General features: G+C 43.8%; 1 protein-coding gene across 1 annotated transcript; it reads right to left on the bottom strand.

Moving 5' to 3' along the window:
• Window positions 1-38335: 38335 nt before the first annotated feature.
• On the bottom strand, window positions 38336-71803 carry prdm14 (PR domain containing 14). Its single transcript, XM_078541230.1, has 8 exons — window positions 71233-71803; window positions 71057-71113; window positions 70079-70239; window positions 69591-69858; window positions 69295-69497; window positions 67680-67781; window positions 66897-67119; window positions 38336-38547 (listed from the first exon to the last, which is right to left on the bottom strand). Exons 1-8 carry the CDS (start codon window positions 71801-71803, stop codon window positions 38336-38338), a joined length of 1797 nt encoding a protein of 598 aa, XP_078397356.1.
• Between the last annotated feature and the right edge of the window lie 286 nt (window positions 71804-72089).

Here is a 72089-nt window from a genome sequence, read left to right as displayed (position 1 = left end):
TCAGTCACCCTTTCTCTTCCAACCCTGCTGCGTTCAAGTCTCTCGCCACCGCATATTTCCATCTGGCCTGAGGCCTTCTGCTTCTCCATCTTCCTGGCAGTCAGATCTCCATTACTCACCTCACCGTGTTTCCTCTCTATCTCTCTGCAACAGATGATCACTCCATTTCAAGCTTTTCTTGATTATTTTCTTTGATGCTCCCACACTCTTCACTGACCTGATGTTGATGTCCTGGTTCCTGATTTTGTGCTTTTTCGTTATTCCACACATCTATCTCAGCATTCCCGTCTCATTGGCATCTAGTTATTCCTGCTACAGAACTGAGTTTTCAAGCCAATTTTTCTTTCAGACTTTAAAAAAAAATTAGTACGGTCTAAAACATGTAAATATTTGGCATACTTCATTTACACTTTCCAGTTAATATACTCCATTTACATCCATTTACTTTACACTGCCTATAAACTGATGTTGGATTTTAGTTCAATAGGTGCTGATAGCCTCTGCTACCTCACCCAAGTGACCAATGCTTGTAGCGAGCTTCCTCTTGTCCACCCAATGTTTAGGTATTAGACTTCTTGCAGGGTTCACTGTAAGTTAATCAGAAGAGGACACTGCATCCAATGTTTTTTCTTTTCCTAATCTGAGAATGCTGAACCTAATGCTATGTATCAGCCATGGCTCAGTTAGGGTAGCACACTCATTTGTGAGTCAGAAGGTTATGGGTTGACACCCCACTCCAGGTTTGAGCACAAAAATAAAGGCTGATACTCCGCTGCAGTACCGAGGGAGAACTGCACTGCTGGAAGTGTCATCTTTCCGATATGATGTTAAAGTAAGTCACTGTCTGCCCTCTCAAGTGGAGATCAAAGATCCACTGATACTATTTTGAAAAAGAGTAGGGGAGTTACCTTTGGTGTCCTGGACAATGTTTATCCCTCAATCAACATTGCAAAAACAGATGATCTGGTCATTATCATATTGGTGTTTGTGGGAGTTTGCTGTGTGCAAATTGACTGCCACATTTCCTATTTTACAAAAGTGTCCATGCTTCAAAAGTACTTCATTGGCTGGAAAGTGCTTTGAGACACCTGGTGGCCATGAAAAGTGCAATATAAATGTAAGTATTTTCTTTCATAGCATTCCTACTGCAGCCCTGGCTAAAAAACATTCTGTCCACAATAAGTGTTGGCCACAGGGAAGTGAGGGAGGTCAGGTGGCGCAGTGGGTAGCGTCCCTACCGCTGAGCCAGAAGCTCTGGGTTTGAGTCCCAACCCAGGACCTGATGGCTAAGGAAGGTGCATTCATAATGTGGCCAGACAGGTTGATTATTAACCTATAAATCTTGCCAACACACATCAATGACAGGTGGTAAGAGTGGGAGCGTCAGCCATGTGATGGAAAGAAAGTTGGAGCCTCTACCATCACTATTCATAGCTCCAGACTACAACATGCATGTAAAAATATATGTTACCACAACAACTTGGACTCTGAGTGATCCGTAACACATCACTACAGGTAAGTGCTCTGCATAATAAACCAAATGTTCCTGTGGGGACGTCGGTTGTATAGGGTCTGAATTGTACCTCAGAGAGATTCTCTGTTGCTTAAAGAGTTTAATAAGGCATTATCTATTACTTGTTCTAATGCTTTTACAAAAATAATTACTTCCTCTGCATTTGTCTCCTTAAATGTTTTTCAGACAGCATATGCTGGACATTGGCTTAGAGGAATGGTAACAAGCCAACCAGGAAAACGTACACCTATGCACAATGGATTTTGCAGTAATGCCAGGAGATCTTCCAATCTATTCACTTTGCACAATGGTTGACCAGAAATTAAGTATTTGGAGAGTGAAGCCTAAAATTGAGAAGTATTCCCTTTGGCTATTGAAAGAGGGTTGCAATCTCTGGCATCATGTGTAATCGTGGAAAACAGTTTCAGTGAGGCCTGAGAATGAACGTGCAGTCAGAACATCTGTGAAATGGCTTAATAACACTTTCTGGCCCAGCTCCCGATAGAGCGGGAAGGAGCACTGAATACAAAATCTTATAAGAACATAAGAAATAGGAACAGGAGTAGACCATTTAGCCCCTCGAGCCTGCTCTGCTATTCAATAGGATCATGGCTGTCGTCTTGTGTTTCGATTTCCACATTTCCATCTAACCCTGATAATCTTTGATTCCCTTGCCTAACAAGAATCTATCTACCTCTGCCTTAAAAATATTCAATGACCCCGCCTCCACTGCCTTCTGAGGCAGAGAGTTCCAAAGTTGCACAACCCTCTGAGAGAAAAAAATTCTCCTCACCTCTGTCCTAAAAGGGTGACCCCTAATTTTAAAACAGTGCCCCCTAGTTCTGGACTCACCCACAAGAGGAAACATCTTTTCTATGCCCACCTTGTCAAGGCCATATCGATCTTCCATTGGGGATGGTCACTGAGACAGATTGGCAAAGGGGTGGGGTGGGGTTTCATGTTAGAAGAAAACAGCAGAGATGTTTATGTGGAGATTTAATAGAGGCACTCAAAATTATGAGGGGTTTTGATAGAACAAATAAGAAGAAACTGTTTCCACTGGCAGGAGGATCAGTAACCAGAGGACACACTTTTAATATAATTTGTAAGAAAAAACCAGGGGGTAAATAAGGAGATGTTTTTTAACAAAACATGTTGTGATCTGGAATGCACTGCCTGAAAGGGTGATGGAAGCAGATTCAATAGTACCTTTAAAAATAAATTATATGTGAACTTGAAAAGGAAAAATAGAAACAGAAAATGCTGAAACCACTCAGCAGGTGGGCAGCATCAGTTCTGATGGAAGTTCTGAAAAGTTGGGCGGAATCTTCTGCTCTCGCTGGTGGCGATCTTGGAGGCGGGAAGGGCATGTAATTAGACAGCTGGTGGGGTATCTGAACCCTGCCACCTTCCAGCCTCCACCAGAATCAAGTCCTGGATGGGAAGACCCATGGTTGACCTTTCCGCCCTGCTGCCAATCGAGGCCCTTAAGTAGCCAATTAATGACCAGTTAAGGGCCTCATCCCAATGCCACGGGTATTAACCGACCTGCAGGGGGGCCTGTCACCATGTGTCATGCACGGCAGATTAACCTGTGCAGGTCGCTTGTCACTGGTGGTGGGAGGCCCTCATTCAAAGGTAATCAGTGCCTGATTAAGGGACTGGTCACCAGTAAGGGGAAGGGGCCCACTGAGAGTCATCTCCATGCTCTTGTTTCTAACCCTCTGCCCCTCTCCCCGTGACTCCCATCCTGCGAAACCCCCCCCCAACATTACTCACCTGTAGCCTGGGTCCTCCGCGATCATGGCAGCAGCCACATTTCCACAGTGGCGCTGCTGAGCACAGGATTGGCAAGAGCCTCTGATTGGCTGGCAGCTCTTGCTAGGCAGGATTTCCTCCCCTGGGATCTTGATTCCAGGCGAAGGCCCATCAGTGGCCTTGCCACTGCCTGATTGGCGTGTAGTTTGGCAGGCCTTCTCGAAAAGAAGCACCATGGATCTTTCACCGGCTGTCCAACCAGCAGGCGAGAGACCATGGCCACAACAGGATTCCACCCATTAATTCGGTTTCTCTCTAAGTTGTTGCCTGACCTGTTGAGTGTTTCCAGGATTTTCTGTCTTTCTTTCAGATTTCCAGCATCTGCAGCATTTTACCTTCAATTGAAAAGAATAAATTTGCAAGGAAAGAGCAGGGGGTTGGGACTAATTACATAGATATTTAAGAGAGCCACAATATGAATGATGGGCTGAATGGCCTTTTTCTGTGCTCTATGATCTATAATAAGAAAGTGGAAAGCGTAAAGGAGCAACAAATACAGGATATGGATTGGTACAGAGCAAATTTCTGGGAGAGGCTCAATTTGTAAGGTAGACATGTCCTGAGCAGAGTTCCAGGGCAATGTGTCAAAGGATAATTTGCTTTCCTCAGCTATCCCTGCTGATACCCTGATGCTGGCAGTAAGCTGACATGCTGTGTCTCAGGCACACAATCTGAGAACAGTGATTTATCTGCTCACATGCCTTGTTCGGTGTCGAGTTGAATGATTGAACAACAGGAACATTCACATGAAAATAGAAAGTATTTACAGCACCAGGTCAAGCACTTTGGAATAAGCCCTTCTGTTTATTGATATGTACATTCATAAACAAAGCTCTCTGGGGGTGTTTTATGTAGTGGATTAAATTTAATGAATTGGAAGCTGGCGATCAGATCCTCAATGGAGAGCACATTCAGAAACCAGTTCATTCCTTTTTCTATAGCAAGAGATTTGGTCTTGCAGAGGTTGTTGGGAAGTAGCATTCAATCTGTTAACAGTGATCTTTCCCCTTCCAACAGCATAATGGTATAACATATTAGAGCCTCCTTGCAGCTGGTTACACTGAGTTTTATTTTCAGATCAAGGTGCTAGTTAGGGGCCTCGTGCTTCCTTACGTGAAAAAAATAGAACTGTAGATGGTTACATCACTGCGCAGAAAGAGCCTGCATGTATTTGTAAAGGACAGGTCATGCCTGATGAATCTGACTAAATTTTTTAAAGAGGTGACTAGTAGTGAACAAGGGAATGCCTATGGATGTTATTTGTACGGACTTGCAGAAGGAATTTGCTAAAGCCTCTCATGAGAAACTGTTAGCAAAAGTAGAAGCTCTTGGAAGTGAAAGCAAATTATTGACCTGGTTAAAAAATTGGTTGAGTGGCAGGAGAGAATAGACTAGAGATGGGATAGTCCTGTTTTTCAGGACTAGGGGCCATGAATCACAACCTGGCCATGTCCAAATAAGGCGACAACATGGAAAATTGGTATACTCATCTGAATTCTCTGTTTGTAGCATGATTCCAAGCAGCTCCTATACTGAACTGCTCTCTGTAACACTGCCAGAGGCCTCTATGCACCGCAGAGATCTGAATAGTATTGTGAAGAAACTGAATGCTTCAGGCAGCCTGTCCTTTTGAAAGGTGCAGCCCCTGTAAAAGGAGAGTTACAGCATTGCATTGTAGGCTGCTGGATAATGACATTGAGCACTAAAGGAGAAGGAGGATGATGCACCTCACACCTTCCTTTCCCTCCCAGGACCATGATAGGGTCCCCCTTGTCCTCACTTTTCACCCCACCAGCCTCCGCATTCAAAGGATCATCCTCCACCATTTCCGCCAACTCCCAATCCAGCATGATGCCACCACCAAACACATCTTCCCTTCACTCCCTCTGTTGGCATTCCATAGAGACCTCCAGGACACCCTCGCCCACTCCTCCATCACCCCCATCAACTCAACCCCTTTCCACGGTATACCTTCCCATGCAATCGCAGAAGGTGCAACACCTGCCCTTTACTTCCCCCATCCTCACCGTCCAAGGGCCCAAACACTCCTTTCAAGTGAAGCAGCGCTTCACTTGCACTTCCCTCAATTTGATCTACTGCATTTGCTGCTCCAAATGGTCTCTATATTGGAGAGACCAAACGCAGGCTGGGTGACCGCTTTGCAGAACACCTTTGGTCTGTCTGCAAGCATAACCCAGACCTCCCTGTCGCTTGCCATTTCAACACTCCACCCTGCTCTCATGCCCACATGTCCATCCTTGGCCTGCTGTATTGTTCCAGTGAAGCTCAACGCAAACTGGAGGAACAGCACCTCATCTTCTGATTAGGCACTTTACAGCCTTCTGGACTTAACATTCAGCTCAACAACTTCAGACCATGAATTCCCTCCTCCATCCCCACCCCTTTTTTCATCCCCTTTTCTCCATATTCATGTGTTTTTTTTGATTTTCATTAATTTTTTTTCTCACTTATTTTCATTATTATTATTTTTTAAATTTATTCCCATTTTCATTCATTGTTTTATCCCCAGCTTTTAGCCTATTTTCGATCTTTCTTCCCCTACCCCAGCCCCACTAGGGCTATTTGTTACTTTCTAGAGAGCTTACTCTGGTCCGGCCATTATCACATTTTGCTTTCTTAATGTCACCATTAGCATCTCCTTTAGCCAGTACAGCCACCATTAACAGCCCTTTGACCTTTTGTTTATGACATCTTTTGCCATCTCTCCTTTGCTTCCACCTATCACTGACCTTCTATCCAGCTTTACCGGTTCCACTCCCCTTAATCAGTATATATTTCATCACATCTCTACCTCCCTTTAGATCTGAAGAAGAGTCATACAGACTCAAAACATTATCTCTGTCTCTCTCTCCACATATGCTGTCAGACCTGCTGAGTTTTTCCAGCATTTTTTGTTTTTGTTTCGGAAGGAAAGAGCTCCCTGATTTAGTGATGTCACATTGGTGGAGGCCAAGAAGGAGGCCATATTTCTGCCAGGGGATGGGAAGCCCTCCAGGGAGAGCCTCAGGAGGGGAATGGGAGCAGGAGACAAGGGTGGTTAATGCCCAGAGTGTCACACCCAGGACATGGCAGCTGTGCCAAAAGTGGCAGACATGTTTCAGGTGGTCAAGGTGATTCACTGCATCTGCCCATCACATTTCTTACCCCCCACACACCACCCACCTCTCACACTGCTCAATGCACTGCACCCCCATTGCTCACCAGCAGCACTCCCTGACAGGCAGGAATCACCCCTCACATCCTTATACCACACAACATCCACACACACCTTCCAATCCTACCCTAGAGGGTGAGATTACAGACATGCTCTGCTGCAGTAGACTCAGGTGAAGGATTTAATGTGACAACATACGGGTAAACGCTGATGATGCTGCACACCAAGATACGTGGGGCATTGGTAGACCTGCCAAATTGTTTCCTGGCACTGTCTAGGAGAATGGAGGTGTCCGACTTTAATGTAGAGGGCATCACACAGAGCTTGGAGCCCATCCTTTCCAGCTTGAAGGTGGAGGCCAACTCCATGGCCACACTGGTGGACTGTGTCATGATGGAAAGTCTGGTGGCCCAGGTCTCAGCTTCCATTACAGCACATGTGGAAGCCACCCGTCAGTAATGCAGTGGAAGCTCAGACAGGGGTCATGACATCCATGCTACTGCTATTCAGGCTCAGACTGCTGCAATGCAGGCACAGACTGCTGGCATTCTGGGTGCCAATCTCAATGCTCAAAGGCTCTCACAGTCCAGCAACCTGTCCTCCAACAGATTGCCAAGATTGTTGAAGTGCCACCCTGTGGGAGTGGCTGTGACTCCATGGAGGATGAACTGTCCTCTCTCAGGATGACAACATTCATATTCCTACCACTCTGCCAGTGCCCTGGCTCCTGCCTATCAGTCAGCCAACCCTGACTGCTGCCTCCCATGCTGAGATGGGCCCAGAGTTGCTCATGGGCATCCTCCAAGGCCATCTACCATCTGCCCCAGTGAAATTCAGCAGCCTTCCACCAACCATGCTGCAGCCACTGGGGTAGCACCTCATTAGGAGCACTAGGCCAGCAAGGGGCCCTGCAGGACAAGCACTAAGGGAATATACAAGGACGAATTGTTCACTGTTTTTTGTATAATTGCACATGTTATTCTATAAAAATGTTCTGTGTAAGTTTTTAATGGTGGCTTTCATTTTTCAAAGCTGTGATGTGGAATGTGAAATTGATGTGACAGTGGTGAATGGTGGCTCCTTGTTGAACTGGGGAAGCTGTTGAGGTGGAAGCACAGCCTCTCAATTCACTCTCTCATGTTCTGTCCACTCACACAGGGTCCAAGATGCCGCCTCTTCCCTCCCTTCTCACTGAGCTTCCTCTCTCTGACTCCTCCATTCTGTTTCCAGGTCATATTGCAGGAGGCCCTGCAACAACTATTCCCATATGTAGGTCTCTGCTTCTTGGCTACATTCGAAAACTGATATAAAAAAACCTCAAAAAACCCAGCAGTGATTCTGTGAACTCTGCCTAACTGAATTTTACTGAAAACTACCACACCTGCAACTTGTGGAGAGGCCCTCTCGAGTCCCATCTTGTTGTTTGCCCCTTGAGTTGCTCCACCATTCAATGCAATAATGTATGATCTTCTGCCTCAACTCCACTTTCCTGCCCACTCCCCATATTCCTTGCTTTTCTGAGAAACCAAAAGCCTGTCTATCTCAGTCTTAAGTATATTCAATGAGGGAGCATCCACAGCCCTCTGGGGTAGAGAATTGCAAAGAGTCACCACCCTCTGAGGGAAGAAATTTCTCATCAGTCCTAAATGATCAACCCCTTATACCCCCTGTTCCCAGCAAGGGGAAACAAAACTCAGCATTTACCCTGTCAAGCCCCTTAAGAATCTTGGATGTTTCAATCAGATCACCTCTCATTCTTCTAAACTTCAGAGAACATTGGCCCAATTTACTCAGCCTCTCATCATAGGACAACCGTCTCATCTAATCTATCTAAGAATAAATCTAGCGATCCTTTGCTCTACTGCCTCCAATGCAAGTATATCATTCCTTAAATATGGAGGCCAAGTCTACACACAGTACTCCAGGGCTAGGATCTTACAGCCTCTCCCACCCAGCGGGATATTACAGTACCGCCAAACTGAACAGAGATTTAAATGACTCACCGCATCCACTGGGGAAGACATGCGGCAACGGGGCCATAAAATCCTGGCCCAGGTGTGGTCTCACCAAAACCCTATGCAATTGTTGCAAAATCGTCTTTGTTCTTGTCCTTCAGTCTCCTTGCAATAAAGACCATTTGGCTTCCCAATTGCTTGCTGTACCTGCAGGCTAAAGTTTCTGTGCTCCTTGCATGTGTACATACAAGTCTCTCTGAACATTAACATTTAGTGCTCAGCAAAGGACTTAGTTTTCATACCCTTATGCCCTCATCTCAATGAATTTCGAGCTCGGCACGATGCTGAACTCTTCTTCCGCCACCTTTGTCTCCGTGATCACTTCTTTGGGCAGGAGTCCTCTCCCCGTTCAACGGGTCCTTTTACCCACGTCCAATATTCTCCCTCCACCTGGACCCCTCCCTCTGGATTCTTACCTGCTCTTGATCTTTTCATTGAGAACTGTTGGCATGACATTAGTCGTCTCAATTTCTCTGCTCCTCTCACCCACTCTAACCTGTCTCTCTCTGAACTTGCTGCACTCCGTTCTCTCAGGTCCAACCCTGACATTGTCATCAAACCCGCTGACAAGGGTGGTGCTGTTGTTGTCTGGCGTACTGACCTCTACCTCGCAGAGGCTCAGCGTCAACTCGCAGACACTTCCTCATACCTCCCCCTGGACCATGACCCCACCACTTAACATCAAGCCATTGTTTCCAGGACTGTTACTGACCTCATGTCCTCTGGAGATCTTCCTTCCACAGCTTCCAACCTGATAGTCTCCCTAGCTCGGACGGCCCGCTTCTACCTCCTACCCAAAATCCCCATCCACCTCCACTCTCTTCCGTCTGGCTGAACTTGTTCTCACACTGAACAATTTCTCCTTTAACTCCTCTCACTTCCTCCAAATAAAAGGTGTGGCTATGGATACCCGCATGGGCCCCACTTATGCCTGTCTCTTTATGGGGTATGTGGAACATTTCTTGTTCCAGTCCTACTCCGGCCCTCTCCCACAGCTCTTTGTCCGGTACATCGATGATTACTTCGGTGCTGCTTCATGCTCTCGTCTGGATTTGGAAAAATTTATTAATTTTGCTTCCAATTTCCACCCCTCCATCATTTTCACATGGTCCATCTCTGACACTTCCCTTCCCTTCCTTGACCTCTCTGTCTCAATTTCTGGTGATAGACTGTCCACCAATATCCATTACAAGCCTCCCGACTCCCACAGCTACCTCGACTACAGCTCCTCACACCCCACTTCCTGTAAGGACTCCGTCCCATTCTCTCAGTTCCTTCGCCTCCGTCGCATCTGTTCTGATGATGCCACTTTCAAAAACAGTTCCTCTGACATGTCTTCCTTCTTCCTTAACCGAGGTTTTCCACCCATGGTGGTTGACAGGGCCCTCAACCGTGTCTGGCCCATCTCCCGCGCATCCGCCCTCACATCTTCCTCTCCCTCCCAGAAAAATTATAGGGTCCCCCTTGTCCTCACTTATCACCCCACCAGCCTCCGCATTCAAAGGATCATCCTCCGCCATTTCCACCATCTCCAGCATGATGCCACCACCAAACACATCTTCCCTTCACCCCCCCGACGGCATTCTGCAAGGATCGTTCCCTCCGGGACACCCTGGTCCACTCCTCCATCACCCCTACACCTCAACCCCCTCCCACGGCACCTTTCCATGCAACCGCAGAAGGTGCAACACCTGCCCCATTACTTCCCCTCTCCTCACCGTCCAAGGGCCCAAACACTCCTATCAAGTGAAGCAGCATTTCACTTGCACTTCCCTCAATTTAGTCTACTGCATTCGCTGCTCCCAATGCGGTTTCCTCTACATTGGAGAGACCAAACGCAGACTGGGTGACCACTTTACAGAACACCTTTTGTCTGTCCGCAAGCATGACCCAGACCTCCCTGTCGCTTGCCATTTCAACACTCCACCCTGCTCTCATGCCCACATGTCTGTCCTTGGCCTGCTGCAATGTTCCAGTGAAGCTCAACGCAAACTGGAGGAACAGCACCTCATCTTCCGACTAGGCACTTTACAGCCTTCCGGACTGAATATTGAGTTCAACAATTTTAGATCATGAACTCTCTCCTTCATCCCCACCCCCTTTCTGATTCCACCCCCCCTTTTTTTCCAATAATTTATATAGATTTTTCTTTTCCCACCTATTTCCATTATTTTTAAATGTATTTCCATCCATTGTTATATCTCTACCTTTTAGCCCATTTCGATTCCTTCACCCCACCCCCACTAGGGCTATCTATACCTTGCTTGTCCTGCTTTCTACCCTTAATTAGCACGTTCCTTAGACAATGTCACCACCTTCAACACCTCTTTGTCCTTTTGTCTATGACATCTTTTGGCTATCTCCACCTATCACTGGCCCTCTATCCAGCTCTACCTGTCCCACCTACCCCTTAAACCAGGTTATATTTCACCTCTCTTCTATTTTTCCTTAGTTCTGTTGAAGAGTCATACGGACTCGAAACGTTAACTGTGCTCCTCTCCGCAGATGCTGCCAGACCTGCTGAGTTTTTCCAGGTATTTTTATTTTTATTTTTGCTATTAACATTTAAAAGTTTTGACCTTTTAAAAAATGTCCTGCTTTTCTATTCTTACTGGCAAAGTGAATAACTTCACACTTCCCCATATAATACTCTACCTTCCATCATGTTGCCCACTCACTTAAATTATATCTCTTTGTAGCCTCTTTGTGTCCTCCTCCTAGTCTACATTTCCAACCAGCTTTGTATTGTCAGCAAACTTGGATACATTACTCTTGGTCTGTTCATCTAAGCCATTAATATAGATTGTAAATAGTTGAGGCCTGAGCACTGAGCCTTGCAGCACTTCACTAGTCACAGCTGTCAACTTGAAAATTCTCCATTTATCCCTACACTCTGCTTCCTGTCCATTAACCAATCCTCCATCCAAGTTAAAATATCACTCCCAACTCCATGAGCCCTTATATTATGTATTAACCTTTAGTATGGCATCTTATTGAATGTGTTTTGGAAATCCAATTATACTACATCTACATGCTCCCCTTTATCTACCCTATTAGTTACATCCTTAAAAGACTCTAATAAATTTGCCAAACAGTTTCTCTTTTGTAAAACCATGTTGCATCTGTCTAATCAAACTATGATTTCCCCAGTGTGTTGTTAAGACTTCCTTAATAATGGGTTCTACATTTTCCCAACAACTGGCTTGTCGCTCAGGTTTTCTCTCTCCCTTCTATCTTGAATAGCAGTGTTACATTTGTTAACACCCAACCCATTGGGACCATTCTAGAACCTGGGGAAGTTTTAAAAATCATAGTCAATGGATCCACTATCTCCACAGCTGCCTCTTTTACAACCCTAGGATGTAGATCATCAGATCCTATGGATTTGTCGGATTTTAGTCCATTAAGTTTCTCTAATACTTTTTCTCTGCTGATATTAATTACTTTAAATTTTTCACCCTTGTTAGCCCTTTGGTTACCCCCTATTTCTGGTATGTAGCTTGTGTCTTCTACTGTGAAGATAGACACAAGGTATTTGTTTATTGTTTGTGCCATTTTCTCATTCCCCGTGATAATTTCTTCATCTTCTGCTCCTAAGGGACCAAGGCTACTTCAAAAGCACCTTCCAACCCCACGACCTCTACCACCTTGAAGGACAAGGGCAGCAGATGCATGGGAACAACTCCACCTGCAAGTTCCCCTTCAATCCACACACCACCCTGATTTGGAACTATATCACATTCCTCACTGTTGCTTAATCAAAATCATGAAACTCCAGCACTGTGGATGTACCTACACCACATAGACTGCAGCAATTCAAGAAGGCAGGTCACCAACACCTTCTCAAGGGCAATTAGAGGTGGGAAATAATTGCTGGCCTAGCCAGCGATGGCCACATTCTGTGAAAAATAAATTTTTTAAAAACTTACTTTAGCTACTACTCTCTCCTGCTTTTTATATACATGTAAAAATGTTCTATTCCTGGTTAGTTTACCCTCATATTCTACTTCTTCCCTTTTTATCAACTTTTTGGTTGTTCTTTGCTGGTTTCTAAGTCACTCCCAATCCTTGGCCTTGCTATTATACTTTACAAGTGATAAGCATCTTCTTTCAATCTACTATTATCCATAAATTCCCTAGCAAACTACAGATGGATCTATCATGCTGAGTTTTTGTTGAGCGTGTTTTTTGCTCAGTCGTGTGATGTCAGTGTCTTCTGAAGCATGCAAGGGATATATCTGCATGCGCCATTCTACTTCAGCAATGCCACACTGGCCACGCAGGAAGCACGTTACACAAACCAATTTCTAACCCAAACTATTTCCTGCAGTGGGAAATCCAGAAGAAGAGGATATAATCTTAAAATTATCACACAAAATGGAGAAGAAATCAAATGAAATGATCAAGACTGGGGTTGATAGCTTGGGTAAGTGTAGCAAGGGGTATGAAACATAGCTGGGCAGATGGAGTTCAGATACTGATCAGCCATGATCTAATTGAAGGCTTGAGTGGCCCACTGTTGTTCCTATGTAGAGGAGGAAGATGATGATGCTAATAGTGCTGACAATAATGAGGAGGAAAAAGGGCCAAACTTCTTTCTCATTGATTTTGTGAATGACGAAGCTGATCAGGATGATAATGAAGAAAGAGAGGATGTGAACATCAAGTCTGTCCTTCATGGAGTTCCTGGACCAAAATCCTGCCTCATGTTCCTCTGTCACAACTCCATCAATCTCACAAAACAAAAACAAAAATACCTGGAAAAACTCAGCAGGTCTGGCAGCATCTGTGGAGAGGAGCACAGTTAACATTTCGAGTCCGAATGACCCTTCAACAGATGTCACATGAGGAATGTGCTAATTCCTTCGATAATATCACCTTCAACACCTCTTTGTCCTTTTGTCTGTGACATCTTTTGGTTATCTCCACCTATCACTGGCTCTTTATCCAGCTCTATTTGTCCCACCCCCCTTAAACCAGCTTATATTTCACCTCTCTTCTATTTTTACTTAGTTCTGTTGAAGGGTCATTCAGACTCGAAACGTTAACTGTGTTCCTCTCCGCAGATGCTGCCAGACCTGCTGAGTTTTTCCAGGTATTTTTGTTTTTGTTTTGGATTTCCAGCATCCGCAGTTTTTTGCTTTTATCCATCAATCTCACCACTTGCATCATTTGTTTTTTCACTCCTCAAAATTATTTACTCTGAAACAATTAGCTTCTCTTAATTGGGAGGTAAAACTGGGTGATTCGCAGAACCTCAGGGCTCCAGAGGAATCATCTTCTCGCCAGAGGCTGAGAATAAAGCTGCCCATGATTTGAAAGCTGTGGGATCCAGAGTCATGGGCACCTCTCAGAAAGCAGAATGTTCAAGAAGTATTCAGCCTACATGGAGGATTTGAGTGACAGTCACTCTCAAGCTCTCTTCCATGTACTTCTATTTCCAAAGTTGCCAGGAGCACTTCCCCAGTCTCATTGTGATGCCCTTTGTATTCTTTTTAATGATCCTGCCACTCTTAGGATCATTATTCATGGGTGTTGGATGTTAGGCTTTGTCACCTACAAGATATCTGCTGTCCTGACTTTCTGCCCTGCAGCAGCTCGGGCTGCATTTCATAGAATGAATGCACCTGACACCTTTCGACAAATTTTGTGTTGACGTGCAGGAGCCTCTACATGTTGTCCAAAATTATGCTTTGAAAGAGCAGAAGTTCTCCCTGCTGAGAAAGTAGAAGGGATTTTATGTCGGAGTTCACAAGGCAGTGTTGTTTCTGTCTATTGCATCCTGTGAAAGCCAACAACCCGTAATACTGGATTTTGCCTGTTAGCTATAATACCATGGGGCAGAATTTTCAGTTTGATGTGCAGGGGGGCGGGCCCCGCATATCGGCGCATCAAATGGCGCGCGCTGACGTTGGGCGAGTGTCCCGACGTTACTGCGCGCCATCGCAATATTTCGCTGGGCGGGCGCGTGATGAAGTCCAACACGCGCCTGCCATTAATTAACGGGCCAGTTATGGCCCTTTAGTCTTCAATTAACACTGATTTTTAGGTGCCCGTGCAATCTTTGGGTCAGCGCATGGGCGCATCAGGCAGGCGGGTAAGAGGCTTTTCTATTAACCTCATCCACGGGCGGGAGAAGAGGGCTCAGTGGGGTCGTCAATCTGCTTTGTGGAGTATTTATTGGAGAAAGTATTTTAAACTTGCCTGTGTGATCTGCAGTAGGTCAGAACGCATTCCAGCAGCTTTTCGTGTACTTTTAACCTTCAGGTCAGCACTCTGCCGTCAGGTATCCTTTGTGGACCTGTAGCTTTCAGGAAGCCTCCCCTTTGCCTGGGCATGGGATCTGACGTGTCCGCTAGAGGCAGCTCCTCTGAGGAGAAGGGGAGGGCTAGAAGGAGGAGGAGGCCAAAAGTGCACACTCAGCCTCCAGGGGAGCCACCTTTGGGAGGCCAGGCACAGGCACAGGCACAAGGGGCGCAGGGCCAAGAGGTTGTCCAAGGTGGAAGGGGCCGCTGAAGACGCCACTATCCTGCTGCCAGGGTATACAGGCGGTGGAGCAGCTACCTCAATATGTCTGAGGTGCAGTGCCGAAGGAGGCTCCGACCATCAAGGGAACCAGTCAACTATATCTAGCAGATGGTTGGCTCTGAGATCTCCCCTAACTGTGTGGGTGGACACTGAAGGTCACAGCTGCCCTTAGCTCCTATGCTTCTGGCTTCTTCCAGGGTCAGTGGGTGATCTTTGCGGTGTGCACACTTGTGTCAAGCAGGTCACAGATGCTCTGTTCAGGCATGCATTGATCTTCATCCACTTCCGCTGGGACTATGCCAGCCAGACACAGTGAGCCAGAGGCTTCGCAGCTATTGCTGGCTTCCCCCGCGTCCAGGGTGCAATAGACTGCACACATGTGGCCATCAAGGCGCCAGCAGGTGAGCCAGGTGCCTTTGTCAACAGGAAGGGCTTCCACTCCATGAACGTGCAGATAGTGTGTGATCACAGGATGCTGATTCTACAAGTCTGTGCAAGGTACCCAGGCAGCTCCCATGACGCCTACATCCTCAGACACTCCCAGGTACCACGGCTCTTTAGTGCTCCAGTCCGGCTTGATGGATGGCTGCTGGGTGACAAGGGCTATCCCCTCAGAAGGTGGCTTATGATGCCTCTCCGCCATCCAAGAACAGAAGCTGAGCAGTGGTACAATAGGAGCCAGGGCACCACAAGGGCTGTGGTGGAGAGAGCCATCAATCTTCTTAAGATGCGCTTCCGATGCCTGGACCGCTCAGGGGGCGCACTCCAGTACCCCCCAGGTCGTGTGTTGCTGATAGTGGTTGCATGCTGCGCTCTCCACAATCTTGCGTTGGAAAGGGGGAACACAGTGGATGATGAAGACGTCAACGCAGTGGCTGCAGCTGAACATGATGAGACCAGCAGTGAGTCCAAGGATGAGCACACACAGGGAAATGCTGAGGGGGTAGACACTGAACCGGGACTACACCAAGGAGGCAGAGACATCCAGGAGGCTTTAATTCAATGAAACTTCAGCTAGCACAACACAAATGGATCAGCAGGACCAGCCTTGCCTGGCGCATGCAAAATCTGCCAGGTCATCAGCAGGAACTAAGGGCCTTGGACATAAATTTGAATGTCCAAACAAACACTCATGAGAGTTTTCTTAAACATAGACATGCAGAACAAACACAGCCATGGTCACACATTCGAATTTTAATTTTCAAATCAAAAGTTCTCCCAATTATTAAACAATACCGTAAGCAAGCAAAAGGAAATTCTAAGGACCTAATCTCGGGCCAACACAAAAGCACCAGTGAGAAACCCATAGTGTGCCTAAGGTGCCTTATGTTTCCGTTTCCAGGTGCTACGTCTTGGTGATGCCCCATCGCTTGGAGTGGCAGCTGAGACAGCCTGCTGACTCTGCTGTCTTGTTGGCCTCGATGACCTTGGCAGTCACCCTCTGGACCGTGGAGCCTACGCTGGCCCTGCCTGGGAGGGATCTGACCGTTCCACAGCTGCCATCTCCCTAGTCATTGCAGCCTACCAGATGAAACGGTCACTGGGAGAGGGGCGGAGGAGCTACTGCCCTCATCCAGAGCGCCGTGAGAGGAGCCCGCAGAGATGCCAGGCAGCTTCTGCGCCAACGTGATGTCATCTCGGACCTCCCTGCTCACCATGGATGGATGGGCAACGAGCTGGGAAGCTTGATGCCCACACCATCTCCCGCTCTGGCAATGAGCAGCTGAGGTCAATGCCGATGTGCGGGCTTGCTGGTTTGAGGTCATCCCCAGGAAGCCCTGACAGGTCTCCTGGAGGAGCCTCTCCACGAGAGTCACCACTCTCTCCATGGAGGACGCATGGTGCTTGGACATGTGGTTCATTGCTTCAGCGAGCGTCGCATAGACTCCTCCACCACAGACACCAAGCGAAGCATAGCCTCATGTATCTCCCCCAGATGCTCCCGCACACCCGGCCGCATTTCCTGCGTCGCGGACAACTCCAGAGGCACATCATCAGGTACCGACTGAGCATGTGCCTGGTCCTCTCCAGTCCTCCGACTGCTGGCACCATCGGCACTCTCTGTCTCTGCCAGCTCCTCCAGCAAATGTGAAGTGCCCTCTCCACTGTGCCCCGGGACACTAGCCAATGTTCCAATGCCCAAAGAGGTGCTAGTATCTGCGCTGGTGCCCGCCTTGCAGAAATGGTGTGACGCTGGTGAGACTTGAGGGCCCTCAGGTGTGGAGGATAGCCTTACATTATAGGAGGATATAGATGGGCTGGTCAGATGGGCTGATGAGCGTCAAATGGAATTTAATCCGGATAAGTGTGAGGTGATGCACTTGGATAGGACAAACAAGGCACGGGAATACACAATGAATGGTAGGACCATGGGAAGTAACGAGGATCAGAGCGACTTTGTTGTGCATTTCGACTGGTCCCTCATAACATGTAATAAGTATTTGGATGTGCACTTGCAATGCCATGGCATACAAGGCTATGGGCCTAGTGCTGGAAAATGGGATTAGAATAGTTAGGTTTGTTTGACCCGTGCATCCTTGATGAGCCAAAGGGCCTTTTTCTGTGCTACACACCTCTGACTCTATCACTCTGTGACCGAGCAATGTTGCGACAATAACAACTTTTACCGACATCAGTGCTATGGATGTTGGGAGGACATTGCAGATCTCACTGTTGGCCTCAAATACCTGGCCGTTCCACCCCAGCCTCACCGATACTAATTGACCTGGGCGCATGGCGCCTCTCCAGCTCAAGGGCCTCCTGCTCGAATCGGCTTAACATGAGGAGGTGTGTCTGGCCGCCTCCAGTCCTCGCACGCTCTGAGACATTACGAGCATTCTTCTCCTGAGAAAGAGAGAACACCATTCATTACGGCAAATTGCACATGGTCTCTGCACATGCACGCCGCACCCCAACCACAGTGGGCCATATCAGGCCTCCAATGCCTCCTCTCCCCACTGATCATTCACACAAAGATAGTTCACCTGCTCCCAACCCCCCAACGGCCCCTTGGACACAAGTTGTGTACACAACTTTAGGAACCACACGATATTTGCTCCCATAGCAAGGAAGTGCAACTACGTGCAGCGTCGAGGGCAGCAGATGGTTCTTGGCCATGACACCTTGAGGCTCCCCTTCCACCATCTCATCACCCTGAATAGGACATGCGTTGGGGTTCTGAGTATGCGCCTAGCTGCATCTCCTGCAGGTTGCCCCCAGACTAGTCATGTGCGACTAAGAGCAACACACGGTGCGGGGGAGAACTCATCTCCTCATGAACCACTCGGGCTGATCTAAGCATGGGCACTATCTGCTTGCCCACCCAGCATAGGAAACATGCCCAACATGATTCAATGCAGTCACGACAGTAAGACCTGGGGTGGGGGGGGGAGGCCTCAAAGGCTAAGGCTACCTGCTGGGTTAAATGCCCAATGCCAACATGGTACTCACCCTGACAGAGCGCAACAAATCGTTGAAGTGCTTATGGCACAGGATCCAGGTGCGCCGCACCACATCGCGGGAGCTCACCACCTCCGCCACCTCCTCCCAGGCACATTTGGTCATGTGGGAGGGCCTCCTCCTCCCATCCCGGGGGACCAACACCTCCCGCCGTGCGGCCACCTCTTCGAGGGCAGCAAGGCATTCATCCGAAAAATGCACATTAGCCCCCCACTGGCCTACCCTGCAGCCTGCCCTGCTCTTGTGGCAGATCCTGCAGCCTGGCCTGCTCCTCTGCCCTTCCCTCCAGCCTGGCCTGCTCAGCTGACCCCCTGTGGTGCGCCCTCGAACTGGCCATTGTCACCAGCCTACAGGAGGCTGCCAGGCCTTCTTTTAAACAGACTGCCGGGTCACCATTGGGCCCGGTGGTCTGTGCAGGCCCACTGCAGCCCGCACACTCCCGCTCTCCACGGGAGTCAGGAAATACACTGGGCAGGCCTTAGTTAGTCTGCCCGCATAAAATGGAGGCACAGCCTTGATCATGGCCGGCGATTGTGTCCGTGCCCGCACCCACTCTCCCCCCGCCTCCCCACAACGGAAAACTCTGCCCATGATATCTGTTTCACTACTAGTGCCAAAGTCTACGAACTCTTCATCTGTCCTTTGTGTCAGTCATTTGACAATTGCAGGTCCTTACTGTGCCCTGGCTGACATCACAGATACCTTTAGTGGTTTGAAATTAACCTGCACCTTCATAATCATAAAGAGAGCAGTGCAGACGAATGATTGTGACTGCAGGTCCTCATGTAATAGGTGGCAGGGCTGCACTTAATAATTCTTTGGCGAAATGCACCTTTAAATACATATCGCCTCACCGATCTCATATACCCATATAGACAGTGTTGTCTGCATATTCTTTGGAGAGGGTTCATTTCTGATAGGGTTCACCGTCCTTAAATGCTGCCTCATTCTCCTTTCCCCCATTCTTCTCTCTTCCTCCCCCATTATAATGGCATATAATGGTATTGTCCAGAGAAGATGCCAAGGCTGCACCTGAAGAGTCCTCACTGTGGGTGGGTGTCGAAGGAAGTCAAAAGCTGGTGTTGGTGCCACACCCCCATAAGTAAATCCAAGTGAAAGGCTGTCTTGATAAAGTGCCAAAAAGATTGTACCCAACCACAGTAATTGCTCTTCAAATGTTCAGCAATCTCCAGGTTCAAAACACTGTCTGAAGTAATCTTGACCACAGCAGTAACTAATTTTTCTCATTCCAACTTCTCCTAGTGCATTGTGAATATAGATCCAGAAAATTGTGTTGTGGTTGTAGAATCATTATCTCTCATTAGCTTATATCATAATGAGGACACTCTTTACCATTGCAATGCAGCTCACAACACTTCTTACTTTCATTGGTTTAGTCAATTTTCGATACATCCCAGAAGCTTGTGTCATTTTCCATGTTATCTATACTATGAACTAATCACTAAAAGACACAATATTAAAAGCCCTGCTGAAATCTAAATGTCTGATATCCACAGAATTTCAATTGTCAGCAAGGTTTGTCACTTACTCAAAGAACTCTAGTAAATTCTTTAGGTTAGAACTCTCCCCTCATAAAACCTTCTTATCATTATTTATCTAGGCATTTCATTATCTCTGCTTTCACTCCCTCCACCATGGGCACACTTTGGCTGCAGTGTATCTACGGGATGCACTGCAGCAAATTGCCAAAGCTTCTTCAACAGCTGCTCCTAAATCTGTGACCTCTACCACCTAGAAAGACAAGAGCAGTAGGCAAATAGAAACACCACCACCTATTAACTTCCCTCACAGAATGTCCTGACTTGGAAATGTTTCACTGTTCCTTCATCATCACTGGGTCAAAATCCTGAGATGCCCTTACTAACAGCACTGTGGGAGTACCAACACCACGTGGACTGCAGCAGTTCAAGAGGATGGCTCACCAACACCTTCACAAGGGCAACCAGGATTGGTCAATAATAGCTGGCCTTGCTAATGATGCTCTCATCCCAAGGATAAATAAAAGAAACGGCTGCCTTCTAATGCTTAACTTACAGCAGATTTTAGGGTCACAGGTGCTATGTTATCTATTTTACAATCCTTGGGCACTACTCCCATTTCTAATGATTCCCAGAAGACAGTGGTAAGGAAGTGACTGATTGATTTTGCTTGCCATGGTTTTACGCACCCCTGCCTGAAGTCCATAGGGGCCTGGTGCCTTGTCTTCCGTTAACTTACTTTAGGGCCTTTAGTACTTCCGCTGTTCTTCCTAGAAATTTAATTTCCATCGAAGAGACTGCCTGTGGTCCCTTCTGTGAACAGGGAAAGAATAATTCACTTGCTTTATTTGCTATCACCTGATCCCTTGTCACCTTTTGGATCTTTCAATGATCCCACACTTCCTTTTCACTGGATTGCTACTGCAAATTTATTTTTAGAAATACTTGGCACTTCTTTTAAAACTCCCTACTATCCTCAGTTTTTCTATTTTAGCTCTCCTGACCAATTTCATAACATCCATCACTTTGATTTTGTATTCATCTAAGTTCGCTGTTTTTCCTGTAGTTTTATCTTTTTAAGGACAAACTCTTTTTTTTGCCTTTATCCCACATATTTTTCCATTGTTGCTCCCAGGAACCTTATCTGTTTGTTAACCTTCTTCATCCGTGGCATGTTTTATACTCTGTATAGTCTTCCTAAAATCACAGGGATACAGGTTACATCATGGAGAAAAAAGGCAAATGGGCAGAGGTTCCTCCAGACTTTTGCCATTTCACAGTGATGTCCAGTCTAACTTCCTTAGCTCACTCTAATCAATTCAAAGTTTTGACTTTTCTAAAGGGGGAGATTTTCTAGTTGGGTGATAAACTGGTGCAATAACAGCAAACCCTGCCCAGTAAGGCGGTTGGGAGGTTTTGATCTGATTAATATTCTTCCAGCAAGCTGCTTAAATGCCAAGCAGCAACTCCACTGCAACCGACCAGTACTCTGCAGCAGACATTAAGCCAGATGTAGTGCACAGCTGGTCAGCAGATAAGGCCTGTTGTGGAGTAGTGGTTAGGGTAGTGTGCAATGGACAGTGAGGGTGGGAGGGAATGAGACTGGGCTGGCAATGAGCTGAACGATTCTCTGGGGGCAAAGAGCACTCCCTGGCCCCAGAAAAACCTTCAAAATAACAAAACATCTATTTTTTTAGAAAGACCTTCTTCATGGACCGCTTGTTATCATCTCAACACCTGGTAAAAATGAGACTGGCATGTGCCATGCATGCTCCATCTATTTGTCCAAGGATATTGCAATTGTGTCCTACAACAGGCATGAACCCCAATTTGTATAATTTTTAAATTTATTCGTTCATGGGATGTGGGTGTCATTGGCTGGGCAAGCATTTATTGCCCATCCTAATTGCACTTGAGAACTGAGTGGCATGCTAGGCTGTTTCAAAGTCAACTGTGGACCTGGAGCCACACATGTAGGCCAGACCAGGTAAGGATGGCAGATTTACTTCCCTAAAGGATGTTAGTGAACCAGATGGGTTTTTACAACAATTGACAATGGTTTCATGATCATCATTAGACTTATAATTCCAGGTTTTTTTTTTATTGAATTCAAATCTCACCATCTGCCATGGTGGGATTTGAACCCAGATCCCCAGAGCATTACGCTGGGTATCTGGAGTACTAGTCTAGTGACACTACTGCCTCCCCGACTGGAATTGCATCATCCCCCCCACCCCACACCCGATTTACACAAGCGGGAAAACACGCCAGCCCAGAACACGTCTGGATAAGCGAGACGTGCAGAAGTTGAGGCTTACCACTAAGGCTTTGCTCAGATCACGGAGATCCGAGGAGAAGAAGATGCTGGATCCCTACAGATACCAGACCCTGGAGGAGCACATGTATTGCATGGTGGGTGGATCCTCATGCACATGGCTCCACCACAAAGCAGCTCTCAGAAGGTGGGAGGTCCCAACGCAGCAGCCTCAACTTCGCTGAGGCTTCAGAACTTCGCAGATTTCGACATGGGCAAAGTAGGGGGATAGAGAGGAAAGTCTAGGTGTGAGTGGGAGAGGAAAGTTTTAAGGGGGGGTGAGGTTTGGAGGGGGTAGGTGAAGGTATCGGGGGGTGGGGGTGAAAACCCGCCATTGTGGCCGGCAGGTAAAACATCATTCTTCACATCCGCTACCACACTTAGTGCAATTCTGGGACAATTCCACCCTTGGTTACTCATTGGGTAAACTCAAACAACCAAGAGGACATAGCTTGAAAATGAAGCGTGTTGTGTCGATGCACAATTATACTGAGGATCTAAAGATAATGGAGGTGACTCAATTTGGTCTGGGCTTGGATAAAGTGGAAACCCTGTGCATGAAGATGAACAACATGAAGGTAAGAAACTAACAATGGGTGTCAATCATGAACTACCAGGTCAGGAGGAATAATTTAACTAAAAAATTTTCAGTTAGGTGTATCCCATTTTTCACGTGAGAAACAGATGTATTTTAATTATACTCATCCCTGATCTTAAACTTGACCGTACTATGGTCATTGGTGCTAAAGTGATCTCTGGCTTGGACCTGTTCTATTATCACCTGGCTGTCTGTTATCACCATTGTGGGTTTTAGATGTGGTCGTCATGGGTTTGGTTTGACAGATTACGCTGGAGGCTAGATTGTTGGTAAACTCGTTACTGTTTCTTCCCCCGTTATGCCTTCCTCCTCCATATTCCCTCCTCCCCCAATAGTCCCTCCTCACCTGGACACCTTCCCTCCCTCTGGACTGCCTCCTCTCCCCTGGACAACTTCCTCCCTCCAGACACTCATCTTCCCTTTCCCAACCTCACCCCACACGCCCCCACCCCCCCTCACTACCCCCCTTGCCGATCATCCGTACCAGCCCATGGCAAAGTCCATGAAGTTCTGAAGCAGGTCCAAAGCATCAACGGAGACCATGGAAGATGGTGCGAGCCCATACCAAGCTGCTGCTTGGGGACCTCCCACCTTCCGAGACCTGCCTCGCGGCAGAGCCATGTCCATGAGGATCCACCCAGCATGTGATGCACATGTTCCTTCAGGGTCCGGTAGCTGTAGGCCTCCAGCATCTTGTTCTCCTCAGATGTCCGCGATCTGAGCAAAGGTAAGTCCTGACTGCTGCACGTCACTACTTGTCCAGACATGTTCTGGGCCGGAAACTTTCCCACTGACATAACGGCAAATTGGACATGGGGGGAAGATTCCAGTCAGGCTTTACTTTGCACCCCATTAACAGGATGCCAATCAGGTTCATGATGCCCTCCAGCAGGATTCACAATCTGCCATGGCGGACACCATTGGATGATCCTGCTGTGATTTCACACTGGTCTGAAACCAATTTCTGCCCCTCCCACTGAATTCTCCCCACCCCGTCCACCATGACACCCACCGCAAACGGAAGCGGACGATTCCGCCTAATGTGTACAGATCTTGTTTATAACCTAGTATACAAGAAGCTAAACAAGTAAAGATTCTTTATTGGATCTAATAATGGAGTATGAACCAGAGCAGATAAGAGATGTAAAAGTAGTGGAACATCTGGGCAATAGTGACCATAATATAATACAGATTAGGATGATAATTGAGAAGGATATAAGCATGATAAAGATCAGGGTGACAGATTGGAGAAATGTTAATTTTGAGGGGTTGAAAATAGAACTTGGGAAAAGAAAATGGAAAACAATGTGGCAAACAATGACATAATGAAATGTTGAAACACTGTTCAACAGAGCCCAGGAAAAATATATGCTGCTAAGAAAACACAAACAAACTAAACACTAATTAGACACCATGGATGAATAAAGACATAGGGAAAACTGAGGGTAAGAAAAAAAACATACACTAAGAGCATGGACAGCAATGGAGAGCAAGACAAGGGAGAATATAAAGAGCCTAGATTCCCAAAATTCGATAACTCCTGAGAAGGAGCTCAGGATTTGCTATGCTCATAACTCTTGCCATTGCTTCCAACATTGGCAACGGACAAATTTCACACTGCCTGCTAATTTAAAGACTAGCGTGCAGTCAGCACTAGTTGCCAAGTTGAGTAGCTGCATGCCTCAACAGGGAGCACAAAATTGAGAGAAGTAGGCACCAGTTCAAATAAGTCTAAAATTGCACTACTTAATGCCAGTCTGCACCTGTTAAAGTCGTGGAGCATTTTGGGTGGAGCAGGTGCTGAAAGTCATTCTAAACGTGATTTTGACACAGGGAAGAAACAAAAATGGAAGATCATGGCAGAGAGAGGGATTCAAGTTCCAACTCTGAACTGAGGTCCTTGATGCAGGAGGTGGAGAGGAAGAGAGAGATCATCTATCCACATGAGGCCTGGTGGCCCTCCAGACAAACTTTACAAAGGTAGTGGAACTAAATAGTTGTGGAAGTCAATTGCAGGAGTCTGGCGCCAAGGACATGGATGCAATGTCACAGGAAATTCCATAACCTCACATGAGTCAAGGTCACCGATCTATCCACAAATGTGATATCCCACCAACTGTATCACTAGCCTCACACACTGTTTAATGCACCACATCCCTATCACACATATACTAACAATCTCCATCAATCACGGTTCATACCCGACATTCATAGCTTAAACTCACCCTCACACACTTAGTGCTGCTGCAAGCCTCTCACCCACATCTCACTGCTAGCACATCCCTTCAGCTGTTCAAACGTGATAGCCATGTCTCCCAGATAGATTGCAACACTAACTGATGCACATCTCTCTATCTTTCAGGACAAAGTGGTGCATAACTGGAGAAAGCAACACCTAACCAGTGGAGTACAGGTACGGCGATATGTCTTCATGTCCATGGAGGAGACAGGACTAGCCACCACATGAGAAGTAGCGAGACTGAAATCATTGAAGCTGACAATATACTCACAATGAGTCCTCCTCATCACAATCCATTTCTCTCTCATCCCACAATCTCTTCCAGTTTAGAATCTTCAGAGAGTGTAAGTATGCATCGATTGCTTTCCCCCACTCACCATCAGTATACCCTTGTGCCTTTATTCTTTCAGACACCCAAGGACTGTAACTCTGGCCAGGCAGCGGTGGAAGAGCAGGAAGACAGTAATTATGAAAGAATACAGTCACTCACTCCCACGCTTGCTGCCACTAGTTCAGGTATTGACATTGCATGGACTTTATAGGATTACTTAGATGCGGGAGCTACACATAGTGAGACACTAGGTATGAGTGAACTGCAGCTAGGGCAGGGACAAGTGTAACACAATTGCCAACTTGTTGGAAGGTGAGGCCACACATGACTTATGTTGCAGAGGAGTCAGGTGGCACTTCAATGGGTGGTCTATCAAAGAAGATTGATGAGTATGCACAATGAAATGCTTGGCACATTGGCAGGCCTGTCAGAAAGCCTATGGTCAATGTCATGGAGTAAGGAGGAGTTCAGCATCAACTTTGCACAGGGCCTTGGACAGAGCTTCAAGTCCATCCTCCCCAGCATGGAGGTGATGGCCAGCTCCATTACCACACTTAAGGACCCAACCATGATGCTATGTCTGATGGCCAATATCAGCCCATTGCAGCACAAGCAGAAATTACCCAATGTCTGGGTGCAACAGTGGAAGCTCAAACTGAAGTCATGCAAGCTCAGTTTTCTGCCATCATATCTGCAGATGCAATGTTCAAAAGGGATTGCAGAGTGTCACAGCAATCCAACAATCGGTCCTCTTACACATCATTAGGATAACTGATAGCACCTCGTTGGGGAAGTGTCAGTGGCTCTATGGAGTATGAACCTGTTTGGCCTTGCTCAAGATGAAAGAATTCATGGTCCCACCAATGCCACTCCACCAGTTCTCCTGATGTTGCCCATCAGCCCAGGCTGCTGCCGCCCATGACGAGATGGCACGCTATGAAATTGGGCCTTCTAGAACCAGAGCTCCTCAAGGTCATTCTGCAAGACTGTCTGCAATCTGCCCCACTGAAAGTCAGCAACCTTCCAGCAGCCATGCTGCAGGCATTGTGCTAACACTAGGACTGGCAAAGACACACAAAAGGCAGACATACAGGGAATGGCCAAGGGTGATTAGTTGCCTTGAGTAAACAATTCTGCAATGGTTTGATTTATAAATTGTTTTGTAATTTTTATTTTGCGGTGGCTTTTATTTTTGTGTTGTGGCCAAGTAAATACTGCAATGGTCAGCAACAGAGGGAAGATAAGGCCTGGGGCTGTTTGTGATTGGATTGGGGTCACATTTACTGAGTTCTTTACAAACAGCCCAGTCAGAGTGGAGCAATCTAGGCTGCCTCCTCCCTTCCTGTCCCTGTTCCTCCCCCTCTTCCTCCTCAGCTGGTTGCCGTATTGTTGATGTCAAGGACTGATAGCAATGTTGTCCAGCATGCAGCAGACCACCACAAATCTTGACGTGCTTTGCTGAGTCCTGCAGGGCTTCGCTGGAGCAATCCAGGCTGTGGAAGTGTTGTTTAAGCACCTCAGTGGCCTGCTCGATCATATTTCACATTGCAACACGGATCTTGTTCTCTCCATGCTGCCCACCTGTGTGTGGGTTGCACACTGGATTCACAAGCTGTGTCGTCCATGAGCCATCCCCTGGTTTTGACCTGGTGGCTCAAATGAGGACAGTCACAGAATGAACGCATCGTGATTGCTGTCAGGATATTGGGCATCGAGCTGCATGATGCACTGAGTATGGGCACATAGCTCCTGGACATCAAGAGGCTGGATTTCCTTTCAGTTGAGATACATCTCAAAGTTGACATGCAGCAGTCACTAAGCAATGTTCATGAAGTCATCCTGCACCATGGGGAAGCCTGCAATCCTTGTGAATTCGTGTGCTTGGTGGCCCTGCTGATCTCTGGCAAGAAGAAAGAAATTTATTCAGCTCTCTTGAAACATAGAGCCTCGCTAACCTTTCTTATGCATCAGCGGATGTCAAACTGAGAGATGTTGGAAATATCACCTTCTCCAATCTGGAAGGAGCCAGGTCACAGCCACTGGCCACACTACCTTCACCCTGCTCTGAAGTTACAGTTGTGGCAAATTTCTGTGAGAAGCTCATTAGACAAGTGGAGGCGTCTGATAAATTGTTCCTGCTGAGGGTGGGGTCGGAGAATTGTTCCTTGAACACCCTGGGTGGAAATGGCCTCTTGCTGAATGGTGTCTGCCATTTTGAGGAGATTGAGGGCTATACAGGCATCTCTGCTCAAGAGAGAAATAGGCTGGTCATGGATGACGTACATCAGCTTGAAGATTTGTTTTCTGTTATACCTTAATTGTTCCTGAATCATACAAATGAAGTCAGATTCCTCCAAACCCATAGCGTGATGTGTCTGTTGTTCAAAGCCAGAGATCTTTTAGTCATAGTTCTTTGTCCGACAGAACTGTTACGCTGGCTCCCATGTCTAATTTAAAATTTGTTAAATGGCCATTGACTGAAATGTCTGCGTTCCAAAGTGAGAAGCAAAGATCTTTGACCTCACCCAAGAAGCATGGTCGTGTGTCTTCTGGGCTTGCAGTCTCAACCACGTGGGTAATCTTTGGGCCTTCTGTGAGTTTCAGAGTTTTTGCCTTGCACAGTTTGCCGCAGTGTCCAATCCTGTTGCACTGGAAGAATTGGGCTGAAATTGATAGACATTGGTCTTGCCTGTGGGGGTGCATTTCTCCACAGTGTTGGCATGGTCACTCTGCTGGCCGTTTGGGTATTTCTTTCCCTGGTCTGGAGTGTCCCTGTGTTTTTGTTGCTTAACTAGCTGAACTGTGGGTTGGTCTCTGCACACAATTTATTTTCTCCCCTTAAAATGGCTCCGTGCTTCTCACAGAATTCTGACTGCCTAGTTATGTGGATTGTCTTTTCCAGGGTTAGATCTTCCTTTGCTTGCAGGTGGTCAGAGAGTGCTTCATCCGCTACTCCTACCACTATTCTGTCTCTGATGAGTCCTGATTTTAAATCTCCGTATTTACAAACTTCTGCCATCCTAGGCAGATCATTGGTGAATGAATCAACAGGTTCTCCTGGCTTATTGAATTTAGCTCTTTTGAGTATTTTATTGCTCTTAGATTAAAATAAATGTTGAGTGATTTTAGTACATCTTCAAATTTTGCGGATGATTCATTAATTCCCTATCTTGCAATAACGTCATCCATAATCAGGCCTACCTGTTCACCTCCTCTTCTTCTGACTTATTATTTAAACCTGAAGTGATGCTACATCTTAAGAATCCTTTCTTCCAAAGTCCCCAATTTTGTGATTGATCTGGGCCTTGGATTAGTCCAAATTGACTTGGAAGTGTGGAATTCTGATCCATGTTCAAAATTTTAAAAGTGCACAGTCTGCTTTAAGAGCTTCCTGACTTTCAAGATAGTGTCGCTGTTCACTTAGAGCCAAAGGGGTTTCCCATGCTGGCAGGTTTTCATGGGATCCACAACAATGGAGATGACATTCAGCTTGAAAAGAAAATTAACAATGGCTGCCTGGATTGGCTGGCTACAGACTTCTCTTGTTCAGCGTTTTTTTTGACTCACCAGCCCGTCAAATTCTAGTTTTTGCTTGCCTTTCACCAAGTTAAACAATTGCAATGTTCCCAAAATACTTAATTAACTCTTTCTCTATGTTTTTGTTCCTGACAAGCTCGAACGCAGGTGTTCAGGCTCCAACTCAGAGATTGGATTTCAGCAATGGGCTTTTTTCAAACTGCACCTCTGACTCTGAATTATTTAAAGATTCCTCAGGACTTGCTGTAGCCTGAGATTTTAAAAGATTTAGCTCACCCTGCTGACTCTGCACTCTGGGATTTGAAGTTGGGTTTCCAAAGGAGATTCAATGGAGTCTTCTGCTCTGCTGCAGCAAGGAATTTTAAATCCCTGTTAGCTTCCAAGTCTTTCTTTGGAGCTTTTTCCTGGCGATTTTCTCCCTGCATCTCTGCGTCTGGAGCTTCTTTTCAGGTCAGAATGCTTTGTTAAATTTTTTTCAGTCTTCCAGTATTTTGATTTGTCTCTGCATTTTAGTGAGGTTCTGGGTTTTTATCCCTCTGCTGCCACCATGTTGTGGGGTATTGGTTACATCTTGGTAGGTTTTAATGAAGTCTTTGTTGTCTGAAGTAGGTTAACTGTAAGGGTGGAATTTTACAACAGTGGGATTTACAGTCCCGCCAAAGCTAATGAAGTTTGGAATGGCCCGCTGCATTTTCCAGCCCTGTCCCCAGCGCGACTAGGCCATAACATTCCAGCCTACATCCTTATTGACTCCTAGAACTATCTACAAGGATACAGTAAAGGGTACAAGCTAGGAGCTGTCTTCATGCTTAGTCCTGCATGTGGCTCTGTCTAACACCACACTGAGCCTGGATGTGAGTCATGTGTTCTCTTAGTGTGGCTGGTACTATACTCAGTCCCACATTAACCCTATATTTTCCAGACCCTTATACTTCACTGACTCTTTCTCCCCCTCCTTCTTTCTCTTCTAGATGCTTGTCCTGCTTTGTGTCACCTCTGATCATTCTACCTTTCTTGCTGCAGGCCAAGAAAAATGTAATCTCCAAAATAACACTGCTATTGTCATAATCTGCCTATTCTACATACTTTTGATGCATCCTGCATGTGCGCTGACACAGTTACCAAAATGATGTCAAATGTGGCTCACATGAGATGTTTACACAAGTACTGTGCACACCATTTGGAGGCAAAACAATACTCCTGACACCAGGAAACAGGGTGTTATGGAACCAGGTTTTGTGGCCCAGGAGAGAAGTCAAAAATCAATTATTAAGACAAAGAGGAACTATGAAATTCAATTATGTTTATATTATCAAAGAACATAAAAGAAAAAGATAAAATATTATAGAGGCACATAAATTAAAGAAGGGAGTTGGAATGGGGTCATTAAAGGACAGGCAGGATAAAACCACAGAAAGCAAAACAGCAAGAATATCAAATAATTATTTTATTTCAGTATTTACTGGAGGAAAGATCAATTAGCCATGCCATTGAAAGATGATCTAACTTTTTAAAATAAAAAGGGAGAAATATTAATTAAGGTAATCAAACTCAAAGAGGATGAAACCCCTGCTCCAGACAGATTCTAAAAGAACCTAAGGGATAGATATCAGAGGCATCACTGTAATATTTAATAATTCATTAGAAAAATAAGTGTAGTGCGGGTGGAGCTGGCAGATAGCTAACATTACAGTATATTTATGAAAGGAGATAGAAAATATGCAGGGAACTATAGACCAGTCAGGTTAACAACAGCAGTAGGAAAAATATTGGAATTACAGCTAAAGGAGAAAATAAAAATACCTAGAAACCAAAAACACTAACATATAGTCAACATGGATTTCAAAGGGAAAGTCATGCTTGACCAACCTCATTGAATCCTTTGAAAAAAAGGGAGTTGCATTTATATCCCATCTTTCATGACCACATTGACAAAGTGTTTTCAAGCCAGTGAAGTGCTTTTAAAGTGTAATCACTGTTGGAATGTAGGAAACATGGCAGCCAATTTGTGCACAGAAGCTCCACAAATAGCAGCGTAGTAATGACCAGATAATCTGTTCTTTGAGGTTGATTGAGGGATAAATAATGGCCAGGACACCAGGGAGAACTCCTGTGATCTTCTTCGAAATAGTGCCATGAGATCTTTTATATCCACCTCAGAAGGCAGATGGGCCCTCTGTTTAATGTCTCACCCAAAAGACAGCACCTCCAACACTGCAGCACTCCCTCAGCACTGGACTGGTGTGTCATCATTGATTTTTGTGCCAAAGTCCTGGACTGGAACTGTGAACCCACAACCTTCTTATTCAGAGGCAAAACTACTACCAACTGAGCTATAGATGAACAGGTAACAGAGAGAATAGACAAAGATAATGTAGTAGATGTACTTCACTGTCAGAAGTGCCGTCTTTCAGATGAGATGTTAAACCTGCCCTCTCAGCTGGATGTAAAAGATCCCATTACACTATGTTGGATAAGAACAGGGGAGTTATCCTTGGTGTTATGACTGGTCCCCGGATGAGCTCCCCCAATCTGTTAACTTCCCGAATGGGACCCCAATTTTGTTATTCTCCTGGGTGAGGAGGAATTAGCTGGCTCCCCTTCTTTATTCATGTCCCTCGGTTGGTCGCAACAAGGTTAACTTAAAAGGGATCCCTTCCCCCATGGATACCTTTTTCCAGTCCAAATGTATTTATTTTTTTTAGAAGAAGCCAACTTAACCAGGCTTTCTGGAGTCAAAGAAAGAGTAATTTTATTAGTTACTAAAACGTGAGAAAAATAATAAAAACCCAACACAGATTGGAAATGAGAAGTTAAGAGTCCAAATAAAGGTTTAAAAAAGCAAGAATCAGCCTTTGGCTTGTCTGTAAGGCGTAGATGGTGGTATGTTGCGACTGTTAAATTGGGTGATTCCGGCAGAGCTGACTTTGGTAGTTTTGCAGTTGGTTTGGAGACACTTGGTTCTGCAGGGCAGCTGAAGAGGCTGCCCTATTTCCTTTTTGGTTGTGGCTTCTGCTGAGCCTTCCCTCCAGCAATGGAGAGAGAGAGAGAGAGAGAGAGAGAGAGACTTCCCTTGCAATTGCAGGGCTGACTAGATAGTCTTCTTGTGCTGCCACTCTCACAGCACACACTTGCTTCACAGCTAGCTTTTTAATCCATTTTCCGTGTATTCCATGAGGGGAAATAGTCATCTTGCATCCATCTCGGAACTATTTACGCATTCTGAGGTTTAAATCAACAGGAGATGGATTCCCGGAAGTACAAATACACAAGTCATGAAGAGCAGCAATACAGGTTAATAAGGCAATGGAAAAATTCAAACCAAGTACATGGATTTATTTCTAGTAGAATAGAATTGAAAAGTAGAGAGGTTATGCTAAACTTGTATCAAATCTTGATCAGAACACACTTAGAGAGACGTGTGCAGTTCTGATGTCATATGATAAACAGAATATCAAGGTAGCAGGTGCAAGAAAGATATGCAAGGATGACACCAGAAAGAACTACAAGGTTATAACTATCAGGAAAGGATAAACAGACTGGGCCTCTTTTCACTTGAAAAGAGAACACTGAGGAGTGCCTCACTCCTGGAATTATGAAGGTTTTGCTAGTAGACAAAGATGGCAGCATATTACTGGGGGGGAGGTGGGTATGGGCGGGTGGATGGTTCAGCACCGCCCCCCCGCACCCCCCCCCCTCCCCTCCCCGAGTAAGCAAGTCAGTGTGGAGCCAATTTGCTGTACGCCAGCCTGGCCCACAGCCAAAATGCACTACAGGCGGGCTAAATGGGTTCCCAGTGAGACTTCCACCCCTAACTGGGGAACTGCCAGCTAATCAGATTGGCCAGCAGCTCCACTAGTCCCAGCAGTGCAAAGAGCACATTAGTGGGAGCTGCCAGGTGTGCAAACAGGCTCAGGAAGGCGGCCCATGGATCCCAGAGCCTGGTAACTCCGGGGTCTTGGGCAGAGGGGGTTTGGGCAGTTTAAGAGGGACAGCAGGGATGGTGAGTTTTATAAAGCAGGTGTGTAGGATGAAAGTGGGTTACTACCATAGGAGGACTGCCCCTGATGTGCAAAGGGCAGCCCCTGAAGATAATAACCCCCTTCCTTCCTACCCTTTTAAATAGTTTTTAAAGCTTTAAAACTACCCACTCCTGCCCGACTGCCCATGCCAACTGTGTTATGGCGTGGGCAACATATCATCAGGATTAATTGTCTTGATAACAAGCTCATTTGACCCTTATTTATTTAAATATGGCAGGCGGGCTGCCGATTTTGGTGCCTGCCCACCCACTCTTCACCCCGTATTATGCGGGTGAGCTCAGGCATGGGTGGGAAGGTGGTGAGGTTGGCAACGAAAACACGCCTGGCCAGTGCACATAAAACCCGGCCGAGAGATTGTGTTTCCACTTGTGGAGAAGCAAAGCTTGAGCCATCAATGCAAGACAGTCACCAAGAAATCAAAACATGGATCTCAAAAGAAACTTTTTTACCCAGAGAGTGGTGAGAATGTGGAATCACAACCACATGGACTGGTTAAGGTGAACAGCATGGATTCATTGAAGGGGAGGCTAGAGAAACATGTGAGGGAGAAGGGAATAAAGAATTAAGCTGATAGAGCTTGATAAGGAATAGGAGGAAGCTAAACATTGCCATGGTTGGGTCAATTGGCCTGTTTCTGTGCTATTCTTTTCAATTCTATGTAACTTTCCTTATAAGTTATTGAATGAAAAACCATTAATGGGGAGTTTATGATCCCACACAGCTAAGAGCCTGGGCCCAGGAATCCCTGAATAGTTCCTCTACACCCTGACAGCTATTAGAGAATCAATGCAGGTAATATATCAGTTTCTGCTCAGCACTCCTATAAAATGAGATAGCATTGAAATAGGAACTGACAGGTAGCCATTTAGAGAAAGTCTGTGGGTCAAACACTTTGAGAAAAAATGTGTTTCCCAAGGGAGTACACCAGTGTTGTCAGCCTAAAGAAGAGAAATGAAGAGGAAAACAGACAAATGTATCCTTGTCCTCACACAAACACCAGTGATCTGGACTGTCATAATGTAGAATATAGCCATTCACATCTGTGCCTGCAATTGAATGTGACACCACATCTGCATTATGCCATGATTCATTTTCTGATTAGCTTGTGTAGAAATAAATATTTGAAAAAAAGCTGTCGTTCCTACACTTTCTGTTTAGTTCAGATTTTCACTTTTGTTTCATTTTACCCTTTATCATAGAAGCCTATTTATGTGAGAAACATAAGATGATTGTATAATGAAATAATGATAAATAACATTCACAAGAAAAGGAAAGAAGATACTGAACATTTGGCTGACTTGTTTGGGACTGGGGGTGGGGCGGCTGTAATTTGAAGGCTTAATGCAGTAATCTTGCTTTACAGGTTTCATTAGCAAACAACACTCGCAGTGCAGATCTCAGAGCCGAAAATGCTTTAACTTGTTTATTGAGCAGAAGAACCCTAATCAATATCTTTTAGCAGCACTATGTGTTACTGAGTTAGTTGGATCTTTTTCCTTTGGATATTAGACTCTGTGTAAAGAACTGCGTGAAAGGGTCTAAAAAACAAACTCAAGACATTTGGTGACATGATGGAACTCTCAAAGGAGAGCAGATGTCACCAGACCAATGTCCTTTGTCCTAACGCCAGCAAAACAACCTCACTGTTCCAGTCTATTGTCATGAAGTTTGTGCCTTGCATAGTTAATTTTCAATCTCTCTCCTTTATTCATCCAACTCATTATTGAACAGTCATTCACCAATACAAATATTACCTCCAATGAGTCAACGAAGGAACAATAATCAGCCACACAAGCAGTGGCTACTCAGGCAAATTGATATGAAATGCATTCTTTCTTAAAAACTCACTTACATGCTTGAAAATTATCTATTTGTTATACATGAGGTTTGAGTGTAATGGAACAAACAGTTGTGGGATCCCAGTGGACAGAACTCCTACTTGGTGTTCATGAATATTCGTACTTTAATTAGCAAATAGGTTTGTTCTGCTTTAATTGTAAGTGACTTTTACAACCATTCTCCTCATGGGGTAATACCAGAAACTTGGGGGGGAAAGAAACCAAGACTTCACAGCAGGGATGCATTTTATTCCATTCTTCCAGCCCTACCACACACAATACCTTAGAAACAATCTTTAAACAAATGTGTCCTTTTGTGAACTAGGGCACAGCATTAAGTAGGGAAAAAAATGCATATTCTAAAACAAACAGCACTTTAAATTAGCAGCTTCAATTTCAATTGTTTTGCAGATTAGTAACATTAACAGTAATATATTGCAAGGATTTTAATATCAAGTGTACAATATATTGCCAAACACATTGCAAGACAAATAGGAAACCTGTATGAAACATGGGAATATCTTAATTTTAGTTTTTGTGATACCACTAAGTGTTAAGCATTTTGTATTGTGTATTTTTGGATTGCCACAAAATAAACTTTATAAATGGAACAATATATGTACATCCACATAAAATACCACAAACCACAAAACTCCCAATGCTATAAATATTGAAGCTCACATTGTTATGGAAATATACGTGTAACACAACAACGAGACACTTACATACAACCTCTTGATTGCATTGTAAAACAGTTAAATTATCAGAACTACTACAGCCATTTAAAGACTTGAGGTAGTGTTACGGTTGCATTTTGCCCAAAGCCCAACACTAAAGCCTATTTGTTTAAAATAGATCTGTGGTTAAGGTATATAAATTAAAAAATCTCAAAGCTACAGCTTTTCCGTAATTCTGTGTGGTTACCACACTCTACCACACATTAGGGTCAGTGAAATTTTTGATTGTTATTTAAGGGTAAGTGTCCTCTATATTTTTACACAACATCTGTTCAATTGCAAGGTATAAACAGTTCCTTGGCAATGATCGCCTTTTTGGTTTCCTCTTATTGGGCCTCACTTCAGCACTATTACACACCACTGTCACAGAGACCAGAAACTCGACAGTGTGGCATTTTGAACAATAACTCACTATGTTAAGGTATCAGTACTACTAATAAGGTTTCAACAGTGCACAAATCAGCTCAATGCATGGCCAATTATGTAGTTCAATTTAAAAGCTATTTCAGGACAATATTTTGTGAATTGAAATTACTGAGTAATTGATGGATGAAGTGGAAGGGAGGGCCATTTTTGTCCATGATTTAAGGCATCTGATACAAGCAATTAACTAATAGTGTACTGTTAACATTGCAGTACAGTTCAACCAAATCTTAGGAGAAGGCAACAGTGGCTGAAAATTAAACTGTTGCTTGTTTTTACTGAATTGAAAAGTTACTTTAAAAAAAGCCGCACAGGAAAAGCACAATTTGAAGATCATATTTACTAACTTTTTGTAAAAGATGAAGTACTTTTATGAGTTACATTTAACTTAATAATTTGAACAAATTCAGAACAAATTGAATTTACCTATTTATAGGGGAAAGATCATTGCTACAAGGTGTGCTGCAAAAAAAGAGGGAATAATGATGCCACAGTAACTCAGATAATTTTGCGGCTTCTCAGTTGTAATTTAAAAGTTTCATACTCATTTCTGTGAGTATATTCGATGCATGCTGCAAGATTGTACCAAGCGAGTCATTCATGCCATTCTGAACCATAATTTCCAACTGTCCTGCATGCTACATGGCCCACTGCTTACCAATTCTGGCAATATGATCCTAACGTGTGTCAAGCAACTGGCAAAAGTAAGGGTAGAATTCAAACTTGTTATTGTCTAGGATGTTATACTCACATAACATTGTGTGCTACATGATCTGGAATGCAGTCCCCTGAGAAGACAATTACTTCCAAAAAGGAATTCAATATATACTTGAAAAGGAAAGTTCTGCAAGGCTATGAGGAAAAATTGGGAGTGGGACTAATTGGAGTTCTTTCAAAGAGCTGGCACAGGCATAAATGACTGAATGGCCTTCCCTGTGTAATAAGATGCTTTGATTCTGCATTTAACAACTTCATTTAAGAATTCTTCTCTCCATTAAATTAGAAGAACAGAGAATGGAATTTCGGATGAATGGGGTAAGCATTTGTTCCTGTTGGAATAAAAGACGAGCCCATAAAAGATTCTTCTAAAAAGATTCCGGAACTACAAGAGTATTTACTTGGATCAAAAATAATTCAATCAACCCCAAAGTAATTTTCTTGGCTGAAGTAAAGGAATTCTTCTGTGTGACTTAGTTGGCCAGTGGCCTAGCATGTTAATGATGTGTTCTGCATAGCATCCTGAGTTGATAGTAACATGTTGTTGGAAACATTTGTTAGCCAACATGCTATCTGTAATATAGTCAAATCAATATACACATCTGATCAAAACACAAAATTTCAAAGTACTCTTTCCATTCGGTCCTATTATACAGAAATCCTGGCCCAATCACATTTCTCAGTACACTGGTTCTATTTTTTCCCTTAATTCTCACCAATTCTCTTCCTTCCCCTCCATTTATCTCTCCTGAAGTTACTGACTCTCCCAAAAAGCAATTATTTGTTTGTGAGCATTGACTGAGGGTGCTGCAAAGCAACAGGATCATGGAAGAATCACAGCTGTTCTAACCTTGTACTCATTCAACATCCACATCTGCATATCCAGTTGTGTAAATTGCTGGATATCAGACATGACTGGTAACTTTGACTGGCTTTCACGTCCTAGGGGTGTTGAAGGCAATTGTCGTTGGTCTGCTGGGACTCAGTCTAAGATCAGCTAACTCAAATTGAGGATCGAATCAGGGACCTCACTAGCCCACATGGCTCACTGGATAAACTTACTGTGCAAGTGGGAGAACTAAACCAGTTACATCTTATTTTTAGGTTTTGCACAATATTTAGGAAAAAGATGCAAGCAAGAAATGGATCTTTATGATGTTGTATATTAATTAATATTGGTTGAGAAGACATTATTCAACTTATAATTAATAGGTTGCTTCAAATGTTACTACATGTTTACAAATAATCTCACTTCCTTAGTCTAACTGATTCCTTGTCATGTGTGCAATTCTCAGTATAGATTCAAACAGTGCAAATCTAAGCCACAGTGTGCATTTTGGGGATCAATATCTTGGCAAAATAAACTTGAAGGATCTATACTGTGAGAAGTGTGCAAAATCTTTAATAATTATATATAGTTTTTAAAACTGCCTCAACCCAATAATTTGCTAACCCTGTGGGCAGGAAAGGAACCACCTACACTTGTGTGGTAATTTAGCAAATACATTCTGCAAGTTTTTGTCAGTCTGTGGTAAGATTATCGATAGTTTGCTAATTCCAGGGTCTGTAGCCATCGTTGTGCAGTATGGTGACTCCTGTGGTAGCTCGGTAGGGGCTGCTTTCCTCTTTGTATGGATTCTGTGGGGCTGCCAATGACTCCTCACTTGAATTGTAAAGGTAATCTCCATCCACAGCGTCTGTCTGACTGGTCGGCATCTGATGCAATTCTTGGGTGGCATCAGCTTCTACCTGGAGCCTCTCGTCTGATTAGCAAGTGAATGTAGATGTTAGAAACAAAAAAAACCACATTTCCCAGAGAAAGTAAATCAACAATTTCAATCTGAGCGACTAGATCTGTTGTGGCCTAAGGAAGGAGTAGTTTCATGATACGAGACGCTTCAGGCACCATTTTTTTGAATTGCTGTAATTTCCAGAATTTGAGGCATAAATTGTTTCACTGTCTTTATTTCAATTTTGTCTGCTCCAATTTTGAAAACACTGACTCTTTCTGAAGTAGGGTTTCACATGTGCTAACACCTCTCACAAGTGACTATAAGACTATAAGACCATAAGACGCAGGAGCAGAAGTAGGCCATTCGGCCCATCGAATCTGCTCCGCCAATCAATGAGATGGCTGATCTGATAATCCTCAATTCCACTTTCCTGCCTTTTCCCCATAACCCTTGATTCCCTTACTAATTAAAAACCTGTCTATCTCAGCCTTGAATATACTTAACAACCCAGCCTCGACAGTCCTCTGCGGTAAAGAATTCCACAGATTCACTACCCTCTGAGAGAAGAAATTCCTCCTCATCTCTATCTTAAATGAGCGACCCCTTACTCTGAGATTATGCCCTCTGGTCCTAGACTCTCCCACAAGGGGAAATAACCTCTCAGCATCTACCCTGTTAAGTCCCCTAAGAATCTTATATGTTTCAATAAGGCCGCCTCTCATTCTTCTAAACTCCAATGAGTATAGGCCCAACCTGCTCAACCTCTCCTAGAAAATCCCACCATACCCAGGATCAACATAGTGAACCTTCTCTGGACTGCCTCCAATGCCAGTATATCTTTCTTTAGATAAGGGGACCAAAACTGTTCACAGTATTCTAGGTGTGGTCTAACTAGTGTCTTGTATAGTTTTAGCAAGGCTTCCCTATTTTTATACCCCATTCCCTTTGAAATAAAGGTCAACATTCCATTTGCCTTTCCTATTACCTGCTGAACTTGTATGCTAGCTTTTTGTGATTCATCCACGAGGACCCCCAAATCCCTCTGTGCTGCAGCTTTCTGCAGTCTTTCTCTACTTAAATAATATTCAGCTTCACTATTCTTCCTACCAATGTGCATAACCACACATTTTCCCCCATTATATTCCATCTGCCAAGTTTTTGCCCACTCACTTAACCTGTCTATATCCCTCTGTAGACTCTTTGTGTCATCCTCATCACTTGCCTTCCCACCTAATTTTGTGTCATCCACAAAACTTGGCGATAGTACATTTACTTCCCTCATCCAAGTCATTAATGTATATTATAAATAATTGTGGCCCCAGCACTGATTCGTAGGGCACTCCACTACTTACAGGTTGCCATCCTGAAAATGCCCCCCTTATCCCAAATCTCTGTCTTCTATTAGTCAACCCTCTATCCATGCTAATATACTACCCTCAACATCATGGGCTCTTATCTTATTAAGTAGCCTCATGTGCGGTACCTTATCGAACACCTTTTGGAAATCCAAATATATTACATCTACTGGTTCCCCTTCATCTATCCTGCTCGTTACCTCCTCAAGGAATTCTAGTAAATTTGTCAGGCATGATTTCCCCTTCATGAAGCCATTGTCACTCTGATTACATTATGTATTTCTAAATGCTCTGCTATTACATCTTTTATAATAGACTAACATTTTTCCAATGACAGGTGTTAAGCTAACTGGCCTATAGTTACCTGTTTTTTCTCCCTCCTTTTTGAATAAGAGTGTTACATTGGCAGTTTTCCAATCCTCTGGGACTTTTCCAGAATCTAAGGATTCTTGGAAGATTACTACCAGTGCACCCACTACCTCTGTAGCTACTTTCTTTAATATCCTCAATGCAACCCTTCAGGTCCAGGGAATTTATTGGCCTTTAGCCTCATTAGTTTCCCTAGTACTTTTTCTCTAGTGATAATTATTGTATTTATTTCTTCCCCCACTTTTGCCCCTTGATTATTTAGTATTTTTGGAATGCTATTAGTGTCTTCTGCTATGAAGGCTGTTGCAAAGTATTTATTCAACTCCTCTGCCATTTCCTGGTTCCCCATTATTACTTTCCCAGCCTCATTCTCTAAGAAGCCTATATCCAGTTTGGCCTCCCTCTTTTTTTATGGGGGGAATTCCCTCCCCATCGGGTGGGCAGTTCGGGAGCAGGTACAGTGCCAATTAAGGCCCGCCCAGTGTGATGCACACCCGGAAGCGCCCAGTGCTATCTGTGCGGCGGGGAGAGGAGGGAGAGTCGGGGCCTGCGCTCTTTCGCGCATGTGCGCAAAAGAGCGCAGACGTCTCCCTGAGGCACAGAGCTGCCTGAGGGAGATTAATTTAAGAATAAAAATTAAGAATAAAAATTAAGAATAAAAAGAATAAAACAAAAAAGAAAAAAATTACTCAGGCATGTACATGAGCTGGGATATGTTTATGTGTTTTAATAAAAATTTTTATTTAATTTATAAACTCTTCATGAAACCTCATCCCGCCTATGCTCTTTGCCTGCCCGCCAACCTTAATGTTGGACGGGCAGCCCAGACAATCAGTTTAATTGCGGTTATTAACGGCCTTTGACAGTTCAGCAGATGCACAGCCGACTCCGCTGCGCTCTCGCCGAACTGAAGATCGGAATGAAGCGCGGTGACATCAGGACACACACCCGACGTCATCCCGTGTCATTTTATGTATTGGTGTGCGGGGCCCCACACGCCGAACGGAAGATTCTGGCCTATATATTTAAAGAACCTCATTTTTATATTACTTGCTAGTTTACCCTCAAAGTTTATTTTCTTCCTCTATTATTTTTTGATCATCTTTTGTTGGTTTTTAAAACTTTCCAAATCCTCTGACTTACCACTAATCTTTGGTACATTGTGTGTTTTTTCTTTCAATTTGATACTATCCTTAACTTCTTTGGTCAACCATGGTTGGTTTATCCCCATCCTATAATCCTTCTTTCCCACTGGGATACGTCTTTATTGTGAGTCAGTTTATGGTAGCCTGAGTATTATGAAGCTATCTGACCACAAAGGATGTAACAGCCAAACCTAAATGTGTCTTCACTTGCGTACCTTGCAACAAAGATCACTGGATAAAATTCAGGAATGGATAGCTTTTCCCTAGCCTGTAGGAAATGAGCCCAATTATAACACCTCAATTAAGCTCAGTTAGCTTAGCACAAATATCTTGGGGGTAATTTTAATGCATCTCACTGGTTTTTCACTCTGCCCAATGAACTATCTCAGTGTCTCTGACCTTGTGCTCACTCAACATCCACATATGCACATCCTGCTGTGTAGATTGCCAGAAAGTGGGTTTTATGCCAGCATTCCTCTGAGGTTCTCGATGGGGAAATTAGGTTAAAATTGCCCTCCTGGTGTTACTGTTGTTGAATTTGCTGTGTAACTGAAGCTAGTGTGGCAGCCAACTTGTTCTCTTTACAGACAGACCCCTTGTTGATATTGCAGATATCCAATGCAATACTAAGCCACATTTAATGGAAGGTTTCAGGTTTGACTCCTGATTTGAACCAAGTTAACTGATCTTAACCCAGGTTGCAGGAGTGCCAAGTATTTACAGCACAGAAACAGGCCATTCAGCCCAACAGGCCCATGCCGGTGTTTAGCTCCACTCACCCTTATTCAATGAAACCCATCATATTCCTCTATTCCTTCCTCCATCATGCGGTTATCTAGCTTCCCCTCAATGTGTCTTTACTATTTACATCAACTATTTCTTGTGATAGCCAGTTCCACATACTAACCACTCTCTGGGTAAAAATGTTTCTCCTGAATTCTCTCAAGTGGCACTAGGTGAATTGCTCCTTTGATGAGCTAGTGCAGACATGATGGGCCTAATGGCTGCCTCCTGTGCTGTAACAATTCTGTGAATTAGTGACTATCTAACATTTATGGCTACCAGCTCTCATAAGTGGAAACATCTTCTAAAAATCTGCTCTATGAAACCCTTTCATAATCTTTAAAATGTCTGTTAAGTTTCAGTCTTCTCCTTTCTAGAGAAAGAGTCCCAGGCTGTTAAATCTTACCTAATAGGTACACTTATTCAGTTTTGGTGTCATCCTATTAAATCTTACACCTTCTACAGCACCCAAATTGTTCACAGTACTCCTGGTCCAACCCAGGTTGTATGCAGGTTTAACACAACTTCTCTGTTCTTCAATTATATCCTGATAGAAATGAACCCCGGTACTGTCTTTGCTTTTTTATGGCCTTATTAAGCTGATTAACTACTTATAGTGATTTGTGTACCCATTTAAACACTTATTTTCTGCAGAGTATATAGCCTCGTTTTCCTTCCTACCTAAATGGACCACCACATACTTCAGCTGAAGTTCATTTGCCAATTACACATTCATTCTGTAAGTTTATTAAAGTTTTCCTGTATTTTCTTTCTTTCCTACATTTTGTCACAGTTCTCTTCTGTATTAACTAAACTCCCAACTTGGTATCATCTGCAAATTCTGAACTTGTACTTGCAATACCTGAACCTAAATTGTTTGCAGAAATGGTGAACAGTCATGGTCCCAGCACAAAAACAGAATTACCTGGAAAAACTCAGCAGGTCTGGCAGCATCGGTGGAGAAGAAATCAGTTAACATTTCGAGTCTTCATGACCCTTCGGCAGAACTGAAGCATAGTTAGGAGAAAGGTGAAATATAAGCTAGTTTAAGGTGGGGGGGCGGGGGGAGAGAGAAGTTGAGGGTGTGGTGATTGTGGAGATGATCCTTGTGGTTTTTCATCACTCCCCACTCTTTACAGTCTGAGTAACTAGCTTTAACCCCTACTTTGTTTACAGTTTTATGGTCAGATTGCTATCCATTCCGCTATTTATCCTCTAACTTCACGCATTCTGACCTTAATCATGAGCCTGACAGGTGGCATCTTTCAAAGGCTTTTTGGAAATTTAAATATATTCCCATCCACTGCATGACCCTAAACTACCCCTTTCTCTTATTTCTTCAAAGTATTCAAATACTTTGGTCGAATCTGATCTTTCCTTTTATAATCCATGCTGACTATTCTTTATGATATTTTCAGTTTCTTACATCTTTGAATAAGTATTCTGTTATCTTTCCTATCACCAATGCTATACTCATTGGTCTATGGTTCCCTGGACTTATTCTTTCTCCCTATTTCAATTTGGGAATCACATTAGTAGGCTGCCAGTCTTCTCACGCTATTCTCTTTTCTTATCCCAGACTAGGGATTTTATCTTTTCTAAGTTTGATTAGTTCATCAATTATCTCCCCCTTTTCTATCTTAATTGTCTTTATATCTTTTTTGATCTCTTCTTCTAATGTCATGCCCCTATGTTAGTCTCCCTGGTAAATACTGAGGCAAAGTAATTCTTTAATATTACTGCTATTTCACTGTCATTGCCTGTGAGTTTATTATGCATATCCCTTAGTGGTCATATCTCTATCCTGATGTTTCTTTCATTATTTATGTATCTTTAGAATACTTTACTTTTTCTCATTATATTCCTTAAAAGTCTCCCTTTGCCTTCCTAATTGTTTTTTTGACTTATTTACTAACCTTTCTGTATTTCCTTTTGTCATCCTCTCCTTTCTTGTTTAGTATATGCCTTTTCTTTAGTTTCAATTTTTCCCTTCTTTCTTTCTTTATCCATGCTGTATCATTACTGGCTAGTCTGTTCTTGCTTTTTACTGGAATATATTTCTCCTGCACGCCGATGAACACAATTTCCTACTGCTGCTCTATTTCTCTCTTTGTCAGTAAAATTTTTGAGCCTCATTTTCCTAGTTCTATTCTCAGCTCCTTAAAATTAGTTTTTTTCAATTTATTACTTTGGTCTTAGCCTTACTTGGGTTCTTCTCAGTATCAAGCTTAAACATTATTTTGTTATCGCTGTTGCCTAGATGTTCCCCAGTGCTTACATCTTTTATCTGTTCTGGTACATTTCCTATTACTAAATCCAGCTGTGATCCCTCACATTGTTTATTTTAAAGTAAGTCCTGTACATATCCTGAAAATTTTATTCCTTATACACCTTTCACTACCTCATTCTGCCCATCTCCCAATCATTCAAATGTCCATCCAGATCTTTTGTGAAGTGTGGTCACTTGGCTGCCCAGTGATGGGTCTATCATCCATTAGGATGTCAATGCTGTTGGGAAAGCGAATAGGGAAAGGGTTAAAAATAACTTATTGCATCATTTAGGAAATGAACCATGAAACAGCTGAACAAAAAAGACTGGAGTAAAGTGGGAGGAGCTGTATGTTATCCAACATCTCAGTACCTTTGCAGAAATAACAGCTCGTGTTTACAATTCAGGAAGCAGAAGAGAAATAGTTGTAAAGAGAAAGTTAAAAAAGAACCAATCATATAAAAGCCTTTGTGCCACTTGTACACAGGAGGCCTTTGGATTTTATCCATGGTGTTCATCATATGCTGCTTGCAGACCACACCAGACCAAATAGCACAGTTGATGTAAGAGTTATTGACAGGGCAGGGATAGCCCAGATCAACAATTCAGCACTTCACTTCTGCAGTTACTCTTCAAATTTATTAAAAACCTCAAATATGTTCAGGATGGGGATGTGCAAAATGGTGTCAGTAATCTTAAACTAGCATCATCTCCACAAAACCACATTCTTACAACAGCTTTCTCTTACATTCAGTGTAACAACCCCGCATCATTTTACTTTTGTACCACCTTTACAGCCATCCTCCACAAAACATGTTTTTTTTGGGTCATGATTTATTTAATTGTTATAACTGTATTAACTTTTTAAATATAACTTTTATTCAAGTGACATCAACTAATGGAGCAGTAATATATAAGGCAAGAGCAACATTCTCCTATGGTGAGTCTCTGGAAATCAATGTGCACATATATATCTTGTAATTGATAATCAGATACATAATTGACACTTGAAATGTTTGCAGTTGCTTCACTATTCATCTTGGTCTTTTAGCACAATATTTAGCGTTGTTGGGGCAGACATTGAGACCTTGATATTCTGTGATAGACAGACAGGCTACAACTGGCCAATGACCCAACTGGGAGGTGGGGAAAGAACTGCACAGAGTCCCTGCTTCTGGCTGTTATCCAGTGAGCCCTGCTGGAAAGTGTACTTAGGTGGACTTTTAAGAAACAGCAGAATCAGGCTTTTTAAAATTCATTCATGGGATGTGGGCTTCGCTGGCTAGGCCAGCATTTATTGCCCACCCCAAATTGCCCTTGAGAAGCTGGTGGTAAGCTGCCTTCTTGAACCGCTGCAGTCCCTATGGTGTAGGTACACCCACAGTGCTGTTAGTAATATAACTTGATGACAGTCACTTCTCTAACTAAACTCACACTGGAAGAATTGTCACTTGGGCCAAGAATGACAGGGCTGTTAATCATGTGAAGTTGAACTCAAGCAAAAATCTGGAGAGAAAAAGCAATGGAAACAAAATTTAAAATGTAAATAACCTAAGCCTATTATTTCATCTTTAAAAGAAAGAACTTGAAATGATAAAGTGTCTTTCACATTCTCAGTATGTCCCAAAGTCTTTCACAGCAAATGAAGTGCTTTTGAAATGTAGTCAGTTTTGTAAGGTAGGGAATTTGTGCACAACAAGATCCCGGAATGGCCTAAATGACCAGTTAATCCATCTTATTGTTGTTGTTTGAGGGATAAATGACGCCAGAGAACTGGGATACGTCTTTGCACTACCTGCACTACTACCCCCGCCTTTACCTGAGAGAGAAAATGGGGCTTCATTACTGAATTGATGTGCTAGCATAGACCTTATCCACAAGCCTCTGGCATAGGACATTACTCACATCCTTCTGACACAGGAGGCAAGAATGTTACTGCTGAGTCAAGGTATCTCTTTCCCTGCCCCCTTCATGTAACAACAGCCACTAAATAAATGGTTTAGCAGTTCTGTCACTTCATTGTTCACAGACACCAAAGCCCCACTGCCACTGTCTCTCCGTGCTTTAGATTTATAATGGTATAGCAGAATTAGCTATTCATTAGCTCTTTTTGAATTTTTGAAATTTTAATCTTTAATAAGATGGCATCAAGCAGAGCTCCAGACATACATTGAAATGTACACGTAGCCCTCTGCTTTGCACCAATCAACAACAACATGAATCGGCAATATAACTATAACTACTGGCTTGCACCACTCTGAGAAATAGTCCCAATGTTTAACCTGGTACACCATATTGGCACATTATAATACATGCCATTTCAAAATGAGTTCGCTGCATATTGTATCAAAGGTTTACACAAACAATCTAACCTCTGCAGAATAACACTGGGTAGAGTATAACCTGCAGTCAAATTGACTCTTCTGAATTCAGTTGATGCAAAATTAGTTAAAAACTGATCTCAAACCAGATTCAGGCGACTTTGTTACTCTAAATAGCTTCAATCCACTTAGCTGAGCTATTTCAATCTTTTGAGTCCAAATTTGAAGCTGTACAGTGAACAGTGCCAAACTACAGTCAAATAATGACATTCAATAGAAATCAAAATAATAGCAAATTGGTTTATATCATAAACTGCATATTGTATATGAAATGATTGGAAAGGATAAACTTCCAGCCACAACTTTCCACCCATCCGACTGAAAGACAAAATATTAGATTAGAATTTTATTAAAAGGTTCCATGAGGGAACAAGTTAAAATCATTGTTGCTATTAACCTATCCCCATCAGATGGAAATGATCTGTGGGAGAGGTTAAAAGATCAGGCAACACTTGACTTGCCAGCCCTACATCGGTCTATTCCCACCAGGTGCCTTTTATCTTTGTCAACTTTTTCCAGTTGGCTGAAACTCCTGCTACAGGAAGTTGGGGGTCGGAGTCAATGATGGCATTCAGATACTGATGCAAATTTAACCCACATATATGGGAACCACCAGCAAAGCAGGCTCAAGGCTCAGATAAGGGCAATTTCAAAAATTTGTCCTCCTCTACCTCAGGCTTGACCCCGTAACCCAAACCCCCCCACCACCCCAACCTCAGGCTTCACTTTTTTCCCCACTTTCCAAGTATACCCCCTCTTTCTCCACATGCCAATCCCGCCCAGAATTAAAATGAACCCCAATCTGTAACTGAGCAGCGCAGAACAGAAGATTCCACATTGGATTCCTAGTTTGTACTAAATTAACTATTCTGAGTCAAGGCAGCAAATAAACCAGTGCTGTCTTCTTTCTACCAAGTAAGGAAAACTCAGACAGGGTTACTACTCCAGGTTGCTATCCAGTAGCTCCTGTTGCAAATGATTTATGTATGATCATCAGAAGAAGTCAGCCTCGGGTAGGCTGTGATGGCCCTCAGTCAAATACCAGAAAGTGCTCAGCAGCCAGGGCCTTGTGGGATTTTACTAGATTTTATTTCAGAAAAACAATGCCATTAAATATAACATATTGACACCAATGCAGGAAACAGAATCTGTTGATATTTTTTAGAGAACATTGCAGAGGTAGATACCAAAATCTATAATAGTCCCTTTTCTATTTAAAGAAATGCTGCTCATGCTTTTGATATGGGTGTTCCATGTTAGCATTAGCTTAGTTGGCCATAACAAATCCAAAGTGTAAAATCCAGATGAGAAAAATATACCATACAAGGGCCTAAACTTCTCAGTCCTGCTCTGCTGACAGGAGCAAAGTGGAAGACACTGGTGATTTTCTAGCCTTTCTGGAGTATCCAGAGTCAGGACATGGTGACTTCATTAGATGCCCTGCCACTGTGGTTGTAGAGGGGTAGAGGAAGAAAGGTGGTGCTGACATCTGTTCATGCAGCCACCAACACCACCAGCCAGAAAGACTTTTTAATATCTAGCCTCATTATAAGGGCAGTGAAAAGAAATAAAAATGGCACTATTTTAAAGTGAATCCAAACATGTTCCCTTTAACTTCTCTTTACTATATGCAGCTGGCTTTTTGTACTGTGCAGTCTTATTAAGATTAGTGTGTTCATGAACCTTAATGGGAACATTGGTTCTATGCAGCCTGTTTGTTCCCCACATTACATGCCCTGGATTGCCAATGCACAAGTCACTGGGTGTTGAAAGGCTGTGGAGGGAGGGGGGGCAAATTTTACACCATGGGAATTCCCTCCCCAGCTGTAGTAATTATAGTTTTGCTAAACGTAGGGCTGTAGCTTTAAGAATAGTAGTGTTATAAGATCACATGATCTGTGTAAACCAATGAGTTAGCAGTGCGGGGAACCTCTAGAGTGAGTTCTTCTTTAGTTACAGAGTTTGATGCCCATATGTAGCTGCTGCTGCTGTCCTGCAAATTAAGTTCAATGTTTCCACCAAGAAAAGTTGCCTGGAAAATCAACTCTATAACACCGGCCCTGCCCCCTCTGAGATCAGGAGTCATGTTTAAGGTAAACAGAAGTTCCACTTTGGCCAGTATCTGGGTGAATTGAATGAGGAAAAACTGGGTCCCACCAGAAATCCATTTTGGTTCAAAAGAATATCCTCAAAATTGGTGTACAATTGACAGACTTCAAATAAAGCTGGGAAAATCTGTCTCTGAAATATACAATCATAGACATTCTTGTCTGAAGAAATTTGTGGGAAAAATTATTTATTTTACTTGCCTGTAAAATCTTTGCATAGCCCGATTGTAGTGTTGAGAAATGCAGATCATGAAATCACAGATTCAATTCTTGCGCTGGGCTAAGTTAACTGATATTAACCAGCCAGCAATTGCTGTGTTACAAATCATTTGTCCTTGAGCTAAGAATAGCAAAAAACAGGCAGGAGACTCCCTGCTTTTAATGCTTATCCAGTGCTGGAAAGTGCGTGTGTGTGTGTGTATATAGATGTCAGTTGGATTGGACATGGCTCATCTGTAATGTTCTGCATAGCTAGATAGCTTGCCAACACTTAATGTGAAAGCTCCCAAATCAAGAAGAGCATCTTAAACAGGTTGCAGCATGACTGTGGCTGCTGCTGCATTTCACCATGAGGTCAGCAGGGTAACAGGAGCTGTGGACAAGGGAGTAGGGGAAGAGACCAATTGTCTGCAGATGCATTCATCCTGCTCATTGGAGGACTGAGTTTGATCGGCAGCTGCAGTGGAATGCAGAATAAGGAGATAATTTTCCATTGTGGAAGGGCGGGAGGGCAGTGTTATTCCAGGATGCTGTCAGGTGCTTCCAGTTCTATGGAATGCCGCTGGCTGCAGACATGTGGATTTTGCATAGGACATAGAATCACAGAATGGTTACAGGACAGGAGGAGACCATTCAGCCTGCAGTGTCCATGCTGGTTTTCTTTGCAAGGGTGACTCAGTTAGCAATGACCCTTCCCTTTCCCCATAGCCCTGCAGATTTTCTCTCTTCAGATGCTCATCTAATTACCTTTTGAAATCCACAATTCAATCTATCTCCACCTGAAAGGTAGTGCGTTCCAGATCCTAAGCATCTGATGTGTAAATAACATTATGCCACATCCCACCATTGGTTCTTTTGCCAATCACCTTAAATCAGTGTCCTCTGGTTCTCAATCCATCCACCAATAGAAACTGTTTCTCCTAATCTACTCTGTTTAGGCCTCTCATGATTTTGAATACCTCAATCAAAACTCCTCTCAGCCTTCTCTTCCCTAAGAGCAGCCCCAGCTTCTCCAACCTATCCACATAACTGAATCTGTCATCCCTGAAACCATTCTCTTAAATCTTTTCTGCACCCTCCCTAAAACTTTCATCCTTCCTAGAGCATGGTGCCAAGAATTGGACACAATATTCCAGTTGAGGCTGATCAGTGTTTTATAAAGGTTCATCAAAACTTCCTCGCTTTCATACTCTATGGCCCAGTTTTTCGCTACCAGGGCAGGTAGCTCAAGTCGGGAAATTTCTCAATTTGCCAGACCCCGCCAACTTGCCAGAACCCACTCTAGGAAGGAATGTGAAGGTTTTAGAGAGGGTGCAGAAAAGATTTAAGAGAATGGTTTCAGGGATGACAGATTCAGTTATGTAGATAGGTTGGAGAAGCTGGGGCTGCGCTTAGGGAAGAGAAGGTTGAGAGATTTGATAGAGATATTCAAAATCATGAGAGGTCTAAACAGAGCAGATAGGGAGAAACCCTGTCACACAATTTTAACTCTGGAGACGCAGGTGTGGGATACAGTCAGGCCCGCAGATCCCAGAAGCAGATCCTAGAGTGCATCTACTATACAGAGTAAAGATTTGTGCACTTTCCAGTCTGGCCAGGTAAGTCAATTTAAATTTTAGCTAATCTCTGCCAACTATGTCAATCTTCATAGGTGGCAGAAATTTTAAAAATCAGCAAGTCTTCCACCTTTTGGCATTGAGGAGTTGTACGTTTATTACATATTTCCATGCATAGATGTCTGCACCATCGGAGTGAGGGGTGAGGCTTTCTAGAAAGGGCAAAGCTGCCTCCAGATTCAGTGAGACCGCCCTTGGTGCCCTCGCCATGCAGTACATGATAAAAATGACCAGCTCATACCGGGCACTGGGAAGTGGAGGAGGCCCAGGCAGACTTGTGCTGCTTGGGAGGAGGTAGCCGGCGAAGTCAACAGTGTTGACGTGGTGAGGAGGACTTGTGCCCAGTGCCACAAAAGGCTGGATGATGTTGTAAGGTCAGTTGCAAGTAGCTAAATCTCTGCCTTTATACCCTTGGGCGGCATAAGTTGGTCTGCGTCTCTGCTGAGGGGTTCTGGGTTCCTCCTGAACCTCGGGGTCAGGCACTGCTCTGTCCCCTTCCTGAGAAACCACAGCATCCTGAGCTTCCCCGTGTTCCCTTCTTCATCTCACCCTTCTCCTCCTCCTTGTCCTAATCCTTCTCTCCTCTTCACTGGAGGATGTGTCTCCAGCTGAGACAACAATCCCCAACTATCTTAGACACTTTTCACCCCTCACCCCTGGGTGACTGATAGGAAAATATTCCATCAAAAGAGCCCTCCTGAGCCAAAGGCGAGTCCTCCTCATGAAAAATATCCAAAAGGTTCCTCTGCCAGTCACATGAGAGTCCCTAAACTCATTGGAGTTTGAAGTGCAAAGCTGAGACTCTGGTCTCAGCTGCACTTTTAAAACCCACCTGAACAAGCTTGCCCTTAAAAACAGATTCCCCACCTGTCCCAAACTTCACCCTGAAGGCATATTATTGCCTTCTGACCGTGTTATTGCAGAGGTGGGCAGTTAAGTAGCTGAATTGCCTTTTAAATTGATATCTAAATAACGTGGCTGGGTTCCCGACTTTTTGATCTGCCCACGTGCCGTATTATTGAAAATCGGCGTGATGACGTCATAAACGGCGCCTGGCATCAAGCCCCATAATACACAGCACAAAGCGGGAAATACTCCTGATCTCAGAACTTCTTATTCAGCCCAATGCTTTTATTGCTCTGAGCTCTCAGCCTAGCATTGATTTTTCCTCAGCAGTTCCACACTTGCCATCATTTGTACATAAATAATGAGTGACGTTATTAGTGCATACTGGGTTAATGGGCATGGAAGGGGCATGAGTTGACAAGGAGTGTGTGAGGGGGCATGGGGAGTGCTGGCTCATAAGTTGGCATCGAGTTGGCATGAAGGCTATGAGGGGCCATAGGGAATGGCTGAGGGACATGGGTAAGACCTTTTGAACTTACCTATCAAAAGGTTCCTGAATCTAAATATGGTTTAGGACCCCTCTGAGGGCCGTGAACCGTGAGCCATGGAGAAATTGGTCCAACTCCGTGAAAATTGCTAGGGGAGGTGGGGGGGGTTGCTAGAAGATGCCTACCCCACAATTCAGCCAGCCAGTTCGGGAGTGCATGGTGTGGGCTCGCTAGCCGCCCCCTTTTCTCACACTGGCAAACATTTCCACTATCAGGAATGAAGGTGGGAATCCCAGAATCGGGTCCTGCCTGCCATTTTTAAATGACCTCCAGTGTCATCACAACTTTTGCAAAAATCTGACCCTATGCCTATATTTAGAAAGCGTAGCATTTCATGTGTTTTTGTAACCACTTTTTTAAAACGATTCTTCACTGATTTGTATACATGTACCTCCAGGGTCTCTGTTCCTGCACCCTTTCAGAATTGCATCCTTTATTTTATATTGTCTCTCCCAGTTCTTCTGATCAGAATGTAATGCTTTACAATTCTCTGCATTAAATTTATCTGCACTCATTCCACCAACCTGTCTCTGTCCTCTTGAAGTCTATCACTAACCTCCTCACAGTTCACAATATTTCCAAGGGCAGAATTTTGCCCTTGGCGGGGATGGTCGGGAAGCCGACAGCCGCCTGCAATTGGCACCGCAACGCAATTTTACTCAGGCGGGCCTTCATGGAGCGCGAGCGGCAGCACTCACTGCTGCCTGTGTGAGCAGGGGGAGGAGGGCGAGCAGGCCTAGCGCGAACTTCGCGCATGTGCTCAAAAGAGCGCTTCAATCTCCGAGGCAGCTCTGTGCCTCAGGGAGATGAAGCGCTGTTTAAAAAAAAATGAAGAAAATAAAAATGTCATAAAACATGTCCGCTCATATGACTCTTTCACATGAGCAGGGACATGTTTTTAATTCAAGTGTGAAATTTTTATTTTAGTTTTATTTGCTTTAGGAAAGCTCATCCCGCCCATGGATGAGGTTTCCTAAAAAGTGCAAAGGCCATTTGGCATTTTTGCCTGCCCACCAAACGTAAGGTTGAACGGGCAGCGTAAATTTGAATTTAATTACCTTTTTAATGGACTGAATGGGCCTTTTAATTATTGGCCGGCGTGCCGCTCGGCAAGCAAAATATAGTGGGACTACATGATGACGTCGGGACGCTCACCCAACATCATCACACGTCATCTTACGCTCAGCCAGGTCGGGCGCGTGCCCGCCCACCAAGCTCAATATTCTGCCCCAAGTTTTGTCTCACCTTTGTAAATGTTGGCATTGTGTCCTGTACACCCAAGTCCAGGTTGTTAATAAAGATCAAGAAAAGCAGTGATTCTAATACCAACCCCTGGGGAATCCTTCTGTATGCTCTCCTGTTCGCCACTGCTCTATATTTCCTGTTACTCACCCAGCTTTGTATTAATGCTACCACTGTCCCTTTTATTCCATGGGCTTCAACCCTGCTGACAAGCCTGATATATGGCATTTTATTAAATGCCTTTTGGAATTCCACATACACTATCTCAAATGCAATACCCTCACTAACCCCCTGTGTTACCTCATTAAAAAACTCAACCAAACTAGTTAAAAACAATTTGCCTTTAACAAACCTGTGCTGGCTTTCTCTGATGAACACACATTTCCCAAATTACTGTTAATTTTGTCCCGGATTATCATTTCTAAAAGCTTTCCCACCACTGGGTTAAACTGGCTGGTCTATAGTAGCTTGATTTATCCTTCCATCCTTTTCTGAACAAGGCTATAACATTTGCAATTTTCCAGTTCCTCTGACAGTTCCCACTCATCCTGATCTCCATACACCAAGTGAACAGGGACCCACTTTGCCTATTGTGTCGCAACCTACAGACAGAACAACTGCAGCCTCTTCCAACCACGTGCACATCGAGTCAGTTCTATGTACTTGCACAAATCCAATGTAATGTAAACTGATGCAGCAGCTCGATTGGATGGGAGGAAAGAAGAGAAGATGGGGAGAGTCTACCACTAAATTAACCAAACAAAAGCAGTGAGAAACATAGGCTGTCGGGAGTGGAGATGGAACAAAAATATGTTGCACACAGGCTCAGAAACACAATGAAGATGTGAAGATGGCAACTCCTGTGAGATGAGCATTAATTAAAAACAACAATGGTTTTCCAATTAGATACCAATTTTTCCAATGAATGCTTGAGAATAATGCCACCATAGAAGTTTGTCCTGGAGTATTTCATTCAGGTGCCACCTTCTTGTCCTATCTCTATTGTACTTCCAGAACTGCAGCTGCCCTAATTACAGGTTCCCAGGCCAGAAACACAAGTTGAATGGCAGTGTGAAAGGGGAGGGGATAACAGTAACAAGTGTACTTAGAAAGGTGGGTGTGAATCTGCAGAGATTTCAACGACACAATACCATGAATATATTGAAAATATGGAGGAGGAAGTGGAAAAAGCTGGTGTATACAGGAACATTCAATAATTGTAAAACAGGAGAGGTTTTTAAAAAAATTGTGACAGGAAAGTTAATGAAACTATGTTAGGATGTAAAATATATCTTTACAAGTAGGCTTTGGTTATGCTACATTAGTATTTAGTTTCGTCCTTCAAGTCAGCTTGTGTTTAAAGTTTAAGATTATCAGTAGTTTCCAATTTGCAGAACCAGATATACATTTACAAAAGTGACTTGTTTGTAGTTCATGGGGGTGATCTGTCTAGAACATCACCTCCACTTTCATCTACAAACAGAAGGGGAAGAGGAAGGAAATCATAAATTGGAGGCCCATTTCACTGCTTAACATGGGCTAAAAAATTCTGTCCAAGGTCAATGCCTATTGGATCAAGTCTGCTCTGGAGTCAGTGATCCACCCTGATCACAGCAGGAAGATTTCAGATAACACAACTCAGGGACACGATTGCTTACTTATAAGACAGGAGGATGGACATCTGTTTCATCAGCTTAGACCAGGAGAAGGCCTTTGTCATAATATCGCACACTGACGTAATGGATGTGCTCTTCAAAATAGGATTTGGGGAGGGAATCTGCAATTCAATCCAACTGCTCTACACAAATATCTGTAGTGCAGTTTCAAGCAATACGTAAGAATCAGAAAGCATTCCAATCAAATCTGGAGTCAGGCAAGGCTGTCCTCTCTCCTCTGGAGTTGTTTGTGTGCTGCACCGAACCTTTTGTTGAATCCATAAGGGAAGATGTGAGGATGAAAGGAGTAATAATCACAAGCAATGGAGGCACACAGCTCAAAACATCTCTGCACATGGATAACATTGCTGTCTTCTACTTGGATCCTGTCGGCTCACAGACTGAGGACTATCTGTGATCAGTTTGAACTGGCTTTGGAAGCCAAAATAGAATCAAGGCAAGAGCAAAGCCATATTATTTGGGAACTGGGCCAATGGGTCCTTTGTCCCATTCACTTGAAAGTGTTGATAGAGGCCAGGGCATATGCCAAACCCAGTCATCATGTGCAAGGTGTTCTTGATTTTATTGTGGGTGGCACAGATCTGGCCCATAGCCTGTTCCTGCACCGTGGTGGTCAACCTTTCACTTTATGTAGAGATCAAAAATGGACCGTGTCCACAGGAACATGCTTCTGGGATCTGCGGGCTTGACTGTATCCCACACCTGCGTCTCCAGAGTTAAAAATTGTGTGACAGGGTTTCTCCCTATCTTCTCTGTGTAGACCTCTCATGATTTTGAATACCTCTATCAAATCTCTCAAGCTTCTCTTCCCTAACAGCAGCCCCAGCTTCTCAAACCTATCCACATAACTGAATCTGTCATCCCTGAAACCATTCTCTTAAATTTTTTCTGCACCCTCTCTAAAACCTTCACATTCCTTCCTAGAGTGGGTTCTGGCAAATTGGCGGGGTCTGGCAAATTGATGAGGTTTCCTGGAAAACACGAAGGCCGCTAGGGTTCTTCGCCTGCCTTCCAACCTCAAGGTTGGACAGGCAGCATTGTTAATAAGGTAAACTGCTGCCTTAATGGCCTTAATAGGCCATTGACAGTTCAGTGTGCGCGCAGCCACCTCCTGCGCGTGCCTGCCGAATGCAATATCAAAATGACGCGCGATGTCATCTCGCGTCATTTTACGCATCGGTGTGTCAGGCATGCCCCCACATGCTGGCAGCAATATTCTGCCCTTGGAGATTAGGATTACTGAGTAAATGCTAATCAATTTACTCGTACTTAATCTGTAATTTTAAAAGGTCTTCAGCTTTTGTGGGCATCAAGGTGAGGAATGATAGTGCTGGGAAATGCACTACTGAACAAGAATTCAAAAACAAAAATGAAGCACTTATAAAGCAGTAAAGCATCCCAAGGTGCTTTGCAAAGGAACATTATTAAACAAAATTTAACACTGAGCCATTCATGGTTAACTAGAAAGTTAAGGATAGTTTCAAACTTAAAGAAAAAGCATGTAATTGTGCAAAGATAGGTAGAAGGCCAGAAGATTGGACAGGATATAAGCAACAGCAAAGAATGACTAAAAGACGAATAAGGAGGGAATAATTAGAGTATGAGAGAAAACTGGCCAGAAATATAAAAACAGAGTGAGTTTTTATAAATATTTTAATAAGAAAAGAGTGCTCACAAAGTGAGCATTGATCCTATAGAAAGTGAGTCTGGAGAATTGATAATGGAAAACAAGGGGATGGAAGATGAATTGAACAGTTTACATCAGTTTTCACTAGAGAGGATACAAGTAGCATCCCAGAAGCAGCTATAAATCAGCAAATAGAAGTGGGGAAGGAAGTCAGGAAAATTACAGTCACCAGAGAAGTGGTACTGAGTAAATTGTTGGGGCTACGGGCTGACAAGTGACCAAGTCCTGTTGGACTTCATCCTAGGGTCTTAAAAGAAGTGTCTAGTGAGATAGTTGATGCATTGGTTTTAATTTTCTAAAACTCCCTAGATTTGGGGAAGGTCCCATTAGATTGGAAGATAGCAAATGTAACTCCATTATTCAAAAAGGGAGGGAGACAGTAAGTGGGAAACTACAGGCCAGGTAGCTTAACATTTGTCGGAAGGAAAATGATAGAAGCTATCATTAAAGAAGTTATAGCAGGGTACTTGGATAAGCTCAAGGTCATCAGGCAGAGTCAACATGGTTTTGTGAAAGGGAAATCGTGTTTAACCAACTTATTGGATATCTTTGAGGAAGTAACATGTGCTGTGGATAAAGGGGAACCAGTGGATGTACGTAGATTTCCAGAAGGCATTTGATAAAGTGCCACATCAAAGGTTATTGCAGAAAATAAAGACTCATGGTTTGGGGGTAACATATTAGCATGGATAGAAGATTGGCTAGCTAACAGGAAGCAGAGAGTAGGCATAAATGAGTCTTTTTCAGGTTGGCAAGATGTTAGGAGTAGCGTGCCACAGGGATCAGTTCTGGGACCTCAACTGTTTACAATTTATATAAATAACTTGGATGAAGGAATTGATAGGATGGTTGCCAAATTTGCTGATGACACAAAGATAGGTAGGAAAATAAGTTGCAAAGAGGACATAAGGAGGCTACAAGCAGATATAATTAGGTTAAGTGAGTGGGCAAAGATCTGGCAGATGGAGTATAATGTGGGAAAATGTGAAATTGTCCATTTTGGCAGGAAGAATAAAAAAGAAGCATATTATCTAAATAGTGAGAGATTGCAGAGCTCTGAGGTGAGTGATCTGGTTGTCCTAGTGCATGAATCACAAAAGACTAGTATGCAAATACAGCAAGTAATTAGAAAAGCTAATAGAATGTTATATTTTATTGCAAGGGTAACTGAATACAAAAGTAGGGAGGTTATGCTTCAGTTGCACAGGCACTAGCGAGACCACATTTGGAGTACTGTGTACAGTATTGGTCATCTTATTTAAGGAAGGATGTAAATGCTTTGGAAGCAGTTCAGAGAATACATGGAATGGCCAGGTTGTCTTTTGAGGAAGGGTTGGACAGACTAGGCTTGTATCCACTGGAGTTTAGAAGAGTAAGAGGCGACTTGATTGAAACATATAAGATCCTGAAGGATCTTGACAGGGCGGATGTAAAGATGATGTTTCTTCTTGTGGAAGAATCTAGAACTAGATGTCACTGTTTAAAAACAAGGGGTCGCCCATTTAAAGCAGAGATGAGGTGAATTTTTTTCATTCAGAGGGTCATGAGTCTTTGGAACTCTCTTCCTGAAAAGGTGGTGGAAGCAGAGTCTTTGAATATTTTTAAGGTGGGGTATATAGATTCTTGGTAAGCAAGGGGGTGATAGGTTATTGGGGGTAGGTGGGATGCAGATTTCTGGTTACTATCAGATCAGCCATGATCTTATTAAAAGGTGGAGCAGGGTCGAGCGGCTGAATGGCTTACTGCTGCTCCTTGTTCATATGTTCATATATATTAGTACAGATGACCAAAAGCTTAGTCAAAGAGATAGGTTTTAAGGAGCACCTTTAAGAAGACGAGAGATATAAAAACGTGCAGAGGGTTAGAGAGGGAATTCAAGAGCTTACAGCATGGGCAGTTGAAAGCACGGCTGCCAATGATGGAGCTATACAAACCGGAGATGCACAATGGACCAGAATTGAAGGCGCACCAAGATCTAAGGGATTAGACTGTAGGGCTAGAGGCACTCGGTGATTTCAGGTATTCTGTCAGCATCAAGCAATCCCAGGAGCAGTATAGCACAATGAGATGCGGAGTAAAGTTCCCGGTGCTTTGTTAAATCCCAATCACAAAAGATAACCTTCCATTAAAAATGTAATATTTTCCATAACATTCTCACTTTGATATTGTTAATTTAATTGAACATTGAGGACAGTTCATTTCATTAGAAACTGGATTAAGACTGACTAAGCTCATTCCATTTGTGCTCTTTCATCAGATCACTCTGTGCTGAATTTAAACCCAGGTCCCCAAAGGAAAAGTCCAATATCCAAAATGTCAGTGCCCTGTCTACCTACGGTGAATTACTTAGGATAAATTAAAGATTATTTGTTATTATTAGTACCACAATCTTAATGAAAAGCTAAATTCTACAAACCAAAGAACAAAGATAAGTACAGCACAGGAACAGGCCCTTCGGCCCTCCAAGCCTGCGCCGATCATATTGCCCGTCAACTAAAACATTTTGCACTTCCAGGGTCCGATTCCCTCTATTCCCATCCTATTCATGTATTTGTCAAGCTGCCTCTTAAACACCACTATCGTACCTGCTTCCACCACCTCCTCTGGCAGCGAATTCCAGACACACTACCCTCTGCGTAAAAAACTTGCTCCGCACATCTCCTCTATAGTTTTCTCCTCTCACCTTAAATCTATGTCCCCTAGTAATTGACTCTTCCACCCTGGGAAAAAGCTTCTGACTATCTACTCTTTCCATGCCACTCAATTTTGTAAACTTCTATCAAGTCGCCCCTCAATCTCCGTCGCTCTAGTGAGAACAATCCGAGTTTCTCCAACCTCTCCTCATAGCTAATAACCTCCAGACCAGGCAGCATCCTGGTAAACCTCCTCTGCACCCTCTTCAATGCCTCCATATCCTTCTGGTAATGTGGTAGCCAGAATTGCACACAATATTCCAAGTGTGGCCTAACCAAGGTTCTATACAGCTGCAGCATGACTTCCCAGCTTTTATACTCAGTACCCCTGCCAATAAAGGCAAGCATGCCATATGCCTTCCTGACTACCTTATCCACCTGCGTTGCCACTTTCAGTGACCTGTGGACCTGTACACCCAGATCCCTCTGCCCGTCAATGCACTTAAGGGTTCTGCCACTTACTGTATAATTCCTGCCTGTATTAGACCTTCCAAAATGCATTACCTTGCATTTGTCCGGATTAAACTCTATCTGCCATTTCTCCGCCCAAGTCTCCAACCGATCTATATCCCGTTGTATCCTTTGACAATCCTCTTCACTATCTGCAACTCCTCCAACCTTAGTGTCGTCTGCAAACCTACTAATTAGCCCAGTTACATTTTCCTCCAAATCATTTATGTATACTACAAACAGCAAAGGTCCCAGCACTGATCCTTGCAGAACTCCACTAGTCATAGCTCTCCATTCAGAAAAGCACCCTTCCACTGCTACCCTCTGTCTTCTATGACCAAGCCAATTCTGTATCCATCTTGCCAGCTCACCTCTGATCCTGTGCAACTTTACCTTCTGTACCAGTCTGCCATGAGGGACCAGTAAACTATTACTATGAAATGGGATATAACTAAGTGCAAAAATACTGCTTCATTACACTTTTAAAAACATAAGGAATAGGAGCAGGAGATGACCATATGGCCCACCTAGCCTGCTCCTCCATTCAATACGATCATGGCTGATCTTGGGCATCAACTCCATTTTCCCACCCACTCCCCATATCCCTAAATTCCCTGAGAGACCAAAAATCTGTCTATTCCAGCCTTAAATATATAAAATGATGGCACATTCACAACCCTCTGGAGTAGAGAATTCCAAAGATTCACAACCCTTTCAGTGAAGAAATTTCTCCTCACACAGTCCTGAATGATCGGCCCCTTATCGTGAGATGGTGCCCCGTGTTCTAGATTCCCCAGCCAGTTGAAGCAACCTCTCAGTGTTTTACCTGTCAAGTCCCTTCAGAATCTTGAATGTTTCAGTGAGATAACCTCTCATTCTTCTAAACTCCAGGGAATATAGGTCCAATTTAGTCAGCCTCTCCTCGTAGGACAACCCTCTCATCCAGGAACTAATCTAGTAAACCTTTGCTGTACAGCCTCCAGTGCAAGTATATCCTTCCTTAAAAATGGAGACCAAAATTGTTATTTATTCTTTCAAGGGAGGTGGGCATCGCTAGCATTTATTGCCCATTCCAAATTGCCCTTGAACTGAGGGCAGTTAAAATTCAACTGCATTGGTGTGGGGCTGGAGTCACATGTAGGCTAGGCCAGGTAAGGATGACAGATTTCCTTCCCTAAAGGGCATTAGTGAACCAGATGGGTTTTTACAACAATCAGTGTTAGTTTCATGGGGCAACATTTTTCCCCCATCGGGGGTGGGGGGAAATGCGGGAGCGGGTGCGGGCGGGCAGGCTTCCGATCGGCGCCCCTAATCGGAGGCACACCGCCATTTTACATGGGTGGGCCAATTAAGGCCTGCCCAGCGTGACGTCCGCCAGGAAGCGCTATGTGCTCCCTGTGCGGGCGGGAGGAGATTCCCTCAGCTGGGAGTGCGCTCTTTCATGCTTGTGCGCGAAAGAGCGCATAGATCTCCCTGAGGCAAAGTGCTGCCTCAGGGAGATCAGCTCCAATTTAAAACTTTCAATAAAAGGTGATTAAAAAATTCCTCACCCATGTCCCCTCATGTGACACTGTCACATGAGTTGGGACATGTCCATAGCTTTTATTTAAATATTTAATAAAAATTTAAATACCCTCATGAAACATCATCCCACCTGTGGATGAGGTTTCATGTTTTTTCCGAGGCCCGCCAGGGCTCCCAGCCTGCCCACCAACCTTAAGGTTGGACGGGCAGGTCCATCAATCATGTTAATTAGTTTTTTAATGGCTGTAATAGGCCTTTGACAAAATCTAAATGACACGGGGTGCACGCCTGACATATCCCTGCGTCAGCAAGCAGGCCCCACCCCTGCTCACCAGCTGGAAAAACCTGCCCATGGTTACCTTACCGAGACTAGCTTTATAAACCAGATTTATTAATTGAATTTAAATTCCACCAGCTGCTATGGTGGGATTTGAACCTGTGTCCCCACAGCATTGGCCTGGGTCTTTGGATCACTAATCTGGTGATAATACCATTCTACCACCATCTGCCCCACACTACACAGTATTCCAGGTGTGGTCTCAACAAACACTGTACAATTGTAACAAGACTTCTTTAATCTTATACTCCAACTCCCTTGCAATAAAGGCCAACACGCCATTTACTTTCCTAATTGCTTAATGTATCTGCATGCTAATTTTGTGTTCCTTAGATAAGTACACCCAAGTCTCTCTGGACATCAACATTTACAAGTTTCACACCTTTAAAATATATTATTTTCTACTCTTACAAAGAAAGTGAATACCCTCACACTTGCCCACTTCATCTGCCACCTTGTCCCACTCACTCAACCTGTCTATATCTTTTTGCAGCCTGCCTGCGTCCTCCTCAGTTTGTATTCCCACCTACCTTTGTATCATCAGCAAATTTAGATACATTATCCTCTGTCTCTTTGTCTAAGTCATTAATATAGAGAGTAAATAGTTGAGGCCCACCATAGATCATTGTGTCACTCCACTAGTCACAACCTGCCAACTTGAAAATGCCTGATTTATCCTTACTCTCTGCTTCCTGTCCCTCAACCAATCCTCTGCTCATGCTAATATATTACCCCAAACTCCATGAGCCCTTAGATTCTGTATTAACATCTTCTGTGGCACTTTTGGAAATCCAAGTATTCTATAGCTACTGGTTCCCCTTCATCTACCCTATTAGTTACATCCTCAAAAAACTCTAATAAACTTGTCAAACTGGATTTCTCTTTTGTAAAATAATGTTCACATGCTCTAATCATACTATGCTTTAAGTGCATTGTTAAGACTTGTTAATAATAGATTTCAGCACTTTCTCAATGACTGATGCCAGGCTAATTGGCCTGTAGTTCCCTATTTTCTCTCTCTCCCTCCTTTCTTGAATAACAGCGTTGTATTTGCTAACTTCCAATCTGCTGGGACTGTTCCAGAATTCACGAAATTTTGGAAAATCATAGCCAGTGCATTCACTATCTCTGCAGCTATCTCTTTTAGAACCCTAGGACGTAGGTCATCAGGTCCTGGGGATTTGTCAGATTTGGTCCCATGAATTTCTCCAGTGCTTTTTCACTGCTGATATTAATTTCCTTACTCTTATTAGCCCTTAGGTTACTCTCTATCTCTGGTATGTAACTTATGTCTTCTACTGTGAAGACAGAAACAAAATATTTGTTCAATGCCTCTGCTACTTCCTCATTCCCCATGATAATTTCTCCTGTCTCTGCTTCTAAGGGACCAATGTTTACTTCAGTTACTTTCATATACACTTGTAAAAGCTCTTACAATCTATTTTTCCCCTTTTTAAAATCAACATTTGGAGTCCCTTTTCTGGTTTCTAAAACATTTCCAATTCTCAGACTTACTAGTTCTTTGCAGCATTAAAGCCTCTTCTTTTAATCTATTACTATCCTTAATCTCTTTAGTAAGACATGGATTTGTTTTTCTTACTGAGTTTTTGTTTTTCAATGGAATGTATTTCTGTTGAACATTTCGAATTGTTTCTTTAAATGCTTCCCACTGTATATTTACCACCATACCTTTTAGTCTATTTACCCAATCAACCTTAGCCAGCTCTCCCCTCATACCTATGTAATTGGCCTAAAGTTTAAGGCTCATGCTTGTGATTGGTGTATGTTGTTTTCAAAACTTAATTGTATTATGATCACTATTTCTGTGGATCTTTTACTATGACAGTATTACTTAAGTTTGCCTCATTGAAGAATACTAGGTCAAAAATAGCTTTATCCTTATTTGGTTCCACAAAACATTGCTCCAGAACACTGTCACGAAAGCTTTCTAAAAACTCACCTTGCCAATGATATTCATGATTATTTACGCAACAGCGGATTTATTTTCTATGTATTAACACTCCTACTTTTGCCCAAATTTATAAAATTGCAAAAATCAGGTTGAACTGGCCCACTATGCAGACTCACCTTGTGCCAGCTGTTCAGTTTTCTATCAGGAATCCTGAATAGACTACTGGTACACACGAAGTTTGCAGTATACGTTGACCTGAGGAGTCTGACACAATAATTATAAAAGGACCACAGCTTGCCATTAAAGCAGAAGTTGTGCTGGTGACAGAAAAGTGGAATAATTGGTACCAATCCCTTGAGTCATGAAGACAGAAAGCCTTCAAACAGTTATAAAGCTCTCTGGTGGCTCAACTCATTGAGGCATTGAGTAGCTGAATCACAGAACAGGAAAGTCACAGATGCAATCCTCAACCTATGATGTGTTAGCTGATCTCAACCAAGATTGCAATGGTGATGCTTCATTTGACCTCAGGGCCCTTGGGTTAGGGAGGAGGAAATCATCCAGGGTTATACTCCAAATCACAATCCAAAGGCAAGTACGCTTCTGAAGACATGATCAATGGACAGGATTGGCTTTGAATATGATAATCCCATCCCTGTTCAAGTAGGTTACTGAAACTCACCAAGTAATAAATCTCTTGCAGTTTTTCAATCGTCAAAAATTGGGCGGGCTTCAAAGAAAAAGCAGAAGGAAAGGGAAGACATTGGGATTTTAGTCCACTTGTGAAGGCATTGATTCTTGCTGAGATTTGGTTCTAGGAGTAGCAGCAGCACCTCCACCATTTTGCCCATGGGACCAAAAGACATGCAACACAGGCCGCAAAGTGTTGGTGGCTAACCCACCATGAAGGATATCACAACCGAAGATAATCTTGTGCTTACCCAATCTTGTCCTCCCCCAATATACACACGAACATCAGGACCACTGGGATATCAATGAAGGGAATAAACTCTGGCTGATTTTCTTCATCCCAGCACAAGGATACTGAGGTGAATTAAAAGAACCAAAATTATGCCCAAATGGGATCAATAACATAGAATAGACCAACGATTGAAACTGGGGGGCCTACTGGCCTGAATGGCTCAGTGGCTTTACCTGGTAGTTTATCTGGAGATTAGTTACTATTCCACATATGTATAAACTTTTATTGTTAACAAAGCAGGGTCAAAAATTCATAAACTCTCTTGAAGCGAGTTGATTTTCAACATTTATTGAAGGGCGCAGAACATAAGCTTCATACGCCCAAGCTGATATCCAGTTACACCACAAAGTGCAACATAGACACAAATGGAGTGGATTATTTCAGCCTTGAAATCACATGAAGAGTACTTAGTCCAGGTAGTCCCAAGCTACTTGGCCTTAGCGTATTTTGCAAGTTTTAAGGCGTTCCCTGGCAATCAATTGGACCACTTGGCAACTTCTTTAAAAATTACTTTTGAATGCTTTTAATGCCAGCAGGGAGTCAATGGGCACATCAACTCTCCTAATATTAAAGTTGAACTAGCATTCTGAAGCCACTGAGTGAAGCTCTGCACTTGTGGGCATATAGCCATTGACCTCCAGTCTCAGTGTGAAGAAAGCAACAGAGAACCAGTAACTAACTCGCGTCTGCTGACTCTGCAAGTTATTCTGGGCAGGTAACATTTCCAATTAATGATTTGATTTGAGTGTGTTTATAAGCTGTTTTGTTACTGCAAAGTAAATCCAGGTCACTATTTACTTTGGGATTAAACTCGTTTAAGGGTAGGGAAGATTACTGAGATATTGATCTTCTACCTGTTTGTACAATAAAAGAATTAAATTAATTTCACAATTTGTAATGCATGAGAGATTAATCAGGCATCACTTGGGAGGAGGCAACATGTAGAAGTGCAAAAACATTTTCAGAGCATTTTTTGGATAATATTGTACAACCTTTTGCTTCTAAACCTGTAAGTAGATTCAATTAATTGCTATTGAATTCTCACATATCTATACATATTTCAACGAAAAATAACAGTTGAAGTTTCACTGATGGTTTAGTTTACATACATGTGTGTGCTGAACCAAACATACATGACATTTTTCTACCTGATCTCAGAAGGGTGGCAGTGGGGGGGCCTAACAATTGACCTCAGTGTCCCCAGATTAGAGACAGGGAAAGTTCTCAGCCAGAATTCCTGCTCCCAATTGTTACCCATTAACATTCAAGATGACAGATAGACACTAATGAGGAGCAGATATGGATGATGCCCATGATATTCCTTTTGTCAGATAGTTGCCAACAGTCACTACCTAGATTGATAAAGTAGGGCTCTGTACCCAACTCAAAAATAGATTGGGTGAGAAGCTGCACATCGACAAACCAAGTTTAATTCTTGGTCTTCTGTAGGTAGCATCCTCGATTATTAACCGCTGTTTATGCAGGGCAAGCTGTAGGCCCCAAGTCTACCTCAGACAGATTGGGGATTGAACAAATCTGTGTTGGCATTATTCTGAACCGCACACGAGCCATCTAAGCAACTGAGCTAACTGAACACGATATTGGAGAAACAACCCTATTCCAATACTTACATGCTTTTTATTTTCAATAAAAGCAATCAAAAATTGAACTTTCCTTGTCCGGTTCTCATGTGTCAGTTACTGAAACAACTATCAAATTCAAAATTCGATGGTTCATCAATCTGCTGGATTCATCCTGCAGCACAAGCCATCACTTTCAGGAAAGAGGAGGTGCAAGCAGATGGGAAAACTGTGTGATGGGGGTGGGAGCGGTGGAGAAGATGGGAACTGACAGGTTTCTGACAGCCATGTTCATACAATACATGTGTAAAGTTAAGTAGTTCCATCAGATACTAGCACAAGCAAATAGTATTGGCTATATACTTTCAAACTGAATTAATGCTACTGTATTTTCCATGCAGACCAAAGAATGTTTCTTTTAGTCTTTGTTAATATATTTATTTGAGTGACAAAACGAATGCAGTGAAGCTGATAAATAAGTACTTGTGAACGGGTGAAACAATCCCTCTACTCCCAGATAGAAAATTGATGATAACCTTAAATCATAAGTGTCAATAGTTGGTTACTTACTAGTTTTCACTTGGTTAGTACAAAGGTGAGACATATGGCAGCCTGCTCCACCACCACCACCACCACCTCCTCCTCCTGCTCACTAACCTGTGTGCAGCTGCACCTGGTGATACTTGAGCTCATGCGCTTCCACAAAGCTCTTGTCACAGATTGCACAAGCAAAACCTTTGTCTTTGGAGTGTGTGCGCCTCACATGGCTGTCGTGGGCTGCATGCGAGGCAAAGGCTTTGCCACAGTGTCGGCATTTGAAGGGTTTCTCTCCAGAGTGCTGGCGAATATGGGTACGCAAGATGCTTGAGGCAGTGAAGGCCTACAGCCAGGGAAAATAGCAGAAATTTATTTGTGAAGCTCATAAGAACTGCCAAGGGCAAGAAGAAGCCACTTGGTTGATTAAAACTCTTCCCTCTAACTCTCACATTATAACATCCAGATGAATTTAAGACATCCTTAATGGTTTTATCACAACCAACTCCAAATATTTGTCGCTCTTTATATTTTTACATTGTTGGGCAGCTATGTTCATGCTTTGGTTCCCAATGCATAGGTCTTACAGAGCTAACAGCAACATTAAAATAAATTTCCAGGATCCACGGTGGCCAAGGGCCAACGAGACCTGGTAAAATATGGGTCTTCTTGGCTGCCAAACTTAATAAATCACTCCAACAAGTATACTTTGAATTTTCTGCCAACTGTGTGAGACCCAGGTGTCAGGAATTGACAGAACTAGCACAACTCAACTTAATATAAAAGCAGATTTTAAGTAAAGCAGTTATTCCTATATCGGCTTTAAATTTGTTCTTAATCTGTATAATACTTATTTGTTCTGTTTTTCCATGCATTGCCCAATGATGATTGTGCATATAAACCCACCTTGTTGCAGTAAACACATTTGTACGGCCGCTCTCCTGAGTGAACCCTCATATGTTTATTAAGACTGGAGGACTGCGAGAAGCTCTTCCCACATACGGAGCACTGTTCAACAGAGAGTCACATGTTGGAAAAAGACGGTAAAGCTAACTGCCCCACAACTAACTATACAATGATTATAACATGTCCAATGCTATGCTTTGCATATAACTAAATTGATTACCAATATTATATTGAATTGTGTGGAGCGAGGAGCTGGCTATGGGAATGCAGGGTAAGAACATGTAGTGGAAATGTTGCACCTACGCTGTAAGGTATTTTGACAGGGATAGTTGTAGGATATTATGCGAATTGGTGCACCAATGCATTTGTGGCATAACGTGATGCATTTACCCCCTAGCAATTCTCACATCTCTTAGCAGTTATTAAGGAGCTACAAACAAAGATTTAGTGCTTCTCAAAATGATAATATGAGAGCATACTGAGAATGGAATAAAAGCAATAGTGTTTTCATGTAAAAGATGTCAAATCCAAACATTCAACTGATAGAAAAGAAGTTAACTAATGGAAAAATAAAAGATGATGTCAGTCCTGAGAGAAAAGGGGATCATATTATCTACTAGATATATAGACAAATCCTTATTTGATTTCCCAAACCTGATGATCATAGTACATGATGATATGTAGATGCAAGTGTCAGCTCCACATGTTTGGGATGTGGTCCACAGCTGTGAGGCAGATGTTTGTCCTGCATATCAGGGTGCAGAATGGTGGAACTGGTGATATTTTCAGGATTTATATTGTCTCTCTAATTAATTCATGGGGAAGGAAAACATCGATACAAAAGCAAAGTACTGTCGTTGCTGGAAATCTGAAATAAATCGAATCGACATATCTGTATAACTTCACAATCTGAGTTGTTACTGCAAAGTATTAAAACGTATGTACAAATATGTTCATTTCAGTTTCATTCACATGATAGACACTTAAAGGACGATTCTCTAACAGAATATTCGTTGCACGATTACTGGGAAAGGTTTATTTAGAAGAGATCACTGAAAACTAAGCCAACCGGTTATTCGACCTTAGCCTGGCGAACAAAAGGGGAGCTAAATCAAATGCGCTTTACAGAAGGAATGCCAGCATTTGAAGTGAACCCCGCAGGTATCGGATCGGGACAACAAGTGACCACTTCATTGCTGGCTACCAACCTGAAGAAATGACTTGTGTAACTATATATAGCGCAATGTCAGCTCATCAGGCTGTTCAAAAGCTTTCACATCTAATGAATTCTTGTGATTGTATAAGCAAAGAGATGGTCAGAAAGTGAGAAGGAATTTCGGTTTCAGAAATTGCCCATAGAGTAAATCAATTAAAACATTTCTATTCGATTCCACTATATTTTGTTTCTGGGGCATTGGACAGAAAGGACTGAGCCGTACAGTCTGTAGGATTTATCGGATTGTAGAGAAATTCGTTCAGTCGAATAGGGATGAATAAAAATAGGTACCAAATCTGAATGCAACCTCTGTAAATAGGTGGGCTGTGTTAGGGTTGGCCAGCTCAGTGTAGGGATATGTGTAGATAGTGTTTGATTGCTGTGGGTATTTTTGCTTACTTTGTGAGGCCGGTGTTTCTCGTGTACATGCAGGATGTGGATCCTCAGTCTGTCTCTCTTCTCAAACGATCTGCTGCACAGGTGACAGGGGAATTTGCGATCGCCCTGGTCCACACAGCGGGTGTACTTCAGATGTTTGTCCCTGTAGTACTTGTAGGCGAATACCTTCCCACACCTCTCACATTTAAAACCCTCTCCGGACTCTGCCAAAGGAATGAAAGTGGCATTTCAGTCAAGCGATCGCAGCTAATGACAGTAAACCGCAAAAGGGCAGAAAATCGTTTAAGTGTTTTAACCTTCAGCCTTCTCTGTGAATGGGCTTTCAGTCATTTCCTTTAAAGTGACCGGGATTCCCATAAACTGTAGGTAGCAGTCTCCATACCACACCAGCAGCTCCTGCTTCTCCGCTACATCCTTGCATGTCTCGTAGAAGATTTTGCCTTGGCTCTGGACGGCAGTTAAATTCTGTTCTTGGGGCGACCTGGCGCAGTTCACCAAGGCCATCCAGTTACTAGCCGCCCCTTTCCCGTCTATGAAGTGACTCAGTCTGCCGTCTTCAAAAATCTGGAATAGAAATTGCCCCATGTGAGAGCAGACCGGCAGCAGGCAGAACAGGGTAAATAACAGAAGCGAACCGCAAGCAGCGTCCATTGTAACTTTCTCCTCTCGGGTGGAACCATTTATATTTATTCAAACTATGTTGTAGTCTACACTTGGCGCATTTAGTTGTGAATGTAAAGGCATTCAGATCTCCTCCCACTCTTTAATATGAGATAATCCTCACCTCCCACATAAAGGAGTTGTCGTCATAGGTTTTAATTTCACTCATATTCACCACTTTTCCTGTAAACGGTCCAAATCGGACCCCCTTGGGGATTAGATGTTGGGAACAGAAGACGCCGAGATGAGGAACTCCCCCGTAGAAGGTGTGAGAGACAGCGAGACCTGGGGGGACAGACAGAGAGTCACCCGCACAGAATTTAACCCAGAGATACAGACCCAGCTCCCCTACTCTCTTCACCCCCCACCCCACTCACACCCCATAGCCCAGTCATTACTGCTTTCCCCTCGGAGATTGACTTCAATCCCCATTCCAGAGACTTGAACACAAAGATCTGAGCTGACACTCCAGGGCAGTACTGAGGAGGTGCCGCACTGTCAGAGGAATGAGAGGTCAGCCCTCCGTTAGATGTACGGGATCCCATGACGCTATTTGGAAAAGTGGGGTTATCCTCGGTATCCTGGCCAATATTTACCTTCAATCAACATCACAGAAACGGATTATCTTGTCATTATCACATTGCTATTTGTGGAATCTTGCTGTGCACAAAGTGGCTGCCATGGGTCCTACACTTCAAAGTACTTCATTGGATAGAAAGTGCCGCAGCACCTCCGAGTGCGGGAAAGGCTCCTATATAAATGCAGATCTAATGTTTTCTCTCTCATCCTCCCTCCTTCACCCACTCCCTCCCTCACTCCTTCACTCAGCCACCCTCCCTCACCCACTCACTCCTTCACCCACCCCCTCCCTCACTCCTTCACTCAGCCACCCTCCCTCACCCACTCACTCCTTCACCCACCCCCTCCCTCACTCCTTCACTCAGCCATCCTCCCTCACCCACTCACTCCTTCACCCACCCCCTCACTCCTTCCCTCAGCCACCTCCCTCACGCCCTCCTCCTCTCACCCACCCCTCTCCCTCGCCCACCCCCCTCCCTCGCCCACTCACTCCTTCCCTCACCCCCTCCTCCTCCTCACTCACCCACTGGGATTTCCAAAGTGTCTCTGTCCAGGAGCTGAACCTGGGACTCGGGCCCACCTGCAGAGTAAAGAAGCAGGAAGGTGATCAAACACTGTGACAAATAGATGCAGCCTGTGAGAACTTTAGCCGAGTTGCTACTGAGGGGAGTGCGGTGTGCGCCAGGCTGCCCCGTGTACCTGTGTTTCCCGATATCCGCAGCCCTGAGATAGCGTGAGCGGCCAGCTGGTCGGCACTGCCTGTGTTCATGCGGCCGTACAGAACCGTGTTCAGGTCCTCCTCGGTAAACTGGCACCTCGGAGCTGCTGGCTTCCGCGGCAGCACACAGGGCTCCTGGCTGGCGTGAGGCCGAGTGCAGGAGCCCCGACTCTCCTGGGCCAGGGCGGCGGGGAGGCAGGAGGTCACCGCTTGCTTGTCGTGGTCTCGGGGGTAGACCAGGTTCAGGCTGCTCGGCATTTTACCGAAGACGGGCAGGGAAGCCGCCGGCAAGATGCTGCAGAGCCGCTCGGTTCCGCGCGGAGAGTCGTTGAGAAATGAGAAGTTGCTGAAAGTGAATGGCATGACTGAGCTGGAGTCAGTGAGCAGCCTGCCCAGGGACTTGAGAGGCTGGAAGACTTCATCAGAGGAGCGGAGCACATCGAGGTAGTGGGGATGGGGCAGGATGGAAGAGTAATGGCCCGGGATCCTCGGTGGAGTCGCCGTCTTTAAGGATTCGATCGGGTAAAGTTGATCTTTTACCGACAAGGACATCCCAGTTGGAGCTGTGCAGCAAGGTGATCGCCTGTGAATCAGCAGGGACGAGTGGAATCAGTGTGAATACATGTTACATTTACATAAGTAAAGAACTCTTCCTTCGCACAAATCCCTGCAATCACAGAGCAAACTAATCCCACTGATGGTTAAGAAAACGCGCAGTGACCATTCCCTCTGTGCCCAAAGGTTACTCCAACCTCCTTAGCACAGGGTGGGTTTGGGCAAACGCGGTTCTTTACAAAATGTGGATTTTAAAAGGAGTTAATTTCCAGCTTCCCATGAC

Source organism: Cetorhinus maximus, chromosome 4, assembly GCF_964194155.1.
Source record: "Cetorhinus maximus chromosome 4, sCetMax3.hap1.1, whole genome shotgun sequence".
Classification (NCBI taxonomy): Eukaryota; Metazoa; Chordata; class Chondrichthyes; order Lamniformes; family Cetorhinidae; genus Cetorhinus; species Cetorhinus maximus.
The sequence above is the reverse complement of the archived record's forward strand: the minus strand, read 5'-3'. Positions and strand labels throughout refer to the sequence as shown.

Excerpts from the sequence above, each read along its gene's own strand:
- prdm14 (XM_078541230.1), bottom strand. The coding sequence starts at position 71,803 with ATGTCCTTGTCGGTAAAAGATCAACTTTACCCGATCGAATCCTTAAAG. Across the intron at positions 69,498-69,590 it reads ATTCACAGAGAAGGCTGAAG|AGTCCGGAGAGGGTTTTAAA; the intron begins GTTAAAACACTT and ends TTCCTTTGGCAG. Across the intron at positions 67,782-69,294 it reads AGAAACACCGGCCTCACAAA|TGCTCCGTATGTGGGAAGAG; the intron begins GTAAGCAAAAAT and ends TCTGTTGAACAG.